Genomic DNA, 71310 nt, shown 5'->3' with positions numbered 1-71310 from the left:
GAGAAAGAGAGAGAGAGAGAGAGAGAGAGAGAGAGAGAGAGAGAGAGAGAGAGAGAGAGAGAGAGAATAAAACAAAAATAAGGAGAAATCGAAAAGAAAGAAGGGAAAGAAGGAAGAGATTATGAAAAGTAGAGAAAAAGAAACAAAATGATAGATGAAAGAAAGAAAAGAAAGAAAAATGCAAGAAATAGAAGGAAGGAAGGAAGGAAAGAAGGAAGGAAGGAAGGAAGGAAGGAAGGAAGGAAGGAAGGAAGGAAGGAAGGAAGGAAGGAAGGAAGGAAGGAAGGAAGGAATAGAGGGAGGGACCTAGGGTGAGTGTGCCCTGGTAGCAGGAGAGGCAGGGGAGGTATCCATGGTCTGGCTCTGGGGAGCAGCCAGGGAAGATGCAGTGCAGGGAGAAGAGGGCAGAAATCCAGGCTGGGCTGGGCCTGGGGTTTCCCTTCTTGCCTGGGGTCCATGTGCCCCTTCCTCGTGGGATCTTGGGGAAGCCACACCTTCTTTCTACCTCCCAAGGCCCTGCTGAGTACTAAGTGGGGACTAAGGGGGTCTCTTAGGTCACTCAAGGTTCTCACTTCTGGGTCCTCTCGATCTTTTTCAGTTTTCATACAAGGTAACCACTCAGTTCTTGTGGTGCAGGAGGAACAGTCCCTTCACCTGCTCTGTGCTGCCACCAGCAATCCCCCAGCTACACTGAGCTGGATTCTGGGGGACCAAACCCTGGTCTCTTCCCAGACCTCAGAGGTTGGAGTCCTGCACCTGTATCTGCCCCACCTGGGCCCAGCAGGTGGAGGCAATTATACCTGCCTGGCTCAGCATCCTCTGGGCTCCAAGGTGGCCTCCCTGAGGGTCTCTGTGCAGTGTGAGTGTGAGGGGGCTGGGCATAATGTGTGCTTAGGTCCTGATGGGGAAAGGAGAATGTCTCTCACTAAGGGGGGGTTCTCCTGTATTTTTCTACAGATGCCCCAAGGATATTCAGCCCTCTTGGTCCTGGGTAAAGGAGGGCCTTTTTTGTACCTGGTCTGTCCAAGCAGAACCAGCCCCGTCCTTGTTTTAATGGGTAGGGGGGAATCCTGTAGAGGACAAAAGTAGCAGCGACACCTTCCACATGACACCAACCAGGTCTGGGTCCTGGGTCAACAGCAGCCTGAGTGTGAAGGTGGACAGGGTCCCCAACATCACTGTCAGCTATGAGGGGAAGAACCCCCAGGAGACCCACACCCTGTTCTTCCAACTGGTACCAGGTAAGGGATAGGGGAGGGAGGCAGATGGGGCAGAGGATCATGAAGACAGTGGGCCCCATATGGCCACTCTCTGTGTTCACCCCAAAATTGACTTTTTTCCAGATGGGCCCACGCCATCTCATGTGTTCCTACAAGGTATCATCCTGGGTATCATCTGTGGGACCAGTACCACGAGTCTGCTAGCCCTCTGCCTCCTTCTGCTTATGTGACTGTTGGGGCTAGGATGGAGTGGGGTGGAGATGTTTCAGGAAATGATGGCCTGTTTTGGTATCTCAGAAATCCTCAGATATTGATGTCTCCCTGAGTTCATGCATTGATTTCATAGGATTACAAGATGGAGAATTGGAAGGGACATTCCATTATCCTTCTTTTTACAGATTAAAAAACCAAACAGAGATTCATAGAGGAGAAGTGAATTGCTCAAGGTCACACTTACAGCCTGATACGTACAAAAGTCATGATTTTCAAAAAGTCCAGAGCACTGATTCTAGATACAGTGGAGCTTCCAGGGTCAAAAGGAGAAGCTGATGGTTCAGTGGTGTATCCACAAGGACCTCAATATACACAATATGGCCTTCTATAACAGGTTCTTTGATCTGCTTTTCTAAAAGGAAAGGCAACTTTTGATGGGCCAACAATCACTTTAATTAAGCATACATATACATATATAATTGTGTATATATACATATATGTATATATGTATATGTATGTATATATATATACATATATATGTATATGTATATATATGAGCTTCCAGCAACCTGAAATAAGTAATACATCAAAGATCAACAAACAGATTCAACTGTCTGACCATTACATACGCACCTAACTACCAGTGACAGAAGCACCAACATCTGGTTTTTCAAATCTCCTGTGATCCTGCCTGTGGTTCCGCAGTATGTGAACTGTTTCTTTCTTGCTGCTTACAATATTTTTTCACTGATGTTGGAGCTCTGAAATTTGGCTATAATATTACTTGGAGGTTTTGGAATTTGGTTATCATATTCCTGGGAGTTTCGTTTTAGGATCTCTTTCAGGAGGTGATTAATGATTTTCATTTCTTAAGGATGGGGACAACATATATTTATTGATAGTAGGGCAGGAATCAGTAGATAGACAGATTTCAGACAAGAGAGATTGGGGGAGATAGTGAGAGCATCTACTACAGGAAAAGATGAGGTCAAGAGTCCAGGTAGAGGCCTAGACAAAAAGGAGGGCCCCTTCTTCATCCATGATCAGAGTAAAGGAGGAGGTATGGAAGACATCTCAGTGATGTGGGGTGAGGAAGACATTTAGTGATGTCTCAGGGATATGAGCAGAGGAAGAGGGTACAAGAAGGAGTTCTCAGCAAATGGCCTCAATTTTTGGGGTGGAGTCTGAGGCACAGTCCACAGCTGAGAGGGTAAGGGATGAGGGGCCATGAAAGGCCTGAGGGTAGATGACAAGGGTTGGAATTCCTGCTGTAGTGAGTGGGATAGAGAATTGATTAAGTAGAAGAATTGCCTTGCTCCAGTCAGGACCCATTTGGGAAGCATAGTGGGTAAAGCTTTCAGGTCCAGATGATTGGGAACAGTATGATCCCATGGGATTATAGGATGTAGAAGTGGAACAGATCTTAGAGATAATTTCATTAAAACCTTCAATTTTACAGATGAAGAAACAGAAGTCTAGCTTGAGGAGGGGATTTACCCAAAACCCCAGAAGAAAAAACTGGAAAGTGCAAGACTCTTGATCCTTGACCCCATGGACTTACCTAGATATATTTGTGGTTCATAGGTTTGTGAAATGTGGAGCTTGGAGATCACAGAACAGGAGAATGTCACAGGGGAAGGTATCTTAGAGATGCTGAAGTCTGATTGCCTCATTTGACAAATGAAGAAAGAGGAGACCATTGAAGGAAAATGGTATGGCCAGAGTCAGGCAGAGAGTGAATGACAGGGCCCTACTTCTCTGGATCCAAGTCTCAGGTTCTCTCCCCTGCATCAACTCTGCCCTTCTACCTCCTCAGGGTAAAGATGCTCAGGAAGAAGTCAGTGACAGCAGCTGCAGCATCCATGTAGGTAGAGTATGCCAGCCCCGAATTGGTCACTCAACTCTCTTAGTCCCTAGTTCCCTCTTTGCCCCAAGGTCATCTCCCCCCACCATTTACTCCTTCTGTCATGATGCTGAGACCTACTTTGACTGAAAGTCCCTTTACCCTTTCTCCAGGATGGAATGAGGTCATCCTCGGTGAACCTGTCCCTCAATCCCATTTCACTAGCTGCAGACATAGCCCCAATCCCAGCAGCTCCAGAGGATGGACTAGATGAGTTACATTATGTCTGCCTCAATGTCCAAGGAACCAAAGATATAGAAGAAAATAGATCCACTGAACCCTTCACCATGTACTCAGAGATTAGGTTCCAATGAGTAATGGTTGAGGCCTCATCCTTGGTTCTACAAGGGTTGGTTCACAAGTCACTTCCAGACCTATGTTATCATTCATTCCACAAACATGTATTAACCACCTTCTCCAGACAGATATTGGATAAGACACATTCCCCATGTTCATGGAACTTTCAGCCTAGTAAAGGGACCAAACACAAGCCCAGTGTAGTTGCCCCTCTCCAAACTTAGACTCCTGTTCACTGATTGGAATCCTCAGAGTGTCACCTGCCACCTTGGACTCTAGTGGTCATTTTCATGTTCCATCATGTCTCTAACCCCATAGCTCCTGAGCCCCCACCAGTGTGCTTCCCAATAACATTCAAAAGGCATAACAACAATTCCAAAGCATCTCTCCCTAAAACCTGAGACTGACTTACCCACCAATACACACAGTGTATTCTGTATGAGGGGAGGGAGTGAGCATCAAACTGTTAATGAAAGATATTGAGGCAGATATATAGGGAACACATGTGGCCAGGGCTACTTACCACTCTGGAACTGCAGAGCCTCAGTGATTTTTGTCTTTCTTGAAAAGTTTTGCAAAGTTCACTGCTGAACATGGTACGTACGATAGATTGCTGTCTTTGTTGCTCTGCTAATCCAATCCACTGCTAGGCTGGATTACTCTACAACTGAATAGTGTTAGCTCTTCACAAGGCACATCTGCTGGATGGGTCAATCCCTTGGGGTCACTTGACTGAGTGTCTTTACTGTTCCTTTACTAAGCTAGGTTGTCTCCATGAGTAGAGCTACAGTCTCCAGAATTTCCCATCTCAGACTATGCTCTGGGGGAGACACAGGCTTTGGATAAGCCAAATTCCCTGCCCCTAGGCAGCTTCCAGGCTATCAAGGAAATTAGAACTAAACACAAGGAATGCTGATATGTCATTATTTGTAAGAGCATTAGAGAGAAACAGAACAAGGTAGTGAGTAAGTCCCAGTAGCGAGGTCATGTATCAAATATTTCACCTTAATATTTACTAAGCACCTGCTATGAAGGCCCTTCTCTTGCTGCTTGCCTTATTTCATTCATGAGGAAAGTGAGGGTCAGAAAGAAACATGGCATCTTAGATTTAGCCATGGAAGGGAATGTTGAGGTAGAAGCCAAGAGAGATTAAGTGGCTTTCTCAAGGTATACACTCATGTAGTAAATATCTGGGGAGATCTCAAACCCAGGTTTTCCTGACCCTGAGTCCAGAATCTTAATCTCTATGCAGCACTGCACAAAACCAGGAAGGGATAAGGCTAGAACTCAAACTCCCATTTACTCATGTTTATATTCCTCCCTTCCTCCCTTCCTTCCTTCCTTCCCTTCTTCTCCTCTTTTCTTTTCTCTTTTTCCTATCTGCTTTTCTTTTTCCTTTCTCTTATTGTATCTGACTCTGTCTTCATTTTTAAAATCTCTTTGTGTCTCCTGAGATTTCACTGGCAAAGGGAACTCCATCTATTAGTTCATATACCTACTTTTAGCCTTAAAAACTTAGTTACCCGAATTGCCTAGAGTACTTAGAGTTAACTGACATGCCCAGAATCACAAAGCTAGTTTAGCTTGGAAAAAGGATAGCACTGGCACAGAATCTGGGTTCAAATCTCACCTTTATCACATCTTACCCTTGTAACCTTTCACAAATCTCTTATCTTGCCTGGATGGAAATTTCCTCACCTCTAAAGTAAGGGGTTGCCCTAGGTCATCTTGAAGGTAGCATGTGGCTCCACATCTATGATCCCATGACTTGAACCTAAGTTTTCCTGGGAGGGAGCCAACTTTACATCAGATTTGCCTTGCAATGACTTAACTTATATATTGTATCACCTCTTCCCCCACACCCTAGGGGAATGTAAGCTCCTTAAGGAGAAACCCCGCTTTTCTCCTTTTGTCTCCCCAGTGGCTTCACCATAGTTTATAAGTAATAAATCTTTACTTGATTAAATTCCATCTCCATGTCCAACATTCCTTCCACTCTTTCACACTGTCTCAGAGGTGCCTTGGGAGCAGCATGGAGGAGTGGTGACCTGGGCTGAGGAGACATACAAAAACTGGCTTGGGATACTCTGTGTTCTATAGGTTACTCCCAGGTGCTGCCATAGTACCAGAAACACTGCCTGTGGAGGTGAGGGAAGTAATTTCAAAACCACATGTGTTTACAGCATGGTGGCTATGTATAGACCTGAGTTTGAATCCCACCTCCTAATGTCTGTCTGCTTCATCTGTCTCTTCAGATGTAACATGAGGAGATTGGATCCCTATGGTCATTTTCATTTCTTAATCTATAATGTGATGATCCAGTGTGTGATATCTTGCAATAATAGTCACTACCATTACACGACACTTTAAGATTTCCCAAGTGCTTTACATATGTTCTCTCATTTGATCCTTACAACAGCCCTGGGAGTCAGGTCTTAATATTATCCTCATTTTAGAGATTAGTAAACTGAGTCAATAAGCAATTAAGTAACTTGCCTAGGGTCACGCAGCTAGGAAGTCTCTGAAGCAGGTTTTGAACACAGGTCTTCCAACAGCAGGTGCGCTGCTCTGTGCACAATGGCACCATTTGACTCCCTTCACAAACTAGAAATGTTAGCTATTATTATTACGGGCAATACCTTGTTCATGTCCCTTCTTCAGTTTCTCCCTGTGCATCTGTAAAAGTTTATGGAGTACTCACACAAGGCAAGTATTCACCTGGTGGTCAGAAGAAACAGTACAGGGACACTCTCAAAATCTCTCCTAAGAAGTTTGGAATTGATTGTGAAACATGGGAGACATGAGCACAGGACTGCCCAGCATGGCATTTCCTCATCAGAGATGGTGCTGTGTTCTATGAGGAAAGCAGAAGTGAAACAGCTTTTAAAAAAACACCACAAGATGCCCAAATTTAGAGAGTTTACCCCAAATGTTCACATGAAATATTTGTGCTTAACCTCGGATGGAACATTATGAGATCATATTGGCCTGATCAACCAAAGGCAGAAACACTGAAATTTCACTCAAGTATGGTGATATCATTTTGCACCGCTTTGCGTTGAAAAGGGTTGGCTTGCTGTGTGACTTTACAACTTCTCCTCTCTGGGACAATTACACCTTGAGCACTTGTCACAGGGCTGTGGTACAACGTTCTTGCTTAACAAGTAGGGAAATAGTAGAGCAGGGGGACCATGCAATTTCCCTGAAATTACATTGTTGGGAAGTGACAAAGCCTATTTTCAAACCCAGTTCCCTGACCGCAAAGTAGGGTCTTCTTCTACTGCCTGATCCTGTGTCTTTTTAAGCCTGTAGAAGACTGTCCCAATGTGAGAATGAGTTGAACTAAGGTACAGATGGTTAGCTAGAAAGATAAGCAGAAAGATGGATAAACAGACAGATAGCCCACAGAAAAAGTTAGATACAGAGAGGTAAATGTGGAGGACAGATTAGTAATAGACAGGCAGAGACAGATTGTGATGGGTGAAATATGAAATAACTGAGGAAACAAACATTTGAGCTTCTGAGAAAATTTATTTTTTTATTTTTACATTTAACTTTTATTTTTCTCAATTACATATAATAAAAAAGTTTTAACATTTATTTTTTTAAAAAATATATGGAGTCCTATATTCTTTTCCTTTCTCTTCCCCTCCCCCTTGCTTAAGAAAGCAAACAATTTGATATAAATTATACATGTGCAGTCTTACAAAACTGTTTCATATTAGCCATGTGGCCAAAGAAAATGCAGACCAAAACCAAGCAAACAAGAATAATACAAAAGTTTTGAAAGCATGCTGTGATCTTAATTCAGACTCCAATTCTTTCTCTGGAGGTGAATAGTGTTATCCATCACAATTCCTTGTTGTATTCCTGAGAATGAGCTAAGTCATTCACAGTTGATTGTTGTACAAAATTGCCATTACTATATACCATGTTCTCCTGGTTCTTCTTTATTTGTTTTGCATCAGCTCATGCAAGTCTCCCTGGGTTTTCCTGAAAGCATCCTGCTCACAATTTCTTGTAGCAAAGTAATATTCCATCATGACCACATACCACAAGTTGTTCAGCCATTCCCCAGGTGGTGGGCATCCCTGCAATTTCCAGTTCTTAGCCCCCACAAAAAGAGATTCTATAAATATTTTTGTAAGAACAGAGTTTTTTTCTTTGATCTCTTTGGGTTACAGACCCAGTAGAAGTATTTCTGAATCAAAGGTAACATATTAGTTTTTAATTGACAATTATGTCAATTGCATAATCAATTGGGACCAGGCATCCTCAGCTTAGCATTGCATCCCAAATATATTTTTATGCATTAAAGATAACAATAATCAGAATACAAAATAAGATGTATAATTAGGTAATCTTATTTCTAATTGGAGAAAAGTTTAGGGGCTTTTTGAGTTGGAAGGGGAAGTGAAAACAGATGTATTTTCTTAAAATCATAAAAAGAAGTATCTCATGCCCTCCAAGTGTTTGTACAGGAACACAGCTGATGGACTAGTATGGGGCCAGTTTTCAGGTAAGGACTATGAGTTGCTTGAAATATACAATTATGAGAAAACTCCTTGCATCAGTCTTTGGATCTTACCAAGTTTCTGGTTGGTTTAACCCAGGTCCTTAGTTAAGGGTCTCCAAGCAGCAGGTAGAGGGAGTTCAGTTTCCCAGTCACAGAGGAATAGATTCAAACAATGCTATGTAAATTCCTCACAATTCCTGTAACAGAATAAGTTTTCTCACAAGAAAGAAATTGCACTAGAGTCACTAGACCCATTACTGGAAAAAAAAAAAAAGGAAACTGAGCTGGATCCAGAATTGAGTCACAAGATGGAGTCGGTGTGGTTCATTCAAATCCCGTATGAGAGAGAGAGACACACACAGAGAGACAGAGAGAAGCAGAGAGAGACAGAAAGAGACACACAGAGAGAAATGATAGATAAACAAAAGAGATACATGGAAAGATAAACAATAAAAATGAATAGACAGATACAAATATGGACAGACAGATAGCTAGAGATCACTAGAGAGAGATAGAGAGGAAGCAGAAACAGAAATGGCCAAATAGATATAGACAGATAACTCTTCACATGCACATGCCAATATGATATACACACATATGTATGTAAACATGAGTATATTTTTTCTTAAAGGGCAGTTTGTGTCTAATCTTATGGGACTATTATGATATCACTTGAATATAAAATTGATTTTACTCATTAAAATATAAATTGGAAGGATTTCAGTTGAATAATCCATTTTTCTTCAAGTGGGAAGAGTAGGGTTTAACTCCGGATCCTGTCACCCACTTTGAGTGACTTCAGGCAAAGACTCTCCCCTCTATTCCCCAGTTTCCTCCTTTATTAGAATGGAGAGCAGGAAGTGGGAGCAGCAGAGAGGGAAGGTAAGAGGGGATACGAAAACAGGAATCCAATGGGGACATATGAGTCTCACCAGGAAAAGGGAGAAGTCATCCTTCAAGGCATCTGTCAGCTTTACACGGGCGATCTCCCTTTCAATATGACCCCCTTTTATTTCCAATTGGTAAACACACTTTAAGGCAGGGTTTTTAAACTGAGGCCCTGCATAGATTTCAGTAATTCGGGAACTTGGGTGCGAAAATGTTATATCTCTATTATCACTAACCTCTAGCCTAAATTTAGTATTTCCCACAATTATTTAAAAACATGAATCTGGGGAGCCCATAGTCTTACCCAAGGGAACTAAGACATAGAACAAAATCCTTGCTCCTTGACTAAAGTTATCCTCCAGCATCTATTCATGGTATAGAGACAGCACAGACTTCCAAAGGTTCTACCTACAGACCCCAATATCTAGGAGGTCCTACCAAACCAAAAAGCTTTTTTGTTCCCCATTCCTAGAATACTCCCCTGCTTCACCTCTACCTCCTTGGACTCACTGGCTTCCTTCAAGAGTCAATTCAAATTCTTCCTTGTTCAGGAGGTTTTTCAGTGGTATTCCTTCCATCCCCAACCTTCCCCAAGTACTTTCTCCTCTGAAATGTCCTTCCATTTTCTCCACACACACATGCACACACACATCCACACACACATATGTGAATTTGTGTATATATGTGTGTATGTGTACATATACACACACATATATGTGTTCTCCTTCCATTTCTCTATGCCGTGTTGTCTCAATGAATAGAATGTGACTCTGTAGTGGCCAAACCCACATAACATGGTTTTGCACTTCCCACTCCCCAGATGACTCTGGGTGTCCTGGTAGCTTCCTGAGCTTGGGGTTCAATTTTCACTCAACAAGTTCAAGCAGGTTTGCTCAGCATGGCTGAGAACCCCATCCAGTGAAGTCTTTCAAAAATCACACCAGTCTGATGATAATGATCAATACGAGACATTTAATGAAATTGGAGTAGGAAAGTAAGTCAAGAATGCTGCATGAAAGACATACACATACAGACAACTATCTTTGGGGAAAATGCTCCTCTCAGCTCCCTGACAAGCTGATCCTCTTCCCAGCACAGAAGGAGAAGCACTCATCAAGTCACTCAGAAGAGAGTGTTGGCAATATGGTAGGGAGTTTTATGGTCTCTCATTGACAGGTAAACCCAAGATCCTTGAGAGTAGCAGCACATCCTAGACCATCAGTCTGACTTTCACCATAGGTCCTGTAGCCACCAATGAGGGAGCAAGCACTGTGGGAAAGGGTGTTACCTTCAGCACCACCCCCAATGGCTGACCTGTTGCTAAGTTGGGTAGATAACCCCACAAATCACCATCCATGATTCCAGGCTGTCCTGTTGAGCCATAATCCCCAGCTTTATTCCACAGGGAGATAGGATCAATCAACTGTTTCTATAGGGACAAAAATCACAGTTACTGAAGACCCAGAAAAGAAAATTCTCAACATCAAAATCCTTGCCACTGTCAAAAGAGTCAACATTTGAAATAAATATGGCTTTATTAATGGAAGTGACCATAAAGAAGAAGCTTGCTATGAGCTTGGCTGTTCTACCCCCAAAACGATGGGACTTTTCCCTTTGGCTTATAGCCATCTGCGTTCCTTCCTCTAGTAGAGAGCAGGAACAATCTCATTTTTTGTTTATATTTCCAGAGCTCAGCACTGTGTTGAACAGTGTAAGCACTTAATAAAGGTTTTCATCCATCCATTCATTCATTCATTCATTCATTCATTCATTCATTTCTTATGATAGACATTGAGGGTGGGCCATGATGAAGGGAGCCTGGATTCAGGGAGGTATGATGAAAATTCTAACCCCTCCTCCACTTCACTTCTGATTCAGAGCTCAGGGCTGGGTCCTGGCCCTGGGTGTTTTTAAAAGAATTATTTAACAGGGTAACTACAAGATCTGCCTGCCACACTTACAAAGCATCCTATAAAGAAAATGGGTAAAAAGATGGAAACCACACCAGAGGAAAAAATACAACTACCATTTTTCTTTTTGGCTCTGACTAGCCTGTCACCTTCCCTGACAACATTTCTTGCCCTTTTTAAGATTGGACAGAGCTGTGAGAATCTAATGACATAATATATTGAAAGCTCTTTGTAAACTGGGTCATGGAGCATTCTCTCTGGGCCTAACCCCGATTAGGGTGGTGTCAGCGGTTTGAAGTTAACTCCCCAAATCCTCCCTCTGTCCCTCACTTCCTCTATTTGCCTTTCGGTAAATGACTCCAAATGATGATGCAAATCATTAGTTCCCTCATATGTAAAATGAGGCAGACCTGAACTAGGTGATGTGCTAAGTCCCTTCTATCTCTATGAGAAATTAGGTGTCTCGGCTCGGAGTGAGTGGGCTGTCTCCTGAAAAGATCCAAAGCTAAGTGTGAGAACTATGGACCTAGGGAACATATGATGGAAAGGGCTGTCCATTTGGAATCAGATCACCTGGCTTCCTATTTCAGTTCAGCCACTTGCTACCTATCCGACCTTGGACGAATCTGCCTTTCTGAGGCTTCAGTTTCCTCATTAGTCAAATGCAGGAGGTTGGGATCAGTGACCTCTAAGGTCCCTTCTATGTGACCCTTTCTTGTTCTACATGTAAAATCCAATGATGTCACAGTCCTGTCATCTTTGTGTATCAGGGACCCAGGGACATTTCTCACAGAGAATGTGAAGTGATATGGGATTCCAAGGGGCCAAGCCCAATGCAGGAAAGCACAGCCCGGTGTGGGAGAAGAGAGTGTACCCTGGGTGAATGAAGGGCCGAGTGGATCTTCTGTACCCAGGCTGGACAGGCATGGCCGGTGGTGAGCTCAGAAGGGATCCTCTGTGCCCAGGATAGATCGTTAGCACCAAGTTTGGCTGAGTGCCCTACCTGAAGCCACCACACACAGAAACGATTATGTCCATGGAAGGCTCTCTCTAACCTGAGTCCAGTCTTTTTGTCTGTGGTGCCCCTGGTTGGATCTATGGATGGAGCAATGGATGAATGGAAGGATGGAAGGGTGGAGGAATGGAAGGATGGATGAATGGAAGGATGGAAGGGTGGAGGAATGGATGAATGGAAGGATGGATGAATGGAAGGATGGAAGGGTGGAGGAATGGATGAAATCTCATCTACTAAGCAATTCCCATGTGCCTAGACTGATGCTTCTCTCAAAGTGATCACTCTAACTGAGGGAGACAGCACCCAGTGGTGCTTAGGGTGTGTCAGCTATGGAGCACATAGGAGCAGAAGAGCATTTATGGCAGGGAGGTTCCTTCTAGGTGCAAAAGGAGGGAAAAGATCACCTGAGGAAGAAAGTTATTGGGCAGCCAGCAGGGATTCCTCTGCCTGCCTAGTAGAGAATGTAGCCTACATAGTGTAGAAGCACTCCATCTCCTGGAGAAAATGTGAACTGCAGAAAGGCTGAAGCAAAGCTGATCAGTGGGAATTAGAGGGTGGCAGTAGCTAGTTTCTTTTTAACATATTTAATAGTCCCCTGAGTCTATCAAGTCTTGGGTGGGTTCAGTACCATTTAGAGAAAAACTAGTCTAGGCTAAAATAAAGATAGAAGTCCTCCAATCAAGAGAGAATAAAGGTGGGATGGAGATGGGAGGGTGTGTTACAACTATATTCCATTCTGGGGCCCTAATCAGGCATCCCCACTTTCTAGTTAGTATACTAAGTGTGCGAGTCACCACCAGAAAGGGGCAAAAGAAAAAAAAACAACAGCAAGACTTCAAAGGAGAACCTTTGTCATATGTATACTTTCCAAAAGATCAAAGGGACATAATTTGCAAACTATATATTAACCAAAACTCACATCCTAGAACTCTGTGCTCAATCAGAGAAGCCATCTGGGTGCTTCTGCCAGGACCTGTTGGTCCTAAGGTAGATAAACCTCAGACAAGTACCAGACATCTGCAGTAAGATCAAGAGAACATCCAGTATTACTGATAATTTTGAAATAATGGGGACAGGTTAACCTCAACGTTTTCCTGAACACTTAGAGATGACTTAAATACAATCTGGACCGATGCCACCCTGAGGTGGTACAATATGAGTTACATTCTTCCACCTAAAAATTATAACCTGTAAAGCAGATTTCAAACTCTGCCCGCCATTCCCAATCCTCTGCCATCTCCACTGGCTCCATACAGCTGAGTGTTCTCATATCTCCTCCAAGGTAATGTAAATGAGATTCTCTGTCCTTCCCCCTCCTGCCTTCTTTCCCTCACCCTCCTATACTGATCCTCATGCCCTTCATCTACCTCTGCATCATTATGTCCTGCTGGTCTCTGTTGCTCCCTGTACTTTCTGTGTCTTACGAAAGTGTGATTTCGGGGAGAACTGCACAAGCGTAATGGAGGATTTGTCTGTTTGTTCCCTTTACAGCAGTATCAACAAAGCTTAGCTAGGAGTAAACCCCTATTTCTCTGCAAGATGGTGGAGTACAGTCTTTCTACTTACATCGCACACTTTTTGGACAGCCATCTTGTCTTCTTGCTGCTTGAGTTTCTCTCAGGCGAAGAGATATATAATGAAAAGGAATTGCTTCAAGAAAAATTGGACCTTCTTAGTGACACAAACATGGTGGATTTTACAGTGGATGTATATAGAAATCTTTATTCTGATGACATTCCTCATGCTTTAAGTGAGAAAAGAACTACTGTTATTGCACAACTAAAAAAGCAACAGACAGAAACTGAATCAATGGTCAAAGTGTTTGAAGATCCAGAAACAACAAGGCAAAGGCAATCTTCCAGGGGATGGTCAGATGCTATTTGACCACCTAGCTGACAAACATGGTTTTAAACAAGTATATTTAGACACACTCCATAGATATGCAAAATTCCAATATGAATGTGGCAACTGTTCAGGAGCAGCACAGTATTTTGATTTTTTTTAGAGGGTTGGTCCCCTCAACTGATAGAAATACTTTGAGTTCACTGCGGGAGAAACAAGCATCTGAAATGTTAAGGCAGAATTGGGATGCAGCCATGGAACACCTTACAAGATTGAAAGAGACCCTAGATAATAATTTTGTCAGTTCTCCACTCCAGTGTCTTCAGCAGAGAACATGGTTGATTCATTGGTCTCGATTTGTATTCGTCAATAGCATAAAAGGTCAAGACAATATTATTGAGCTCTTTCTTTACCAGCATTAGTATCTTCATGCAATTCAAACGACATGTCCACATATTCTCTGCTATTTGACTTCTGCAGTTATAACAAGCAAATATGTTGGAAAATGAAGACAGATACTAAAAGACTTTTATTCAGCAGGAGTCTCACACACACAAAGATCCTATAACAGAGTTTGTTGAATGTTTGCACATTAACTTTGACTTTGATGGTGCCAGAAAAAGTTAAGAGAATGTGAAGAGGTTTTTGAAAGTGACTTTTTTCTTTGGCTTGCCTTGAGGATTTCACTGAAAATGCTTGACTCTTCATATCTGATACTTTCTGTTGCATTCTTCAATGTATCACCATTGTATTGTATTTTTTTGTATTGTATTGTATTGTATCATATCATATCACATCATATCATACTGTATTGTATCAACGACGTATCAGCATGTTGGCAGATAAGTTGAGCATGACTCCCGAAGAAGCTAAAAGATGAATTGTCAATTTGATTAGAAATGCTAGGCTTCATGATAACATTGATTTCAAATTTGGCCATGTGGTTATGGGTAACAATGCAGTCTCACCCTATCAGCAAGTAATTGAGAAGACTAAAAAACCTTATTTTTGAAGTCAGATGCTGGCCATGAATATTGAAAACAAAAATTTTTATCAGAATGGTAGGTCAGACACTCCTAATTGGGCTACTCAAGACTCTGGTTTCTATTAAAATCCTTTAGAAGAAGAATATATTGAAAAATTTGTTTAAATAAACATATTATACAAAATATTTAGTTGTAGAGAAAATCTGTAATATTGTGAACTGGAATAAAATTGGATATGTATGATTTCAGCTTCATTTTGGAATAATTTCTCATTCTCACTGCCATCATGGTCCTTCTGGGGCATCTAAGTGGCTCAGTGGATAGAGTGCCAGGTTTGGAGTCAAAAATACTTCAGTTCAACTGTGACTTCAGGCACTTACCAGCTGTGTGTCCCTGGTCAAGTCCCTTAACCCTATTTTCCTAAGTATATCATCTGTAAAATGAGCTGGAGAAGGAAATCGCAAATCACTCAAGTATCTGCCAAGAAGATCCTAAATTGGGTCAAAAGAGAAGGACGTGACTAAAGAACCTCACCCAAAGTAGTGGACATGTCTTCTCTATTTCATAATTCCAGAAATTAACTAACAATTCAGAGGCAAGGAGTGGGAGGTGGGTAGAGATCCAGATGGGGAGAAAGGTAAGGATGCAGTTGGGGACATTTATTATAGGGACCAAACTAAATTCAGGAATTGTCTCAGGGAAATTTTCTTTGGAATTGTAGGTGCATTTCTGACTTCACAGAAGGACAATGCCCAGCCCAGTCATGCTTTTCATCCTCTTCAGAATTTGGCTACTGCTTCTCCATGCACTACAAGTACCCAGTACCTTCATCTTCCCTCACTCTCTTTTCTGATTTTTTTATGATTATCTTCTTTCATTAGAGTACTGGAAAGTGAGCTTTTTGAAGATGAGGATTCTCTTTCTATTTTCATTCTTCTTTTATTTTCTTCTTCCTTCATTTCTTTCATTTTTTTCTTTTTTCTTCCTTCTTTCTTTTTTAATTGTACCTTTCCTTCCCTCTTTTCCCCTTCATTCCTTTTTCTTTCCTCTCTTTTTCCTTCCTACCATCCTTTCTTCTTTCTTTCATTCCTTCCTTCTTTCTTACTTTCCTTTCTTTCTTGTCTTTCTTCCTTCTTTCTTATTTCCTTTCCTTACTCTCCATCCTTCTTTCTTTTATCCCTTCCTTATTTCCTTTCTCCTTTCATTCCTTCCTTACTTTTTTCATTCTCTCTTTCTTTTCCTCTTTCTTTCTTGCCTTCCTTTCTTCTTTCCTTCCTTCATTCCTCCCTCCCTACCTCTTTCCTCCCTTTCTCCCTCCCTTTCTTCCTTTTTTCCTTCTTTCTTTCTTTCTTTCTTTCTTTCTTTCTTTCTTTCTTTCTTCCTTTCTTTCTTTCTTTCTTTCTTTCTTTCTCTCCCTCTCTTTCTTCTACTCTCTCTTTCTTTCTCTATCTCTTTCTTTCTCTCTCTTTCTTTCTTTCTTCTTTTTATACTGCCATCACTTAACACAGTGCCTGGCATACAATACATACTTGATCAGTGCTTCTTAACTTGACTTGACTTGGAGGGGGTAAGACTACATACCCATTCCTGCAAAGTTCATGTCACAAAGTAGCCCTGTAACTAGGGTTCAGCATCCCTGAGGTTTCTCTACCCAAGCCACACCTTCTTGAATTGTCAGCCCTGTAAATGTTAGATTTGTCTATTAGACCATAATCCCCTAGAGGGAAAAGATTTTCTCTCTTCTCTTCCTCCCTCTTGTTCCTAATTTTCTCTTCCTCTTTCCCAGGGTTCTTTGCATCCACATGGTTCAGTGAGCAGCTCTGAGTCTGCCTCCCAGGACATAGCTCTGGTCTCCTGGGATCCCTCCATCCTACCATGGACTTGCTGTTGCTGCTGCTGTTTCTGTCCCAGCTCTAGGAGGGTGAGCGAAGCTTGGGATCACTGGTTGACTCTGTCTGTCTGTCTGTCTCCCATTCCTGTTCTAGGGAACAGGGGAGCAGTCAGTAAATGGTGAGTGACTGAAAATAAGTGACAAAGTGGGGCTGATAACAAGGAAAATCCTTTGGAGAAGTTGGGATGGGGTGGAACGTGGAAGTGAAGACTTTGGCCTTGACATGGGAAGGTCACTTCTTCATCCAAGACCAGAGTGAAGAAGGATAGAGTAGAGGAGACTTCTGGGTGATGGGAGAAGAGGAGGAATAAACAAGAGAAGTTCTTGGGGAAAGGGCTCAATTGTTCAGTGAAGTGTGAGGCCGGATCATCAGCTAAACGGGGAGTGGGATGAGTACCATGGGAGCCTTCAGAAAGATGAAAGCTTTTGGAACAGTCAGTGTGGAGAGAGAAAGAATGAATTGATTCCAGTTACTGCCCACAATGAGGCCTAGTGGAGACTGTATTTGAATATAAGTTTGCTGCTGAGCAAGTCAGAAGTTTTCTTTCCTTCTGTTCAGAGCTTGCATTGGAGCAATGGTGGCAGGTGGTGGGTGTAATGCAGTACTGTGACTTCCCAAGCAATGATCAGAAATAGATCACAAAGGTGCCAATGGCTCAAGTTCTAAGATGAATATACACCTGAAATAATCAATTCATCATTGTGAAGAAAGGAAGAGAGTTCTGTCAGTGTGTGGGGTAATTCAGACCAGGCAAAACTAAGAAGCAGAATGATTAGAAATCAGGGTAAGAAAGAGGAACAAGGTGAGAGACCACAGGAGGAGAAAGGATAAAAGACTATCTTCTGATAAAAGAATTTTGCGATTGATGAACATAGAAGTGGAGCAGTTATGATCATGGCCAGATCAAAATAATGCCCATCTTTGGGTGCAGTTTATCTACCGTGAAAGAAGAGATCACAGACATTGACTAGACTGACTAACCTGGAACATCTGGGGTTTAAGGGAGCATCAGTATGTACGTAGACATCCCCAAATCGGTGGGCAGAAACTCCAGGGGAGAGACTGTGAGCCAGGCCCTAAAGCCACTGAGGAAGCAGGGAGAAGATCTTGGGTTGGTACATAAGGGCTACATAGATAAATGTGAATGGCCACCACTTCAGAGGAGGAGAGGTTGGCCACTGATTATGGTACAATCAGAGTCCAGCAACAGCAAAGAGGAGCATGAATTCCAGCTAACCCCATCCCCCACAACCAGTGAGCACAAGTGCACCTGAAACCAGCATTGAACAGAATGGCCAGGGACACAGTGACCCGGAGGGAGTTGGGTCTCATTGAGGATGAAAAGTGGAAGGAAGAGAAAGAGCCACCTTTAAGATGAAAGCAGATTTGTTACTTATAGGGAAGGCATTCCAGAAAGCCCAGTAGAACCAGCAGGTGGAGACAGAGCAGGATGCTGTGGGAAGATAAAAGCAGAACTGTGGGTAAGGGGAGGGAGAGAGTGGGCAGCTGGGGATGGACAACACAGTTGGTATCTCAGGAGTGGAGATTTAGCATCATTGACCTGGGCAGATAATGAGGGGGTGGAAATTAGGGAATCCTTGAAGAATGAGTCGAGGTAGAGCATCAGCATTTAGAGAGAGGTATGGAAAAGGAGGCAGATGATTAGCCTGGTAAAGGTCTTCCTAGGAGGTCTGACCTCATGGCATCTGATAGCAGAGTGTCCTGTGAGGTCCAGGATGGCTATTTCACAACATACAGAATCAGGAGGAGGTATGTATTGCCCAGGAGATCCCAGTGAAGAGGCAGAAGGAAGAAGGGGAAGGTGGACCTGACCCCAATGTCTGACTCTGACTTCACTGTCCCCAGGATCTGAGCTCCTCTCACATTAGGGGTCAAGAGGGAGCGGGTAACAGGGTAATGTTATGGGGACAGGAAAGGTACAGTGAGATATGGTGTGGGGGTGTGGAGGGGGAATGAAAAGATCATGGAGTCAGATGGGGGACTCCAGCCAGTTGCTGTTTCCTCAGGCTTCAGCTCCTCTGGGGAAGTTAGATCACAGAGAAGGACTAAGGAAGGAGGAAGTGTTGTGGACTCCCCTCATCCCCCACCCCCATCACCTGGATCATGTTCCTTTTCCTGTAAACCTGACTTCCCATCATCAGGACAGAAATTCACAGCAGGGTTCAGTACAAAGGAAGTGTTGAGGGGAGCAGGTTCAATCACTGAGAATTCTCCAGGCCTTTCTTCCCCACCTTTTCTATTGCCCTTTTTCATACTTCACAAGTTCCTTCCTGCCAGGGACTTATGTTATCAAGACTGAGCTGAACTTGGAAAGTGTTGTGGTTTCACATCAGCCCTGGATCTCATCATGGACATGCTGTTTCTGCTCCTGCCCTGGTTCTGGGGAGGTAAGTGGGGTCACAGCCAGAGGTGAGGGTGCCTGGAGGAGAGGAGAAGGGTTTGTGCAGGGGATGGCAATTAGCCATAGAAGAGCTGGAAGGGAGGATGAAAGACATGGTAGGATCCTGCCTTGAGTCTCTGCCATGGGCAGCTTGCATCCACGGAGTGCTTCAGTGCATGGTAAAAAAAAAATAGTCATGGGGCAGGCGGCATGCAAGAGAGAAGTCCATTTATTAATCTGAGGGTGAGAGTTTATATGGATTTTCTACAGGCAAGCAAAGTTATTCCCATGAAAACATTCAAGCAAGCAAGGTTATTCTCATGAGAACATTTTTAATTTACTTCTAATACTTTCTAAGCTAGTTCCTCTGGCGAGACAGTCTCGGGGTACACAGGCAGGGTCAGGATGTTCTCATCCTTGCATATCAGGAGTATAAGTCTTAAGTAAAACATGGACAGTACATCACATTCCAGACTCCATCAGTACTGGCCCCCTATAAGTCTCTCCTTTTCTCTCTCTGTCTCTGTTTCTGTATCTCTGTTTTTCTGTCTCTCTCCTCCCTCCATCCCTCCTCCCTCCAGCTATCTCTCTGTTTCTCTCTCTCTCTTTCTCTCTCTCTCTCTCCCCATAGGGGCAGCCCAGGACTGGAAGACTCCAAACTGGAAAGGGCCTGGAGGAGGCTGACCTTGGACCTTGTAGCACAGGGTAGCAGGGACACCAGAGGGAGAGCCCAGGGGGAGTGTCCCAGTTCTCCCCACCCAACCTCAACTGTGAGTCTGATCAGTGGGAGCTGCAAGAACTTTTCACCAGGCTGTGCAGGAGCTTATCCTGAGTTGACACTAAGCTCCTTGAGGGCAGGGACCTCTCACTTGTCTCTGTATCAGCAGTGCCCTCACTGAGCTGCCACAGAGAAGGCTGCTCAGGAGTCATTGCATGGTCTGTAGTTGAAACCTTGGAGAACAAGCCCTGCATATATAAGCTGATGACTGTTTCTACTGAGATTGAATCCCAATGAGATAAAAGACAAGACCCAAAGGTCCTAGAGTTACTAGAACATCCATAACAAAATACATGGCCATCCACATGCATAAGTAAAAGGTCAGGGGGGACCCAAAGGTGTAGGGAAGCTGAATGAATTATGTGGGACAAAAACACTGGAAAATGGCACTCCTGACATGACTTGCACTTGACTTTGTTTTTGAGTGAGGGAGGGCTGTGCAGGTCACCAGCCTCACTTCTCCTCCAGAGCCATCTGAATCCAGTGACCAGATATTCATCAGGATGACTGGAGATGGCCCAGGATGAGGCAATCAGGGAAAAGTGACTTGAGTAAGGACACAGTCAGTGAGTGGCAACTACCTGATGTGAGATGTGAACTCAGGTCCTCCTGACTCCTGCACTGGTGTGCTATCTACTGCACTGCCTAGTTTCCCTGCTGTGGTTATAGGAATATGGAGAAGCACCTGAAGATCAGTGTGAACTGATGCATCATGGGAAAGGTGAATCCAGGAAGACACTGAGGGTCAAGACCACGGGAATCCACATAAAAAGAATTGTAAGGCAAACAAGAGTCACCAAGCATTTATTAAGTGTTTATTGTGTGCCAAGCATTGTGAAAAGCACTGAGGATAACAAGATAGACAAAACCAGGCCAAATTCATCAGGAAGTGCATAGCCAGGTACTTAGAAGAGACAGCAAGAGCAGAAAAAATAAATGGAAAGGGGAAGTGGGAAGTTACATTATTGCTGAGACTTGATTCAAGCCAGGAAAAAGGAAAGGAGGAGTGTAAGGCTTCCAGGCACAGGACACAGCCAGAGCAAAGGCATGGAGATGAGAGATGGAATGCCATGCCTAAGAAACAGGCAGTTGGCTACTACACCTGGGTGGGAGAGACCTTAGAGGAGAGTGAAGGTATAATCATCATCACCAGCCTTTGTGCCGTGGTTCAAGGTCTTCACAACACTTGGTGAATATCACATTTGATCCTCACAACAAGGCTGAGAGAGAGCTGTTGTAACTGTACTCATTTTACACATGGGAAAGCTGAGGCTCAGACAGAAAAAGACTGACAAGAAATGCCTGAGGCAGGATTTCAGCTCAGGTCTTCCTGATCCCAGGTGCCCTTTCACAGGACAGGGTCAGCAATGTTTAATGGTCAGCACCAGCTTTGGGCCAGGAACTGGTCACTGCCCCCCATCAACCACATAGGCAAGGTGGTCCATACAAGATCCACAGCCCCAGCCTGGGCAGCAGATCTGTCTTCCCCCAGCATCTGAGTCCTGACTGCCCCTGCAACTGGTCCAGGACAAGAGGCCCCTCCCCACTGAGCTCAGCTAAGGAGGCCAGAAACCCATCGTGGGGAGAGGAAAGGAGTTTCTCTTCTGAGTATGGTACTCCCCTTCTTTTCACACCAGGGTTTCCTGTTTTCTCTTCCTCTTTTCTATGAGCCTGATACAGATGGCCACAGGGAGCCATCGTGTTCAGGGAGTGATACAGAGCCGCAGCAGAGCCTGCCTGTTTTCAGTCTCATCCATGCTGCTGCTGCTGCTTCTACCCCTGCTCTGGGAGGGTGAGTAGGGCTGGGGCAGAGGGAGGCTGGTTTGAGGGGTGTGAAGAGTTGGCGATGCTGACCAGGCCTCTGTCTGCCCTCAGGGTCCCTGTCCCAAAGACTAAATATACAAGCGTTGGTGACTGTGCAGGAGGGGATGTGTGCCCACATCCTCTGCACCATTGAAGACTACAGCAAGTCATCCTATGGCCACAGCAGAGTTTATGGCTACTGGTACAAAAAAGAAGATTTTTATGAGAGTCTTATGGCCACTAATGACCCGAATTGGACAGTGGAGGAGAAAGACCTGGGGAGATTCTGTCTCCTTGGGGATCCCAGGATGAACAATTGCTCTCTGAGCATCACAGATGCCCAGTCTTCAGACAAGGGGGAGTACTACTTCTATCTGACAAAAGGAAATTATACACAAAGTTATGAAAAGCATCCACTTTATGTGAATGTGACAGGTAGGATGCTCCTATCCTGGGAGGCTCTTAGTGGATGAAGCAGGGAGGTCTAGGGAATGGGTTGGCCTTGGAAACCATGATCCTGCCTGTGGAAAGGGTAAGACAATGTGGAGGACACATAGAGAAGCCACTCAGGAAGCAGAGCAGATTCAGGGAAGGGTTTAAAGACCCCACCTAAAGCTCCAGAGCTGTAGAGGGAAGGCAACTTGGTAGAGTCTACTTTGTGAGGAATCAGGACAGCAGACAAGGCTTAGAGGGGCCATGGTTGTGTTGGAAAGAACTCTGGAGCTTCTGCCAAAGGAATGAGATTCAACTCCGAGGCCTCTGACTGACTCTCTTAGGAGCCCTTTGCACTCCTATTTCACCTCCCTCTCCGGATTTCAGTTTCCCCTTATGTATAATAGTGTTATTCTCTATTGCCTTTAATATACCTTCATCTTGACCTATAATCTATGAGTGACTAAGGGGCTGAGGATGACAGGAGATGCCCCTAGGAGACTGTTAAGGATAAGGGGCCTGAATGAGAACCTGCTATGAGGTGAACACAGTGGGAACCTGAGGGGTGGGGTAGGTAGCAGCCTTTGTAAGGACATTAAAGGCCTAATTCCCATCCCTAGACCATATCTTACTGTCTCTCTCCAGGCTCTCCAAATGTGATCCAGAAACCAGACATCTCTATTCCAGAGGTGTTAGAGACGGGAAACCCAGTGACTCTGAACTGTACATTTTCTTGGGCCTGTGGGGGAAACAGACCCTTCAAATTCTCTTGGATTGGAGCTGCCCTCTCCTCCAAGTCACAAAGCTCTGGGCCATCCCACTCCTCACAGGTCTCCCTCATCCCTGGACCCCAGCATCATGGCACCAACCTCACCTGTCAGGTGACACTTCCTGGAGGCCGTTTGAGTACAAAGAGAACTGTCCAACTCAATGTGTCCTGTGAGTGCTGGGGCAGGAGGCCTGCATCTTGCAAGAGAGGGGCTGAGGGAAGAGTGCATTGAGGTACCAGACTCCAGGCCAAGCCCTGGGAAATCAGATGCCTTTTTCCCTTAGCCAGGGCAGAGAATTGCCTCCCAACACAAGTAAAGATTGGGATTTCCAATTTTTATTCATTTATTCATTCATTTCCTCATGGAGGGAGGAAGGCAAGGCAATTGGGATTAAGTGATTTGTCCAAGGTCACACAGCTATTAAATGGGTCAAGTGTCAGAGGTCACATTTGAACTCAGGTCCTCCTGACACCAGGTCCAGTGTTCTACTCACTACACCTCCTAGCTGGGCCAGGGATTTCCTATTTTCTCTGTCTCCAGCCTCCATGGTTTCATGTGCCAATGTTAGTCTGTGATTCTGGAATTTAATCTTTTCCCTGCCTGATGCTGGGCTGGGCAGAGAGCCCCACCCCCAGCCAGCCTGGTGCTTCTGTTGCAGATGCTGTGCAGAATATGACCATCACCATGGCCCAGGACAACAGAACAACAGGTATGAGCAGAGTGCCTGGGGGAGGGCAGGGAGGGGACCTGGGGGCTTCAGCTTCTACTCTGAGGGTGGGTGTGCATATCAGGGAGAGGAGGGAGACAGGAGAAACAGATTCTCTCACTCTGCAGGCCTAGGTTCCCTTTTCCTGGGCTGCCTCTCCTCCTCCTGGAATTTCATCAGTTCCCACTTACTTATGACTTTAAGGATTAGAAACCATTTTACTCCCAACATTCCCAGGAGAAAAAGAGTGGAAAAGTTCTTGTCCTCACTTTGCAGAGGAGAACTGAGGCTCAGAGCTGTGAGGAGGGCCTGAACTAGTACACACAGGTCCCAGCACCATAGAGATGTGAACTCTAAATGTAGAGACTGAATGTAGTGACTTCTCCACTGAACCAGGCTTGGACTGACAAGGATAAAGTCCACATTGTGGTCCAGTTCCCAGGGCAGTACTCTGTCTATCTGGATCCATCCTTGTTTCCCTGTTGGGGAAGTTGACCTGGATCTCTACAGTCCAGACCAAGGGAGGAGGTTTTGTTACCTAGGGCATTGATGTAGGTTTCAGCCCTGATCTGAGGATTTGAGGGGCTTGTGCAGGAGGAGGCCATAGGGGATGGACCAAGGAGGTGTTGTCATTGGAGGTCAGGAGTCTGGTCAACCAGGTAGAGCTTGAGCATTCAGTCAGGGCAGGTGCATTGTGGGCCTGGAGGCCCCAGGGCAGCTGGGTTTGGGAAAGTGGATCCTAGTGGGGATTACAGTAGCCTCCTGGGATATTAAATTCCCAGGCTTAATGTGCAGACATTTCAGTCTCCTGAGACCTTGTTTGTTGTGTCTGTGATTCACAGTAACTTTTCCTTTATCAGTACAGTGATAGAGACAGAGAGAGAGACAGAGAGAGAGAGAGACAGAGAGACAGAGAGACAGAGAGAGACAGAGAGATAGAGAGAGGAAGTAAGAAAAGAAAGACAGGACACAAGTAAGAGATGAAGAAAGTGAAAGTTAAAGAAAGTAATATAGAAAAGAAGGAGGGAAGAGGGATGGAAGAAGTAAAAACAGAAATACAGTAGGAAGGAAAAAAGAAAAAAGTCAGACAGAAATAAGGAAGAAAATGGAGAGAAGGGAAAAGGGAAGAAGGGGACAAAGGAAGAAAGGAGAAAAAAGGGCAAGAAGAAAGAAAAAAGGCACAAAGGCAAGATTTAAGAGAGATAAAGGAAGAATAAAAGAAGGAAGAAAAAGGGAGATGAAAGGAAAGTAGAAAAGAATGAAGGAAAGAAGGAAGGAAGGAAAGCAAGACAAACAAAACCCAACCTGAGGCAAAGGCAGGAACACGACCCAGGCTGAGTGTGCCTTGGCAGCAGCAGAGGCAAGGGAGGCCTCCATGGTCTGGGAGCAGCCAGGGAAGATGCAGTGTAGGGAGAAGGGGCAGGAAGCCAGGCTGGGCTGGGGCTGGGGTTCCCCTTCCTGCCTGGGGTCCTGTCCTCTTCCACTTGCACCTTCCTCGTGGGATCTTGGGGGAGTCACACCAGCTTTCTAGCTGCCATATGCCTTCTGGGTACCTTGAAAGTGGGAAACAGGGGGTGTCTGAGGTCCCTCCAGGTTATCAGTCCTGAGACCTCCTGATCTTTTTCAGTTGTTGTCTCAGGAAACAGCCCAGCTCTTGTGGTGCAGGAGGGAAGGTCCCTTCACCTGCTCTGTGCTGCCAACAGCAATCCCCCTGCTACGCTGAACTGGATCCTGGGGAACCAAATGCTGGCCTCTTCCCAACCCTCAGAGGATGGAGTCCTGCACCTGGATCTGCCCCACCTGGGCCCAGCAGATGGAGGCAATTACACCTGCCTGGCTCAGCATCCTCTGGGCTCCAAGCAGGCCTCCCTGAGGGTCTCTGTGCAGTGTGAGTGTGAGGGGGCTGGGCACCATGGGGTGCTTGGATCCTGGTGGGGAAAGGAGAATGTCATCCAGTAAGAGAGGGCATCTCCTGTGTCTTCCCACAGATTCTCCAAGGATTATCAACCCATCCTGCTTCTGGCTCAAGGAGGGCTTGATCTGTACCTGTTCTGTCCAAGCAGAGCCAGCCCCCTTCTTGCTTTGGTGGGTAGGGGGGAAGCCTGTGGAGGACAACAGTAGCAGTGACACCTTCCAGGTAACATCAATCAGGTCTGAGTCCTGGGCCAACAGCAGCCTGAGAGTGAAGGTGGACAGGGTCCCCAACATCACTGTCAGCTGTGAGGGGAAGAACCCCCAGGGGACCCACACCCTGCTCTTCCAGCTGGTGCCAGGTGAGGGAGAGGGGAGGGAAGGCAACTGGGGCAGAGTTTCATGAGGACAGTGGGCCCAATAAGGCCATCACTCTTGTTCACCCCAAATTCCCCTTTTGTCCAGATGGGCCCATGCCATCTCATGAGTTCCCAAAAGGTATGATCCTGGGTGTCCTCTGTGGAGCTGGTGCCACAAGTCTGCTAGCCCTCTGCCTTCTTCTGTGAGTATAGGGGCTGGGAGGAGGAGTGGTTGGGGTAGGGGTTTGTGGGGGGAGGATTCAAGAAATGATGTCCTGCTTGGGTGTCTCAGAAATCCTCAGATGCTGATGTGTCCCTAAGTTCAGGCACAGATTTCATAGGATAATAAGACTGAGAATCAGAAGAGAAATTCCAGCACCCTTCTTTCTTCAGATTGAAAAAACAAGAGATTCACAGAGGAAAAGTGAGTTGTTCAAGGTCACACGTATGACCTTATGTAGTGAAGTCATGATTTCCAATACTCCAGGCCCCTGAGTTGAGCTTCCAGAAGTAAATGGGGAAGCTGGGGGTGCAGTGACTAGAGCACTGCTGCAAGTCCTGCCTCAGACATTTAGAAGCTGTGTGAACCTGGGCAAATCACTTAAACTGTTTGCCTCAGTTTATTCATTTGCAAATTGGGGATAGCAATAGAACCTAACTTGTAGGGCACCATATAAATGTTAGATGTAACTATATGGGATCTCTTTGTAATTGCGTGGCACACTGCCTAGCACACAGGGAGTGATACAGGAACACTATCTACTGTTATTATATTTTTAAATAGAATCACATCTGTATAGTCCTTGGCACAGTGCATGGCACATAGTAGGTACTTATTACATTCTTGATTCCTGCCTTGGTCCCTCCCCTCTTTCAGTTCCACAAGCTGAATCATGGGTTCAGTGTCACAGTTAGGGAGGGGCACACCTGAATTTGACCCCACATCATTCAATGTCCTTTCCCCAAAGTGAGATGAAGGGGAAGTACCCCGGCTTGATCATTCCTCCAAAGAGGAATTTATATTCTCGTTGGCAGGAGGAGGAAAGATTCCAGGGTAAGAGGCTAAAAATTCTACTCTTTAAAAAAAAATAAATAAATTAGGACACTTATTCTTCTCCATTTGGTGGAGCCTCTGATCTGTTTGAAAAGTTTTTTTTTTTAATTTTAGTATTTTCTCTCCCTCTGAGTGGAAGAAAAATACTAAATTCTTGTAAGAAATGTACCTAGTCCAGCAAAAGTCCAATTAAATACTGTAATGGCAATCAAATTAGGATCTTCTGCTATTTTGGTTTTGCTAAAGGTGGCTCTGATTGAAAAGATGTGATTAAAGAATTGATGGGCCTGCCTACTGAGGGAAACTTGATTAGAGAAATTGTTTTGTAGGAAGGTGCCAAATACCTTTTTGTTTCTATTGAGGCACTGGGTCAGAGGGTTATGCTGTAAAAACTGTATAAATACTCTGAGGGTGAGGTTTTACTTTGGGGCTTAGTTTCTGGAAGCAAGTCTGTGTGCCAGATGAGAATCTGGAAAGCTGCGAAGCATCCCCTCCCCCACTAGGCTTTTTGAAAACCCAGATGTTGGTGCTTCCCTCTCTGGCAAAGATATGTGGATGTTAGTGGTCAGGCAGTCTGGAAGCTCTGTCTGTTGATTTTGGATTTCTCTGAAATTTTGATTTTGATTTTCTCTGATACATGTACTTGATTCAAGTGATTGTTAACCCCTCCAAAGTTGCCTTTCCTTTTATGAATGCAGATCTAAGAGCCTGTGAGAGCATACATTGGGGTGCTTACTGTTACAAACACCCAAAGTGAAATTCTGCCATGCTTTCTCAGTTCCTTCGTCACTTTCATTACATTCTTTTCTGTCCATTGGTCTTTCTCCTTGATGGAGAAAACAGATATAAGATGAGAATCTGCCTTCCCTCTGCAGGGCAATGTCCTTTGTCTCTACCACAAACAGTGGCCCTGTGCCTTTTTCTGCCTCTCCCCTCAAGCCTTTACATCATCCTTACCTTCTCTCCCAGCTTTGTCTCCTTCTCAGCTTGAACATCGCTGATCACACCTTCCCATGGCATTGTTACACTTATAATCATTCTTTCTTATGTTACTTGGCTTGATTAAAAAGCCAAGTGGGTTGGTGAGCTCCTTCTGTATCCGTACCAGTCTTTTACTTTATTTTTTTTTATTTTTTTCTTTTTTAATTAAAATTTTTGACTTTAGTTTTGAATTCTCAACCCCCAATTAATTGAGAATGAAGAAATATAATACCCATTATAGATATGAAGTCATGCAAAACAAATTTCCAAAACAGGAAAAGCAAAAAGAAAGAAGGAAAACATGCTTCAACCTACATACAGAGTGGAGGTTGAGAACTTTTTCATCATGAAATATTTGGAATTTTTTTGGATCACTGTCTTCATCAGAATAGATAAATCTCTCATGGTAGAGCATCTTTACAATAAATGTGTGCTGTTACCATGTACAAGGGTCTGGTTCTGTTCCCTTCTCTTTGCATTAGTTCATATAAAACTTCCGATGCTTTTCCGAACTCATCTATTTTCCCATTTCTTATAGCACAAGAGTATTCCATCATAATCATGTACTACAATTTCTTCAGCTATTCCCCAATTGATGGGTATACCCTCAATTTCCAATTTTTTGCCCCCATCAAAAGATTCTTTCCTTATCAATAGATTTGGCAAGTAATCTTCTTCGTGTTCCTCTAATGTGCTTATGTTATTATCCTGTGCATCTAAATCATGTATCCATTTTGAGCTGATCTTGCTAATCGGGATGAGATTTGGTATATACCTTATTTTTGCTGGACTGCTTTCTCATTTATCCAGTGGTGTTTGTTGAGCAATGAATTCTTAGCTTGGTTTTTGAGTTTGTCTTGAGCAACTCTAGGTACTGTGGTCATTTCCTTTGGAATGCTGTGTGCCTAATCCATTAATAAACCACTCTATTTCTTATCCAGTATAAAACTGTTTTGATGATTACTGCTTTGTAGTATAGTTCTGCTTGGCCACCTTTCCTGTTGGGTTAGATGAATTTCTAAATGTGACTCGTGTGTGTGTGTGTGTGTGTGTGTGTGTGTGTGTGTGTGTGTGAAACAGAGAGAAAGAGAGAGAGAGAGAGAGAGAGAGAGAGAGAGAGAGAGAGAGAGAGAGAGAGTTAATCCTCTTTGAGTCAATTCATATGAGAGTGAGGTGCAAAGGATACCACTCCCCCTTCCACTTCCCCCTTCATTGTAAAAGCTTTTCCTTTTGTGCTTCTTTTATATGTGACAATTTTCCCCATTCTTTTCTCCCTTTCCCCTTCTCCCAGTATGTCCTTCTTTCTCCCTCTTCGATTCTTTTCTTTGACATCATCCCAACATAATAGTCTTGTTCTTCTGCCTCCTGTCTATGTGCTTGGCTCCTAATTGCCTCAACAGTGATAAAGTTCTCAGCAGTTACTGTTCTCAGTGGATCATCTTCCCACATAGGAATTTAAACAGTTTAACCATATGGGGTCCCTCATGATTTCTCTTTCATTTTTACCTTGTTACACATCTCTTGATTCCTATTTTCGAATGTCATATTTCCTATTCAGCTCTCATCTTTTCACCAGGAATGCTTGAAACTCTTCTGTCTCATTCAGTATACATTTTTATTCTATAACATTTTAATCAGTTTTGGCAGCTGGGTCATTTTTGGTAATAATCCTAGCCACTTTGCCTTCTGGAACATGATATTCCAAGCTCTCTGTTCCCTTAAACCTGTGGTCCAGTTGTGTCAGTTGGCCCTAACTGTTTGTGACCCCATTTGAGGTTTCCTTGGTGGAAATACTAGAGCAGTTCACCATTTTCTTCTCCAACTCATCTGGCAGATGAAAAAACTGAGGCAAACAGAGTTAAGTGACTTGCCTAATGTCACACAGCTAGTGAGTGTCCCAGGCTGGATTTGATCTCAGCAAGAAGAGTTTGCTGAACTTAAATCCTGGCACTCTATCCACTGTCTTACATAGCTTCTCTGTATGGCAAGGGAAGCTAAATCTCATGTGATGCTGACAGTGGTTCCACAGTATTTAGACTATTCCTTCCTGGCTGTTTACAATACTTTCTCACTGATCTCAGAGTTCTGGAATGTGGCTATAATATTCCAAGGAGTTTTCATTTGGGGATCTCTTTCAGGAGGAGGTTTACAATTTTCATTTCTTAAAGATGAGGGCAACATAGAAAACTTTTTGGCAGTGGAATCAGTAGATAGGGAGAGATTTCAGACAACAGAGAGTGCTACTGTGGTGAGTGGGATAGAGAATTGATTAAGGAGGAGTAGAAGGATTGCCTTGCTCCAGTGAAGACCCATTGGGAATCATAGTGGATAAAGCATTCAATCTGTGATGATTGGGAACTGTATTACCCCATAGGATCACAGGATGTAGAACTATAACAGAACTTAAAAACAATTTTACCTAAGCCTTTCATTTTACAGATTAGGAAACTAAGGCCTAGATGGAGGAAGGGATCTCCCCAAGACCTCAGAGGGAAATAGTGGCAAGTACAAGTCTCTTCATCCTCTGCTTCATGGTTTTTTCCTAGACCCTCCTGTGGTCCATAGGCTTGTGTAATGTGGAGTCTGGACATCACAGAACAGGAGAATGTCAAAGGGGAAGGGACCATAGAGACCCTGGAGTTTCAGTGCCTCATTTAACAAATGAAAAAGCAGGAGACCACTGAGGGAAAATGGTATGTCCAGAGTCAGGTAGAGAGTGAATGACAGGGCCCTCCTTCTCTGCATCCACATCTCAGATTCTCTCCTCTATACCAAGTCTATCTTTCTACCTCCTCAGGGTAAAGATGATCAGGAAGAAGTCAGCGGAAGCAGCAGCAGCAGAAATATCAAGGAGGGGAGCAGAGGTAGAGTATGCCAGCACCAACCTCCCAAATGTTCACCCAACTCTCTCACTCCCCAGCTCCCTCTCTGCCCCAAGGCCATCTCCTCCCACTTTCTACTCCTTCTCTCATGATGCTGGGATCTGCTTTGACTGAACTCCCCTTGGCCCTTTCTCCAGGATCACAAGAGACCATCCTGGGTGGACCTGTCCCTCCATCCCATTTCACCAGATGCAGACACAACCCCAACCCCAGCAGCTCCAAAGGATGGACTAGATGACTTACATTATGCCTGCCTCAACTTCCAAGCAGCGAAAGCTGGACAAAACCATGGATCCACTGATCCCCTCAATGAGTACTCAGAGATTAAATTCCAATGAGTTCAGTCTTCAGCCTTGGTTCTACACTGGGTGATTCACAAGTCAATTGGTTCCCTCCCTCATCATATTCCACAAACATGTATTAAACCCCTACTACAGACAGATTTGGATAAGACACATCACCTATACTTGGGGAACTTTCAGTCTAGTAAATGGACCAAACACAAATCCAGGGTAGGGTCTCCTCTCCAAACTTGACCTCCTCTTCACAAATTGGGATCCTGAGGGAGTCATCTGCCACCTTGTGCTCTAGGGGTCATTTTCATGGACCACTACATTTCAAACTCCATAGCTCCTGAGCCCCCACCAGTGCACTTCCCAATAACATTCATGTGGAATAAGAAGAACAAGAATTCCAAAACATCCATTACCAAAACCTGGGATTGACTTTTCCACAAATACTCACAGGGTATGTCTGTATGGAGGGAGAGAGTGAGCACCAACTCTTAGTGAACAATAATTGAAGTGGACATTATTTCCCCTCCCCCCCAGAGCCCTTGGGTTGAGAAATGTCTGTTGAGTTTCTAGGCAGGGTTGGGCCTAGTAGCCACTTACTGTTAGTGGCTACACTTTCTGTTATACCCCTTTGTCTAGCAGCTGCCTGGGCCCCCCTCTCTGTTGTACCTCTTTGCCTAGCAACTGCCTGGGCCCCCCTCTCTGTTGTACCCCTTTGCCTAGCAGCTGCTTGGGCCCCCCCTCTCTGTTGTGCTCCCTTGCCTAGCAGTACCTAGGAACCCCTGTCAAAACTGTTCTGGGAAAATTTGTGTTATTGGAACCGCAAGGCTGTACCAGGAGGTGCTGAGATACTTAAAAGGCACACACACCTTCGTTCAGGGCTGTCACCTCTGTGGACAGCCACCAGCTAATAAAGACACTCCCAAATTCTCAATTAACTCTTGCCTGTGCTTGTCTCGGTCTGTCCATTTCACTTGGAGGTTCCACCGAGATAGCCTTTGGCTCTGTGAGCACAGGCACCTGCCTATGATTTTTCTTCAACCGAGACAGCCTTTGGCTCTGTGGGCATGGACAACGTGCCCGTGCTTTTTCTCGATCCATTCAACTGAGACAGCCTCTGGCTCTGTGTGCACAGGCAAACTGTCTGCCCTGGACGGCCGGACTATGCTTTGACTTCGGGGGGTGGCCACCGGGATTGATGTTTCCCGGCCCCTATCTCAAAGCACAGCCATGCAAACCAGGCTCCCAGTAGCAAAATTCCTCTGATCTGGCCATTTTGAGCGCCCTGTGTAGGTGAGTACTCTTGTGGAGTAAGTGGCGAGGCTGGACGCAGCAGGAAACGCCCTTACTGGCCTCCGTGGGATGCCGCGTGAGGTCCTGTGTAGACTCTCCTGTATTTTGGGTTTCTGAGAGTCCTGGACCACTTGACTGACTCTGAGCTCTGTATCTTGTCTGGCTCTCCTTTATTTTTGGGTTTCCGAGAGTCCGGACCACTTGACTGACTCTGCATTCTGCATTTTGACTGTCTCTTGTTTTGTGTTTTTGTTTGACCCCCAGTTTAATCGGACTTTGTATCTTACTCTCCTTTCCCAGTCTCATGGGCCAAAGACATTCAGGTCCCGAGACCCCGTAGCAGTTCATGATAAAAGTGTTTTAAACAATTCCACCAAGCTGCAGCTGGTTATGGGTACACAGTCTCCAAGGAGAAATTAACTTTACTCTGTCAACAAGAGTGGCCCACCTTTGGGGTGGATTGGCCACCCGAGGGGACTTTTGATAAATCCATTGCAGGATGGGTGCAGAGAATAGTGAATGGGGATCTGGGCCATCCAGATGAGATCCCATATATCAGCATCTGGACAGATTTGATTCCCTGCCCTAACCCTAAGGTCTCTCTAAAGCCTCCCCACACACGGGCAAGAAGGCAAAAAAAAAGAAAGAAAGAAAGAAAGAAAAGACACCTCAGAGATAAGGCTGTGAAACTCCCAAGTGAAAAGGAGGAGACTAGGTGCCACTGGACTTTGTTCCAGAGTCTCCCTCACTTCCACTTGCAGTTTCACAACTTTTTCTTTCAAAAACATTCTTAAGGAGTGGACACAGATGTGAAATTTTCTTGAGTAAAAGTTAGAACCATCAAGATCTTTATTTTACTCTATAATCCAGAAATGGTGTTAGAGAAAGCAATTTGTAATCTAAATTTTGTTGAAACTAAAAGATGTTGGAAAAGTTATATTATTTAGAAAACCAGGTATTTTCACCTTTGCCTGTTAAAAAAGCTACAGCTAAAAAGCTGCTGTTTTAATGCTAAACCTAAAATTGTTAATTGATTACTATGTGTGGAAAGAAATGAATGGAGTAATAATTTATTTAGACTGGTTCTGCCCCTTCAGAACAGTGCTCCTATATGTTTGGGGTTGGCAGACATGGGATCCATGCCAATTCCTTTTGTTTTGTAAAACTGCCAAGGCCTCTTTCATGTGGACACGGTCATCAGTCCTAAGAAAATTGTTTGGCTTGTATAATTCATAAATAATGAATGTGACTTGCTCAAAAGTTGTAACAATTGGCTTTTATATCAGGACAAGTTTTAAATTTGAGAAGGAAGGATCTGAAATGAAATCTCTTATGTATGTGAGTCCTGTTAATCTTCATTGCTTATTTCAACTCCATGGGAATACAAATAACTGTATTTGGCTTTAAATTGGGATTAGTGAAATTTGCTGTTTAAGGTAAAAGCATTTGGGACCATAAATATTTTTGTTTAAGTTTGAATTTGGGTATAGTTGTCTGCATTAGATCAGTATCTGAAAGAATATGCCACAAGTTACTCAGGGGGACTGTGATCCTGCATCCTGTACTGCTATCAGGTGAAATTTGTATCTGGAGAGGAAACACCAAGGGGACAATTCTAGACTCTATGTAGGATGAGATCCTCCTGGTCATTTTCTCCACTGTGTCCTTTTATAAAGGAATCGTTCCCCCCTGACTGTTCCTGAGTCTGGCTATAATACAGATACTGCATGATTGGAAAATTTCACCCCTACCTGAATTCAAACAGAGTCAAGGATGTTCCTTAGCCAATGTGAAATTATAGTCATATCTGAAACCTGATTATTGGAACTTGCTGTTCTAAGATGTCATGGGACTATGAACTGACTGTTCTTCTGAGTCTAACTCGAGGTGTGGATAGCAAGAAAGGTGGTCTGAGCCTCTGATCCATGATGTCAGTAAGCCTGTGATGGTAAAGTTGGGAGAGCGGCTGTTCAGCCTGGGCTGAGGTAGGATTCTCCTTACTCGATTTCCCCACTGACACCTGGCAGACTTTAAGCCTGGCTGAATGCCAGCTGACAATCTGCTCCTGCCTGGAATTGATATGAAGTTAGGGAGATGTTGTTTCCCTGCAATGTCCCTACTCTTAGTGGCAATTTCCTATAGTCAAAGGTTTTGTAAGTTTAATATCAGATTTATGAAATAACAGATTGTTGGTAGAGGAACATCTGAGGTTAAGTCTAAAATTAAGCTATCAGGTTTAGGACTTTAGATCTGAGTGTAAGATGTAAATACTGGGTTCTAACATGGATTTCTTAAATATGACAATTAGCCAAAGTCCCAATTTTGATTTTGTAGAGTGATAAAGGTATAAAGCTTAAGAATGGTCATCTAAAATGGTATTAAGGTCAGCTTTGTAGGAGAGTGGACATCCGGATTTCTACCAGAAGATAAAGAATGTGCAGAGATGCTGTGTTGAAGATGACTGAAGGACCATGTAGATCAGAAAACTGCATCAGATGATGTCCCTTCCCAGATGAGATGGAACCTCTGAATGGATAATTCATTGATCTACCTTTGTATCTTAAATCTCTGTATCTGTACTTATAACATGGGATAGTCCCCTTGTAAATAAAGGGGATAGATGAAGGGAAGAATGTATAGGGGAAAGAATGTGAGGATTGTATTTAATTTTCCATAAGGCCTTTCTCCTTGGATACCTGAGTTTCAGGTATCCAGGGCTTGTGGACGGTCGGTTTCTTTCCCTCCCATTAGCAGCTACCAGATTTCTTTGTGAAAGCTCTGTGGGCTGTAGCTGAAACCTGGAAGTTACTCAAATCTCCTCATTGTTTGTTGTACTGTTGTCTTGCTTCTCCCCCTCCCCTCTTTTCTAAAGCCACATGAGCAATTAAGTGGGATTCTCTGCGTTAGGGTCTGTAAGTTGCCTCCCTCCACCAGGTTCCCTGACCTGATGGAGGGATGTCCCTTTCTCAAGAATTGTAATATCACCTATCACCCTCTGAATTGTCAAGTCCCTCATACTGGTTAAAGACCCAGCCCCTCCAATGTTGGGACCCTGTGAGGCAGGTTCAGCTCTACGTCCAGTCTCAGCAGGAAGCAATTTCAGAAGCCGAGACCTTCATCCCTTATCCCAAAATATGTTGGGGCCCGTCTGCTTTAAGGGGGACAAGGTGGGGTGCTTGAGTACGTGTACTTGGGCCCCAGAGTTCAGGCCAGGTAGAAAGGATGAATAGGACCCTGAAGGAGCATATTGCCAAGCTAAAGGTTGAAACTGGCAAGACCTGGGTGAGTCTCCTTCCTTTTGCCCTGCTTCGTGATAGGTGTACCCCCCCCCAATCCCACGGCTCTCTCTCTGGCCCCCCTTCGAAATCATATTCGGAGTAGCCCTCCGGTTGTTCCTTGAGTTGTTAATTTTGGGTGTTGGCTTCCCAACTTTTCTAATGTTGCCCTCCTTAAGTCCTTACAAGTTCTGCGCGAGGTCCAGAGTGCTCTCAAATCTTTACAACTACCCCGGGGATCCTCGCTTGAACCTCGGTGGACCGGGCTTTTTCAAGTGATCCTGTCAAATTTATCAGTGGTTAAGGTCACAGGACGAAAGGCATGGATATACCCCTTTGGACTCTGATGAGTCCCTCTTTTAAATTAGTTACATGAAAAGGGGGGAGTGAAGTGGACATTATTTCCCCTCCCCGCCAGAGCCCCTGGGTTGAGAAATGTCTGTTGAGTTTCTAGGCAGGATTGGGCCTAGTAGCCACTTACTGTTAGTGGCTACACTTTCTGTTATACCCCTTTGCCTAGCAGCTGCCTGGGCCCCCTTCTCTGTTGTACCCCTTTGCCTAGCAGCTGCTTGGGCCCCCCCTCTCTGTTGTGCTCCCTTGCCTAGCAGTACCTAGGAACCCCTGTCAAAACTGTTCTGTGAAAAATGTGTGCTATTGGAACCGCAAGGCTGTACCGGGAGGTGCTAAGATGCTTAAAAGGCACACACACCTTTGTTCAAGGCTGCCACTTTTGTGGACAGCCACCAGCTTATAAAGACGCTCCCAAATTCTCAATTAACTCTTGCCTGTGCTTGTCTCGGTCTGTTCATTTCAATAATGAGGCACATGTACAGGGAATACATGTATCCAAGCTAACTACTCTGGAACTGCAAGTTCTCAATGACTTTTTTCCTTCCTGAAATGTCCTTGCAAAGTTCGCTGCTGAGCAATGGTATGTATGCTACCCTGCTGGCTTGGTTGCTGCATTAGCCCAGTTCACTGCTAGGCTGGGTCACTCTGTTACTGGGCAGTATTAGCTCTTCACAGGGCATAGCATCTCATCTGGAAGGGTCAATCCCTTGGACTCACTTGACTAAGTGTCTTTACTGTTCCTTTACTAAGCTTGGTTGGCTCCAAGATTAGAGCTACAGTCCCCAGAATTTTCCATTCCAAACTATGCATGAAAAGATACAGGATTTAGATATTCCGAATTCACTGCCCCTGTACATCTTCCAGTCTAGCAAAGAAATAAAACGCAAGCACAAGAAATGCTAAAATATCAGAGTTCTGAGTAAGTACCAAGTAGTAAGGGCATTTATCAAGCATTTCATCTTAAGTACCAACTAAGCAGGTACTTAAGTACCTACTATGAAGACCCTTTAGTGGTGCTTGAGTATTTCCAACCTCATTTCACTCATGAGGAAACTGAGGCTCAGAAAGAAACAGGCCATTTTAGATTTAGCCAAAAAAGGGATCTTTGAGGTTACTGAGCCCAACCCGCTCATTATACGCATCAAGAAATTCAAAGAGAGATTAAAAGACTTCTTCAAGGTATTCACACAGGTAAATATCTGATGAACTAGCATACCCATGTCTTCCCGACTCTGAGTCCAGAACCTTATCATCTACACAGCTCTGCATGAAAAACACAGCCAGAACTCAAAGTCCAATTTACTAAGGTCTTTCTTCCTTTCTTTCTTTCTTTCTTCCTTTCTTTTTCCTTCCTTCCTTCCTTTTTCCTTTCTTTGTTTCTTTCTTTCCTTTCTTCTTTTTTCACATTTCTTCTTTTTTCTGCCTTCCTTTTTTTCTTTTTCTTCCTTCCTTTCTTTCTTCTCCTCTTTTTTTCTCCTCTTTCTTCCTTCCTTTTACTTTCCTTCATTTCTCTTATTGTCTCTGACTCTGTCTTTATTTTTATCCCTGCTTGCTGTCCGTATCTCCTGTGAATTCACTGGCACAGGAAATTCCATCTTTCAATATGTATTGGTACTTTTGGACTTAAAGAGTTATCTGAATTGCCTAGGGTGTTAAGAAGTTAATGACATGCTCATAATCGCAACACTAGTTGAGGCAGGAGAGAGAATAGGACTGGCTAATGATTTATAGGATCTGTGTTCAAATTCCACCTTTGTTACTTCTTACCCTTGTGACCTTGCACATATCTCTTATCCTGCCTGGCTTGAAATTTCCTCACCACTAAACTAAGGAGATTCCCCCAGATCATCTTGAAGGTAGCATGTGACCCCACATCTAGGATCCCATGACTTCAACCTAATTTTTCCTGGTGGAAAGGCCAACTCTACACCAGATTTAACTCACAATGACTTAACTGAGTATATATTGTATCTCCTTTTTCTCATACTCTAGGGGTATGTAAGATCCTTGAGGACAGGCCATGCTTTTCTGCTTTTGTCTCCCCAGTCCCTTCACCAGAGTTCATATTTAATAAATTTTTGCTTATGCATTTCCAATAAGATCAGGGGTGAAATGAGGATGTCTGTTATCACCACTGTTATTCAGTATAGTGCAAGAAATATTAGCTTTAGCAATAAGAGAAGAAAAAGAATTTGAAGGAATTAGAATAGGCAAAGAAGAAACTAAAGTATCACTTTTTGCAGATGATATGATGATATACTTAGAAAATCCTAGAGAATCAAGAAAAAAATACTTGAAATACTAAACAAGTTTAGCAAAGTTGCAGGATATAAAATAAACCCACATAAATCACCTACATTTCTATATATTATTAACAAAAGTCAACAGCAAGAGATGGAAAGAGAAATGCCACTTAAAGTTACTGTAGACATTATAAAATATTTGGGAGTCTACCTGCCAAAACAAACACAGGTACTATATGAACACAATTGCAAAATACTTTTCACACAAATAAAGTCAGATCTAAGTAACTGGAAAAACATCAGTTGCTTGTGGGTAGCACAAGCTAATATAATATAAATGGCAATTCAACTCAAATTAATTTACTTATTCAGTGCCATCCTTACCAAACTACCGAACAATTATTTTATAGAGTTTGAAAAAAATATATCAAAATTCATCTAGAAGAAGAAAAGGTCCAAATATAAAAAGAATTAATGAAAAGAAATGCTAGGAAATGTAGGCTCAACGTAGCATTTCTTAAATTGTGTTACAAAGCAGCTATCATCAAAACCACTTTGTACTGGCTAAGCAATAAGGAGTAGATCAGTGGAATAGGTTAGGCACACAAGACAGAGTAGTCATTAATTATAACAATCTATTGTTGTATAAACCCAAGGACCCTAGCTTCTAGGATAAGAACTCATTGTTTGACGAAAACTGGAAAATAGTATGGCAGAAACTAGGTATAGACCAATATCTGACGCTGTATACCAGAATAAAATCCAAATGGGTACATGATCTAGATGTAAAGATTGATACTATAAACAAATTATATAAATTTTAAGGAATAGTTTAACTGTCAGATTTATGGAGAATCAAGAATTTGTGACCAAATAAGAGATAGGGAACATTATGAAACACAAACTGGATAATTGGGATTACATTAAATTGAAAGTTTTTGCACAAACAAAGGTAACGCAACCAAGATTAGGAGAGAGGCACAAAACTGGAAAGGAAATGTTACAACTAGTGTCTCTGAGAAAGGCCTCATTTCTAAAATATATAGAGAACTGGATCAAATTTACAAGAATACAAGTCATTCCCCTATTGATAAATGCTCAGAGAATGTGAAGGCAGATTCAGAGGAAGAAATTGAAGATATCTAGAGTCATATAAAAAAATGCTCTAAATCACCACTGATTAGAGAGATACAAATCAAAGCAACTCTGAGGTACCACATCACACCTATCAGGCTAACATGACAAAACAGAAAATGATAAATATTGGAAAAGATGTGGGAGATTTGGAACAGTAATTCATTGTTGGTGGAGCTGTCAACTGATCCAACCATTCTGGAGAACAATTTGGAACTATACCCAAAGGGTGATAAAATTGTACATACCCTTTGACCCAGCAATATCACTTCTAGGGCTGTATCCCAAAGAGATCAAAAAGATGGGAAAAGAACGCACATGTACAAAAATATTTATAGCAGCTCTTTTTGTGGTGACCAAGAACTAGAAATGGAGGGAATATCTATCAATTGAAGAATGGTTGAACAAATTGTATTATATGAGTGCAATGGAAGACTATTATAACATAAGAAATGATGAGCAGTTGGATTTCAGAAAAACTTGGGAAGACCTATATGAACTGATGCTGAAGGAAGTGAGAAGAACCAGGAAAATATTGTACACAATAATGGCTGCCCTATACAATGACCAATTCTGATAGACTTAACTGTTCTTAGCAATGGAAGGATCTAAGACAATTCCAAAAGACTCATGATGGAAAATGTCATCCACATCTAGAGAAAGAACTATGGTGTCAGAATGAAGAAAGAAACAGACTATTATCTTTTTTGTTATGTTTGATTGTGTTTTGCATTGTTTTTCTTATGGTTTCTCCCATTTGTTATAACTGTTCTATGCTACATGACTGGTGTATAAATGTGCTTAACAGGAATGCATTTGTACAGTCCATATGGGTTTGCATGCCATTTGGGGAGGGAGAAAGAATAGGGAAGGAGAAAATTTAAAACTTATGTAAGTGAATGTTGAAACTGGAAACAAATATATTAATTAATTTGGGGAAAAAATAAGTCTTTGCTTAATTGCATTTTGTCTCCATGTCCAGCCTTCCTTCCACTCTTCAACACTGCCTCAGAGGTGCCTTGGGGACAACATGGAGGAGTGGTGCCCTGGGCTGAGGAGACATGCAGACTAGAAAGGGTTTCTCTGTGTTCAATAGGGCACACCCAGGGGCTGCCACAGCACCAGAAACACTGGTTGTGAAGGTGGGGAATGTGGTTTCCAAACCACATGTGTCTACCTCTTGGTGGCTAAGTGTGTAGACCTAAGTTTGAATCCCACCACCTAATCCCAGTCTGCCTCATATGTCTCTTCAGATGTAACAGGAGGAGATTGGATGCTTATGGTCATTTTCACTTCCAAATCTATAATGCAATGATCCAGTGTGGGATATCTCATGATAGTAGTTGCTAGTATTTAGATGGCATTTTAAGGTTCACAAATGCTTTACAAATATTCTCTTATTTCATCCTTACAACAACTTTATATTATCCTCATTTTAAAGATGAGTAAACTGAGTCAATCAGCAGTTAAATGCCTTGCCCAGGGTCACGAAGCTAGGAAGTCTCTGAGGCAAATTTGGAACTAAGGTTTTCCCAACTTCAAGTCCTGTGCTCTGTGCACTATGCCCCCATCTGGCTGCCTTCACAAACCTAGAAATGTTAGCTATTGTTATTACTTGCAAAACCTTTTTCATGTCCTTTTCCCAGTTTGTCCACATGCATATGCATTCTAGTGTTTTAAAAAACTTGACTTTCTGTGTGACCTTACAAGAGGTCCTTCCCCTCTCTGGGACTTTGACCACTTGTCACAGGTGACAAGCCAATTATCTGTTACAACTTTCTTGCTTAACAAATGGGAAAACAGAAGAGCAGAGGAGACATGCAATTTCCATGAAGTTACATGTCTGGAAAGTGACAGAGCCTGTTTTCAAACCAGGATCCCCCAACTACAAAGCAGGGTTTCTTTTTACTCCCTGATGCTGTGGCCCTTTAAACCTGCAGAAGACTGTCCCAATGTGAGAATGAGTTGAACTGGGATGCAGATGGTTAGCTAGAAAGATAAGCAGAAAGATAGATAGTCAGATAGCAGATAAAGATAGATTCAGAGAGGTAGACAGAGATAGACAGAGAAAGACTATGGTGGGTGAAATCTGCAATAAATGAGGAATCAAAGGATCTAGCTTCTGAGAATATCAATTTATTTATTTATTTTACATTGTTATTTTTTTCTCAATTACATCTAAACAAAAAAAGTTTAACATTTATTTTAACACATATTTTGAGTTTCATATTCCTTTCCTTTCTCCTCCCTTTCCCCCTGCTTGAGAAGGCAAGCAATATGACAAAATTGCACATGTAGAGTTCTGCAACCTTTCCTTATTAGCCATATTGCAAAAGAAAACATAGACCAAAAAAGAAACAAACAAGAAAAATAAGAAAAAGTTTTTAAAAGTATGCTGTGATCTGCATTCAAACTCCAGTTCTTTCTCTGGAGGTGGATAGCATTTTTCATTATAAATTCTTGTCTTAGATCATTATATTGCTAAAAATAGCTGTCATTCACAATTGATCAATGTACAAAATTGCTGTTGCTGTGTACAGTGTTCTCCTGTTTCAACTTTCTTCATTTTACCTCAGTTCATGTAAGTCTTCCTGAGTTTTTCCTGAAAACACCCTGCTAATCATTTCTTATAGCAAAGCAATATTCTATTATGACCATATCATAATTTGTTCAGTCATTCCTCAGTTGATAGGCATCCTCTCAATTTCTAGTTCTTTGCCCCCACAAAAAGAGATGCTATAAATATTTTTTGTCAATATAGAGCCTCTTCCTTTTTCTTTGTTCTCATTGTGGTATACACCCACTAGTCTTATTTCTAAGTCAAAGGGTGGTTTATCAATTTTTAAGCAATGCACGTCAATTGCATAGCAAATTAGGAGCCAGCCACTTCAGCTTGGCACTGAACCCCAAACAAAGGGGGACACATATTTTTATACATTAAAAGATAACAATAAGCAGGATACAAAATAAGATATAGTCTGATTTCATATTGGAGGAAAGAAATCTTAGGGAATTTTGGACTTGGGAGGGGGAGTGAAAACAGATGCAATTCCCTCAAATCAGAAGAACCAGTATCATACTCCCCCCAAGTATCTGCATTCAATCACAGAAACAAGGACACACTAACACATTGACCAGTATCAGGCTAATTTTCAGATAAGACAATATGAGTGATTGAGATGTACAATTGTGAGAAAACTCCTTGCATCCATCTTTGGATCTGCCTAAGTTTCTGGTTGGTATAACCAAGGTCCTTAGTTAAGTGTCTCTAAGTAGTAGGTAGAGGGAATCCAGCTACCCAGTCACACAGGGATAGGTTGAAATAACGAAATGTAAATTCCTCACAATTCCCATAACTGAATGAAGTTTTCTCACAAGAAAGAAATTGAACAAGAGTCACTAGATCCCTAACTGGAAAAAAATAAAAGAAAATAGAGCTAGATCCAGAATTGAGTCACAATGCAGGGTTCATTCAAGTCAGCCAATTTCCAGAGAGAGAGTGAGAGAGATGATAAAAACAGATAGAGTGACAGACAGAAAGCAGAGATAGACAGATACAGATGGATATAGACAGCTAGAGACAGACAGACAGATAGATAGATAGATAGATAGATAGATAGATAGATAGATAGATAGACAGATAGATAGATAGATAGATAGATAAATAGATAGATAGACGGATAGATAGTTGAGACAGCTAGAGATAGACAGACAAAGAGGTAACCAGATACATATCGATAGATAGCTCCTCACATGCATATATATATATATATATATATATATATATATATATATATATATATATATATATATATATATATATATATATATATGATGTATACAGATATGTCTATAAAAATACACATTGTTTTCCTCAGATGACAACTTAGGCCTACTCTCATGAGCTTGCTATGATCACAATTAAATATAACATTGATTTCACACAAACTTAATTAAAATATAAATTGGGAGGATGTGTCACTGGAATAACCCATTGGTCTCAGAGTGGGCAGAAGGTTTTTTTACTCCTGATACTCCCATCAAATCTGAATGATTTTATGCAAGGATTCTCCTCTCTGTCCCCCTGTCTCCTCATCTGTTAGAACAGAGAGCTGGGAGTGGGAGTGTCAGAGAGATAAGGTAAGGGGGGATAATAAAACAGGAATCCAGTGGGGACACATAAGTCTCACCAGGAAAAGGTGAACTCATCCTTCAAGACATCTATTAGCTCTACATGAGGGATTCCTCTTTCAACATAACCCTCTTTCAATTCCATTTAATAAACACACTTCAAGGGGATGGAGCCAAGATGGCAGAGAAAAAATAGGGACTTTCTTGAGCTGTCCATCAAAAAAACCCAAATACTTGTAAAAAAAAATTATTCTAAACAAATTCTGGAGCTACAGAACACATACAAGGAAAGAAATCCCCAAAGAAAAACTCCTAGCAATATTGCAGACAAATTCTAGAGTTCCCCAGTCAAGAAGAAAACATTGCAATCAGTCAGAAAGAAACAATTCTAGTAATGTGGAAACACAATCAGGATGACACGAGATCTAGCCCAGCTTCTACATTGAGGGATCACAGGGCTTGGAATATGATATTCCAGAGATCAAAGGAGCTAGGATTAAAATGAAGAATCACCTACCCAACAAAACTGACTATAATCCTTCAGGGGAAAAAAATGATTATTTAATGAAATAGAGGACTTTCAAACATTCTTGATGAAAAGACCAGAGCTGTATATAAAATTTGACTTTCACATACAACAATCAAGAGAAGCATGGAAAGATAAACAGGAAAGACAAATCATAAGAGACTTACTAAAGCTGAACTGTTTAATTTCCTAATTAGAAAGATATAATTTGTAACCCTGAGTTTTCTCAGTATTGGGGTAGTTGGAGGGATTTTATATATACATATACATAAATATATGTACACATGTATGTGTATGTGTGTATGCATATGTGTATAGACAGAGGGCACAGGGTGACTTGAATATGACGGGATGACATCTAAAGAAATAAAATTAAGGGGTGAGAGAGGAATATATTGGGAGAAAGATAAAGGGAGAAAAAAATGGGATAAATTATCTCTCACATAAAGAGCAAAGAAAAGGCTTTTACATTGGAGGGGAAGAGGAGAGAGGAGAGAGGGAAACAGTGAACCTTACTCTCATCAGATTTGGCTTAAGGAAGGAATAACATGTACATTCAGTTGGGTACAAAAATATATCTTACCATACAGGAAAGTACAGGGGAGAGGGATGACCAAGGTGTGGGGGGAAGGTGGTAATAGAAGGGAAGACAAAAGAGGAAAGGGGATAATTAGAAGCAAACACTTTTGAGGAGAGACAGGAAGAAAAGAAAGAACAGAATAAATGGAGAGCAGGATAGGATGGAGGGAGCTATAGTTAAGGAAGTGTTTTGTATGACCACATAGGTAATAACCTATTTTGAATTGCTTGTCTTCTCAATGGGGATAGGGGGAGAGGAAGGGATAGAAGCTGGAACTCAAAGCTATAAAAACAAAGGATAAAATTTGTTTTTACATCCAAAAGGGAAATAAGACACACAGACAATGGAGTATAGAAATCTATCATGCCCTACAGGAAAAGAGAGGGGATGGGGATAAGAGAAGGGAGCAATGATACAATGGAGGGCAGGCTGGGAGAAGGTGTAATCAGAATGTATGCTGTCTTGTGAGGGGTGGAGGGAAGGAATGGAGAGAAAATTTGGAACTCAAAATCTTGTAGAAGTGAATGTTTAAAACTAAAAATAAATAGATTAAAAAAATAAATAGAACTGATCCTCAAATGGGATTTCGAGAGGCAGGGACAGCTCTACATCCCAATCTTGGTGGGAAGTAGTGATAGAAGAAGAGATCTTTGCCCCTGTAATGGTAATTTAAATGGGAAGACCTTTCCTATTCATTAATAGGGCCATGTGATCTGCCTCGGTCACATAGAAGCCTGAGTCACATGAGTCTATGATGGGAGGTATTTGCTGAAAGGGTGGAAGAAGAAGAGACAGAGCTAGAGAAGAGTTGAGAGGAAGTTGGTCAGAGCAGTCAGAATTGAAAGAGACAACTTGCCAAAGGGGTGGGGCAAGAAGGGCAGAGCTGAGGGAGAGTGAAACAGAGGTGAGGCAGAGCAGGTAGAGTGAGTGAGAGAGTGAAATTTCGCCTAGGGGAGCTTTTTTGTGGTGAGGCTTAGTGGAGGAAAGGCTTCAGCGTGGTCTCATGCCCTGTATTTATAATGTGTGTAGATTTCTTTGTTACTAAGATGGATTTGGCTTTCTAGTGTTTGAATAAATATTGTGGTTTTGTGTTTGAGGGACAGAGTTTATATTTTGTGAATTTACCCTGGAAACATGCATGTATATCCATAGCAACTGCTGTGGGTATCACATTGGCATTACAATGGTTTTCTCCTGTCACACTTAGGAAATTAATTTTTGTCCCTCTTGGGGAGAAGAGAACGAGCATTTCTACAGCGCCCAGGAAGTGCCAGGCATTGTGCTAAGCATCTTTATAGCTATTAGGGCATTTGATCCTCACAACAATCCTGGGAGATGGGAGCTATCCTTATTTCCATTTTGCAGTGGAGAAAACTGAGGCAAACAGAGGCAAAGTGACTTATCCAGGATCAGACAGCTCTAAGTGACTGAGGCTGAATTAGCATTCAGTTCTCCCTGACTTCAGGTCCAAGGCTCTATCCACTGGATCACACAGCAGCCCCTGTAAAATGCTAGATTATTAGATAAAGTCAGGTTTTGCAAGCTTTTGACATCCTTTCTCATCCTGCCTCATACACTGTGTTCACAGCTTCTGAGAGTTCTGTGTCATCTCAAAATCTGATGAGCAAATCACATATGCCTTCATGCAAGTCTCTGATAAAAATGCTGCACACCACAGAGCCCAGGACAGGTCTCTGGGTTAGTCTTCTAGTCTTCTAGAGTCTTGCCTTGATGACATTGAACCATCAACAACTGCTCTCTGAGTGCAGCCATCCAACCAGTTCTAACGCACCTGACTGTATTGTTGCCCATCTTCTCCATAGGATGTTACACTCTTCCAACACTGTGCTCAAATCCAGGCCAACTATGTCCACGGCATCATTCTCTTCATCTACTAAGTTAGTAATTGTGTCCAGAAAAGGAAGTGAGGAGAGTGTGGCATGATCGTTGGTTGGGGAAGTCAAGCTTGTTTGTCACCATCACTCCTTCCATATCTAAGCATTACTCTTCTTTTAAATCATTTATTCTACCACATGCCTGGGAACTGAATTCAAGTTCAGAGTTCTTCAATGAGCAGAATGAGACCACATTTGCCCTTCTACAATCTCCTTTCTCATAACTTTTTAAAAATTATTTTGAATTTATTTTATTAACTATTTCCCTATTATGTAAAAATTCTGAATATTTATTAACTTTTGAGTTCCCAATTCCCCATCTCCCTCCTATTTCTCCCCTCTCTTTAAGAAAACAAGCACTTTGTGCAGGTTTAAGAGAGAGAGATGGGTAAGAAGAGAAACTAAGAGAGAGAAAATGAAAGACGAAAGAGAAGAGAGAAAATGAGAAAAAGAGAAAAGAGAACATGAGAAAGAGAGAGAGAGAGAGAGAGAGAGAGAGGTGGACATTTGAAATATCTCATCACTATTATATAAAATCATGCCTGTCATCCAAATGTCATAACCATCACCCAGTTGACGAACTCAACTTTCCTCTTGTCATTTATATTGAGGTAATCTGTAGAATGGGGGAGAAATGCTTTTCTTTCTTCCTTCTTTGGCCTTCTTCCAAACACTCCATTTCATATTTTCTCCAGTGGATCCCCAGATTCCCTCTTAGGAGAACAGATAATCAATACACAATGTTCCTCCTGTCTTGATTTTGCTTACTCAATTACTTGGAAAAATTTTTAAATGGGTGAGGAAAATGTAAAGTTAAAAATTATAATCCTAAATGTAAATCTGACCAATTTCTTTTAACAAAGGAGGAGAGTGGAGTAATAGTGATAAATTGGGATCTATCTATCTATCTACACATACACAAATACATACACACATACATACATATGTGCATAAATTCAAAATAAAGGGATAGGAAAATGGGATATGCTATAAATAATCCTCAAAAGTGCAATCAGGAATAATATTTTCAAATAAGTAACAAAAGGAGAGAATTAAATGACCAGTTAAACTGTTCTTTTCATCGCAAGTGGATGTTTGTCTCAAGGTATAATTTAGCTGGTTGAAATTGATGAAATTTAATCATGTGAAGAGAAAAAACTAAGATAACCATATCATACTTGCAGACATAGTACAAAATTATATAGCTAGACAGATATATAGATATACATATATACAGACATGCATATATATTTTTGTTCCAAAAAGTGTTATGGTAAGTAATTACAGGTGGTGTAATAGGACTTTGCAGCATATCTAGATGGCCTGAGATGTTTTCTCCCACATCAATGCTTCCATCTTCAGTTTTCTGAGTTGCCCACAAATTTCCATATTAATGTGTTTTCACTTTTCCAGATTTCCATATTAATGTTGTGAACTGGTGGGGTTCCAGCTTCACACCAATTAGTCAGAGGATCTCCAGATCCTAGGAATGAATCAGTTAGTCAATACCAGAGTAAGGCAGGTATTAAGAGACTTTCCTCTAAGCTCCCCACAATGTACGGACAAGCCTTCAGTCACTTTCAGGCATTCCAGAACATTCAGTCATTGGATGAAGGCAGATGTTGTCCACCAGGGAATCATCATGGGACTGAATGAAAGAATCAGAGGCAGGACTGAGCTGGTGCACCAAAGGGGCAGCCCAGGACTGGAAGACTCCAAGCTGGGGAGGGCCTGGAGGAGGCTGACCTTGGTCCCTATAGCACAGGGTAGCAGGGACACCAGAGGGAGAGTTCAGGGGGAGTGTTCTAGTCCTCCCCACCCAACCTCAACTGTCAGTCTGCTCAGTAGAAATTGAGTGAGCCCAGAAGAGCTTTTTACCTGGTTTTGCAGGAGCTTATCCTCTTCCTGCCCTGAGGAGACACTAAGCTCCCTGAGGGCAGGCACATCTCCCTGGTCTCTGTATCAGCAGAGACCTCACCAAACCCGGCACGGAGGAGGCTGTTCATGAGTCATTGCAGGGTTTGTGGCTGAAACCTTGGAGAACAGACATTGGTCTGCATGGATAAGCTGATGATTGTTTTTACTGAGATTGAATCCCAAGTACATAAAAGCAAGACCCAAAGGTCCTAAATCCACTAGAACATCCACAACAAAATTCATGGTGGTTCACTTGCTGTCACCAGCATAAGTAAAAGGACAGGGGGAACCAAAAGGTATACAGAAGCTTACTGAATTATGTGGAATCAAAATACTGGAAAATGGCACTTGTGTGGTTACAGGAATACTAAGGAACATGTGAAGATCAGTGTGAACTGAAGCATCATGGGAAAGGTAAATCCAGGAAAACACTGAGGGCCAAGACCACGGGAATCCACATAAAAAGAACTAGAAGCCAGACAAGAGTCAGCCAGCATTGATTAAGTGCTTACTGTGTGTCAGGCACTGGATTAGCACTGAGGATAACAAGATAGACAAAACCAAGCCAAATTCACCAGGAAGTCCACAGCCAGGTACTTACAGGGATAGCAAAAAAAAATAAATGGAAAGGGGAAGTGGGAAGTTGCATCATAGCCAAGGTTTGATTCAAGCCAGGAAAAAGGAAATGAGGAGTGTAAGACTTCCAGGCATAGGACACAGCCAGGGCAAAGGCATGGAGATGAGAGATGGAATGCCATGCCTAAGAAACAGGCAGTTGGCTACTAGACCTGGGTGGGAGAGACCTTAGAGGAGAGTGAAATTATAATTATCATAACCAACCTTTGTGCCATGATTCAAGGTCTTCACAACACTTGGAAAATATCACATTTGATACTCACAACAAGGCTGAGAGAGAGCTGTTGTAACTGTACTCATTTTACACATGGGAAAGCTGAGGCTCAGACAGAGGAAAAACTGACAGGAAATGCCTGAGGCAGGATTTCAGCTCAGGTCTTCCTGGTCCCAGGTGCCCTTACAGAGGACAGGGGCAGCAGTGTTTAATGGTCAGCACCAGCTCTGGGAGAGCCACTGGTCACTGTACCCCATCAGTCACATAGACAAGCTGGTCCATACAAGACCCACAGCCCCAGACTGGGCAGCAGATCTGTCCTCGCCCAGCACCTGAGTCCTGACTGTCCCTGCAGCAGGCTCAGGAAAAGAGGCCCTTCCCCTCTGAACTCAGCTAAGGAGGCCAGAGACCCATTGAGGGGAGAGGAAAAGAGTTGCTCTTCTGAGGATGGTACTCCCCTTCTTTTCACACCAGGGTTTCATATTTCCTCTTCCTCTTTTCTCTGAGCCTGACACAGATGGTCAGAGGGAGCCATGGGGTTCAGGGAGTGATAAAGAACCACAGCAGAGCCTGCCTATCTCCTGTGTCATCCATGCTGCTGCTGCTGCTACTGCCTCTGCTCTGTGAGGGTGAGTGGAGTTGGGGCAGAGGGAGGGTGGACTGAGGGGTGAGAAGAGTTGGTGATGCTGACCAGGCCTCTGTCTACCCTCAGGCTCCCTGTCCCAAAGACTAAATATACAAGCGTTGGTGACTGTGCAGGAGGGGAGGTGTGCCCACGTCCTCTGCACCATTGAAGACTACAGAATATCACCCTACGGTCGCAGCAGGGTTTATGGCTACTGGTACAAGAAACAAGGTTTTTATGACAGTCTCATAGCCACCAATGACCCGGATTGGACAGTGGAGGAGAAACTCCAGGGGAGATTTCATCTCCTTGGGGATCCCAGGAGGAACAATTGCTCTCTGAGCATCACACATGCCCAGTCTTCGGACAAGGGGGAGTACTACTTCTCTATAAAGAAAGGACATTATACATACAGTTACAAAAAGGATCTACTTTATGTGAATGTGACAGGTAGGATGCTCCTATCCGGGAAGGCTCTTAGTGGATGAGGCAGGAAGGTCTGGGGAATGGGTTGGCCTTGGAGACCATGATCCTGCCTATGGGAGGGGTAAGAGAATGTGGAGGACACATGGGGAAGCCACTCAGGAAGCAGAGCAGACGCAGGGAAGGGTGTGAAGACACAGCCGAAAGCTCGAGAGCTGCTGAGGGGAGGGAACATGATGGGGTCCCCTTGTTGAGGAACCAGGACCTCAGAGAAGCCTGACAGGGGCCATGGCTGTGCTGGAAAGAACTCTGGAGCTGCTGCCAAAGGAAGGAGATTCAAATCTCAGGTCTCTGCCTGACTCTCTTTGGACCATTTTGCCCTATTATTTCCCCTCCCCCTCTGGAATTCAGTTTGCCCTTATGTATAATGATGGTGTTATTCTCTATTGCCTTTAATATACCTTGATCTTGGCCTATAATCTATGAGTGACTTAGGGCCTGAGGATGAAGGGGATGCCCCTAGGAGACTGTTAAGGATAAGGGGCCTGAATGAGAACCTGCTATGAGGCGAACACAGTGGGAACCTGAGGGGTGGGGTAGGTACCAGCCTTTGTAAGGACATTAAAGGCCTAATTCCCATCCCTGGACCATGTCTTACTGTCTCTCTCCAGGCTCTCCAAATGTGATCCAGAAACCAGACATCTCTATTCCAGAGGTGTTAGAGTCGGGAATCAAAGTCACCCTGAATTGTACATTTTCTTGGGCCTGTGGGGGAAACAGACCCTTCCAGTTCTCCTGGATGGGGGCTGCCCTCTCCTCTAAGCCACAAAGGTCCGGGCCATCCCACTCCTCACAGGTCTCCTTCATCCCTGGGCACCAGCATCATGGCACCAACCTCACCTGTCAGGTGACACTTCCTGGAGGACGTTTGAGCTCAGAGAGAACCTTCCAACTCAATGTGTCCTGTGAGTGCTGGGGCAGGAGGCCTGCATCCTGCAAGAGAGGGGCCAAGGGAAGAGTGTATTTAGGGACCAGACTCCAGGCCCAGCCCTGGGAAATCAGATGCCTTTTTCCCGAGCCAGGGCAGAGAAAGCTGCCTCCTACCACGAGCAAAGGCTGGGATTAAAATTTTTATTCATTGATTCATTCATTTTTTCATGTAGTGGAGAAGACAAGGCAATTAGGGTTAAGTGACTTCCCCAAGGTCACACAGCTAGTAAATGTGACAGATGTCTGAGGTCAAATTTTAACTCAGGTCCTCCTGACCCCAGGTCCAGTGCCCTACTCACTACACATCCTAACTGGGCCAGGGATTTCCTATTTTCTCTCTCTCACAGACTCCCTGGTTTCATGTGCCAATGTTAGTCTGTGATTCTGGAATTTAATCTTTTCCCTGCCTGATGCTGGGCTGGGCAGAGAGCCCCACCCCCAGCCAGTCTGGTGCTTCTGTTGCAGATGCTGTGCAGAATGTGACCATCACTATAGCCCAGGACAACAGGACAACAGGTATGAGCAGAGTCCCAGAGGGAGGGCAGAGAGGGGACCTGGGGGCTTCAGCTTCTAGTCTAAGGGTGAGTGTGGATATCAAGGAGAGGAAGGACACAGGAGAAACAGTTTCCCTCATTCTGCAGGCCCAGATTCTCTTTGGCCTGGGCTGCCTCTCCTCCTGGAATTTCATCAGCTTCCATTTACTCATGACTTTAAGGATTAGAAATCATTTTCCTCCTAATATCCCCAGGAGAAAAGGAGTGGAAAAGTTCTTGTCCTCACTTTCCAGATGAGAAAACTGAGGCTCAGAGCTCTGAGGAGGGCCTGACCTAGTATACACAGGTCCCAGCACCAGAGAGATGTGAAATCTAAATGTAGAGACTGAATGGAGTCACGTCTCCAGTGCATCAGGCTTGGGCTGACAGGAACAAGGTTCACCTTGCAGTTCAGTTCCCAGGGCAGAACTCTGTCTATCTGGACCCATCATGATTTCCCTTTGAGGGAAGCTGACTTGGATTTCTACAGTCCAGGCCAAAGGAGGAGGTTTTGTTAGCTGGGGCATTGATGCTGATTTCAGAGCTGATCTGTGGGTTTGAGGGGCTTGTGTAGGAAGAGGCTACAGGGGATGGGTCAAGGAACTGCTGTCAGTGGGGGAAAGGAGTCTGGTCATCCAGGCTGAGCTTGAGTATTCCTTCAGGACAGTTGCATTGTTTGCCTGGAGCCCCCTGGGCTGCTGAGTGTGGGAAAGTGTAACCTGGTGGTGATTACAATGGGCTCCTGGGATATTAGATTCCCAGGTTCAATGTGCAGACATATCAGTCTCCTGAGACCTTGTTTGTTTTATCTGTGATTCAGGTTAACTTTCCCTTAATTAGTACAGTGAGAGAGAGAGAGAGACACACACACAGAGAGAGAGAGAGAGAGAGAGAGAGAGAGAGAGAGAGAGAGAGAGAGAGAGAGAGAGAGAGAGAGAGACAGAGACAGAGACAGAGAGAAAGACAACGAGAGGAAGTAAGAAAAGAAAGACAAGATACAAGTAAGAGATGAACGAAGTGGAAGGTAAAGAAAGTAATATAGAAAAGACGGAGGGAAGAGGGATGGAAGAAGCAAAAACAGAAATACAGTAAGAAGGAAAAAAGGAAAAGTCAGAAATGAGGAAGAAAATAGAGAGAAGGGAAAAGGGAAGAAGGAGACAAAGGAAGAAAAGAGAAGAAAAGGCAGGAAGAAAGAAAAAAGGCACAAAGGCAAGATGTAAGAGAGATAAAGGAAGAATAAAAGAAGGAAGAAAAAGGGAGATGAAAGGAATGTAGAAAAGAATGAAGGAAAGAAAGAAGGAAGGAAAAGAAGACAAACAACACCCAACCTGAGGCAAAGGCAGGAACACGGCCCAGGATGAGTGTGCCCTGGCAGCAGCAGAGGCAGGGGAGGCCTCCATGGTCTGGGAGCAGCCAGGGAAGATGCAGTGTAGGGAGAAGGGTCAGGAAGCCAGGCTGGGCTTGGTCTGGGGTTTCCCTTCCTGCCTTGGGTCCTGTCCTCTTCCACTTGTCCCTTCCTCATGGGATCTTGGGGAAGTCACCCCAGCTCTCTAGCTCCCAGGTAGGCGGGTCTCTGAAGTACCTCCAGGTTATCACTCCTGAGACCTCCTGATCTTTTTGTGTTTTTGTCTCAGGAAACAGCTCGGCTCTTGTGGTACAGGAAGGAAGGTCCCTTCACCTGCTCTGTGCTGCCAACAGCAATCCCCCTGCTACGCTGAACTGGATCCTGGGGAACCAAATGCTGGCCTCTTCCCAACCCTCAGAGGATGGAGTCCTGCACCTGGATCTGCCCCACCTGGGCCCAGCAGATGGAGGCAATTACACCTGCCTGGCTCAGCATCCTCTGGGCTCCAAGCAGGCCTCCCTGAGGGTCTCTGTGCAGTGTGAGTGTGAGGGGGCTGGGCACCATGGGGTGCTTGGGTCCTGGTGGGGAGAGGAGAGTGTCATCCACTAAGAGAGGGCATCTCCTGTGTCTTCCCACAGATTCTCCAAGGATTATCAGCCCATCCTGCTTCTGGCACAAGGAGGGCTTGATCTGTACCTGTTCTGTCCAAGCAGAGCCAGCCCCCTTCTTGCTTTGGTGGGTAGAGGGGAAGCCTGTGGAGGACAACAGTAGCAGTGACACCTTCCAGGTAACATCAACCAGGTCTGAGTCCTGGACCAACAGCAGCCTGAGAGTGAAGGTGGACAGGGTCCCCAACTTCACTGTCAGCTGTGAGGGGAAGAACACCCAGGGGACCCACACTCTGCTCTTCCAGCTGGTGCCAGGTGAGGGATGAGGGAGGGAAGGCAACTGGGGCAGAGTTTCATGAGGACAATGGGCCCAATAAGGCCATCACTCTTGTTCACCCCAAATTCCCCTTTTGTCCAGATGGGCCCATGCCATCTCATGAGTTCCCAAAAGGTATGATCCTGGGTGTCTTCTGTGGAGCTGGTGCCACAAGTCTGCTAGCCCTCTGCCTTCTTCTGTGAGTGGAGGGGCTGGGAGGAGGAGGGAATGGGGTAGGGGTTTGTGGGGGGAGGATTCAAGAAATGATGTCCTGCTTGGGTGTCTCAGAAATCCTCAGATGCTGATGTGTCCCTAAGTTCAGGCACAGATTTCATAGGATATGAAGACTGAGAATCAGAAGAGAAATTCCAGCACCCTTCTTTTTTCAGACTGAAAAAACAAGAGATTCATAGAGGAAAAGTGAGCTGCTCAAGGTCACACATATGACCTTATGTAGTCAAGTCATGATTTCTAATAATCCAGGCCCCTGAGTTGAGGTGAGCTTCCAGGAGTAAATGGGGAAGCTGGGGGTGCAGTGACTAGAGCACTGCTGCAAGTCCTACCTCAGACATTTAGAAACTGTGTGAACCTGGGCACTTGAGCTATTTGCCTCAGTTTATTCATTTACCAACTGTGGGTAATAAGAGTACCTACCTACCTTGTAGGGTTCTATATAAATGTTAGCTAAAATTAAATGGAATCTCTTTGAAATCACGTGATACACTGCCTAGCACGTAGTGAGTGATACAGGAATGCTATCTACTATGATTATATTTTTAAGTAGAATCATATCTGTATAGTCCTTGGCACAGTGCATGGCATATAGTAGGTACTTAGTACCTTCTTGTTTCCTGCCTCGGTCCCTCCCCTCTTTCAGTTCCCCAAGCTGAATCATGGGTTCAGTGTCACAGTCGATGAGGGGCACACCCGAATTTAGCCCCACATCATCCAGGGTCTTTGCCCCAAAGTGAGATGAAGGAGAGGTGGTCTGCTGCCTGGCTTGATCATTCCTCCAAACAGGAATTTATATTCTCCTGGACATGAGGAGGAAAGATTCCAGGATAAGAGGCTAAAAATTCCACCCTTTAAAAAAAAATAAATTAGGACACTTATTCTTCTCCATTTGGTGGAGCCTCTGATCTGTTTGAAAAGTTTTTTTTTTTTAATTTTAGTATTTTCTCTCCCTCTGAGTGGAAGAAAAATACTAAATTCTTGTAAGAAATGTACCTAGTCCAGCAAAAGTCCAATTAAATACTGTAATGGCAATCAAATTAGGATCTTCTGCTATTTTGGTTTTACTAAAGGTGGCTCTGATTGAAAAGATGTGATTAAAGAATTGATGGGCCTACCTACTGAGGGAAATTTAATTAGAGAAATTGTTTTGTAGGAAGGTGCCAAATACCTTTTTGTTTCTATTGAGGCACTGGGTCAGAGGGTTATGCTGTAAAAACTGTATAAATACTCTGACGGTGGGGTTTTACTTTGGGCTTAGTTTTTGGAAGAAAGTCTGTGTGCCAGATGAGAATCTGGAAAGCTGCGAAGCATCCCCTCCCCCACGAGGCTTTTTGAAAACCCAGATGTTGGTGCTTCCTTCTCTGGCAAAGATATGTGGATGTTGGTGGTCAGGCAGTCTGGAAGCTCTGTCTGTTGATTTTGGATTTCTCTGAAATTTTGATTTTGATTTTCTCTGATACACGTACTTGATTCAAGTGATTGTTAACCCCTCCACAGTTGCCTTTCCTTTTCTGAATGCAGATCTAAGAGCCTGTGAGTGCATACGTTGGGGTGCTTACTGTTACAAACACCCAAAGTGAAATTCTGCCACGCTTTCTCACTTCCTTTCTCACTTTCATTACATTCTTTTCTGAAGTCCATTGGTCATTCCCCTTGATGGAAAAAACAGATAGAAGATGAGAATCTGCCTGCTTACTGCAGGGCAATGTCCTTTCCCTCTACCACAAACAGTGGCCCTGTGCCTTTTTCTGACTCTCCCCTCCATTCTTTTCATCATCCTTAGCTTCTCTCTCAGCTTTGTCTCCTTCCCAGCTTGAAATCCCTGATCACACCTTCCCACAGCTTTACTACACTTGTATTCATTCTTCCTTATGTTGCCTGTCTTGGTTGAAAAGCCAAGTGGGTTGGTGAGCTTCTTCTGCATCTGTATCGGTCTTTTTATTTTTTTTTCATTTTTAATTAAAATTTTTACTTTCAGTTTTAAATTCTTACCCCTCCCCCAATTCATTGAGAAGGAAAGAAATATAATACCCATTATAGATATGAAGTCATACAAAACAAATTTCCAAAACAGGAAAAGCAAAAACAAAGAAGGAAAACATGCTTCAAGCTACATACAGAGTAGAGGTTGAGAAGTTTTCATCGTGAGACATTTGGAATTCTTTTGGATCACTGTCTTAATCAGAATAGATAAATCTCTCGTGGTTGAGCATCCTTCCAATAAATGTGTGCTGTTACCATGTACAAGGTTCTGGTTCTGCTCCCTTCCCTTTGCATTAGTCCATATAAAACTTCCGATGCTTTTCTGAACTCATCTACTTTTCCATTTCTTATAGCACAAGAGTATTCCATCATAATCATATATTATAATTTCTTCAGCTATTCCCCAATTGATGGGTATACCCTCAATGTCCAATTTTTTGCCCCCTTCAAAAGATTCCTCCTTTATCACTAGATTTGGCAAGTAATTTTCTCCACTTTCATCTAATGTGCTTATGTTATCATCCTGTGCATCTAAATCATGTGTCCATTTTGAGCTGATCTTGCTAAATGGTATGCGATTTGGTCTATACCTTATTCTTGCTGGACTGCTTTCCAGTTTATCCAGTGGTGTTTGCTGCATAAAGAATTCTTACCTTGGTTTTTGAGTTTGTGTTGAGCAACTCTAGGTACTGTGGCCATTTCCTTTGGAGTGTTGTGTGCCCAATCCATTAATAAACCACTGTATTTCTTATCCAGCAAAAATTGTTTTGATGATTGCTGCTTTGTATTCTGCTTGGGTTGCTTCCATATGAGGTTAGATGAATATCTAAATGTGACTGTGTGTGTGCATGCGTGCGCTCATGCATGTGCATGTGTGTGTAAAACAGAGAGGGAGAGACAGAGAGACAGAGGGAGAGAGACAGAGAGAGAGAGACAGAGACAGAGAGACAGAGAGACAGAGAGAGAGAGAGAAAGAAAGAGAGAGAGAGAGAGAGAGAGAGAGAGAATTAGTCCTCTTTGAGTAAACTCACATGAGAGTGAGGTCCAAAGGATACCACTCCCCCAACCATGTTCCCCTTCATTATAAAGGCTCCTCCTTTTATGCCTCTGTTATGTGTGATAATTTTCCCCATTCTTTTCTCCCTTTCCCCTTCTCCCAGTACGACCCTCTTTCTCCCTCTTCCGTTCTTTTCTTTGACATCATCCCAACATAATAGTTTTTACCTCTGCCTCCTGTCTATGTACTTGGCTCCTAATTGCCTCAACAGTGATGAAGTTCTCAGGAGTTACATGGATCATCTTGCCACATAGGAATTTAAACAGTTTAACCATATGGAGTCCTTCATGATTTCTCTTTCATTTTTACCTGGTTACGCATCTCTTGATTTCTAAATTTGAATGTCAGTTTTCCTATTCAGCTCTCATCTTTCACTAGGAGCACTTGGAACTCTTCTTTCTCATTCAGTGTACATTTTTATCCTATAAGATTACCATCAGTTTTTCCAGCTAGGTTATTTTTGGTAATAATCCTAGCTACTTTGCCTTCTGGAACATGATATTCCAAGCTCTCTGTTCCCTTAAACCTGTGATCCAGTTGTGCCAGTTGGGCCTAACTCTTTGTGAGCTAATATGAGGTTTTCTTGGGGAAAATACTGGAGCAACTCCCCATTTCCTTTTCCAACTTATTTGACAGATGAATAAACTGAGGCAAAGAGAGTAAAATGACTTGCCCAGGGTCACACAGCTAGTAAGTGTCTGAGGCTGGATTTGATCTTAGCAAGAACAGTTTGCTGAACTTCAATCCTGGCACAATATCCACTCTCTTACATAGATGCTCTGTATGGCAACCAAGGCTAAATCTCATGTAATGACGACTGTGGTTCCACAGTATTTGGACTGTTCCTTTCTGGCTGCTTACAATATTTTCCCACTGATCTCAGAATTCTGGAATTTGACTGTGATATTCCTGGGAGTTTTCATTTGGGGATCTCTTTCAGGAGGGGATTGATGATCTTCATTTCTTAAAGATGGGGGCAACAGAGAAAACATTTTTGGCAGTCAAATCAGTAGATGGGCAGAGATTTCAAACAACAAAGGGTGCTGCTGTGGTGAGTGGGATCGAGAATTGATTAAGGAGCAGTAGAAGGATTGCCTTGCTCCAGTGAGGACTCATTGGGAATCATAGTGGAAAAAGAATTCAGACTGTGATAATTGGGAACAGTGTTATCCCATAGGATCATAGGACATAGAACTAGAACAGACCTTAAAGACAATTTTACCCAAGCCATTCATTTCACAGGTTAGGAAACGGAGAACTAGATGGAGGAAGGGATTTCCCCAAGATCTCAGAGGGAGATAGTGGCAAGTACAGGTCTCTTCATTCTCTGCCTCATGGTTTTTTCCTAGACCCTCCTGTGGTTCATAGGCTTGTGTAAGTTGGAACTTGGAGATCACAGAACAGGAGAATATCACAGGGAAAGGTACCTCAGAGAACCTGGAGTCTGAATGCCTCATTTGACAAATAAAACAGGAGGAGACCACTGAGGGAAAATGGTATGTCCAGAGTCAGGTAGAGAGTGAGTGACAGGGCCCTCCTTCTCTGCATCCACATCTCAGGTTCTCTCCTCTGCACCAAGTCTATCTTTCTACCTCCTCAGGTTAAAGATGCTCAAGAAGAAGTCAGTGGAAGCAGCAGCAGCAGAAACATCCAGGAGGGAAGTAGAGGTAGAGCATGCCAGCCCTGACCTCCCAACTATTCACCCCCAACTGTTCTCTCACTCATCAGCTCCCTCTCTGCCCCAAGGCTATCTCCCCCCACTTTCTATTCCTTGTCTCATGATGCTGGGATCTGCTTTGACTGAACTCCCCTTTGCCCTTTCTCCAGGATCACAAGAGACCATCCTGGGTGGACCTGTCCCTCAATCCCATTTCACCAGATGCAGACACAGCCCCAGCCCCAGCAGCTCCAGAGGATGGACTAGATGACTTACATTATGCCTGCCTCAACTTCCAAGCAGGGAAAGCTAGAGAAGACCATGGATCCACTGATCCCCTCAATGAGTACTCAGAGATTAAATTCCAATGAGTTCAGTCTTCAGCCTTTATTCTACCCTGGGTGGTTCACAGGTCAATTGCTTCCCTCCCTCATCATATTCCACAAACATATATTAAAAACCTGCTACAGACAGATTTGGATAAGACACATCACCTATACTTGGGGAACTTTCAGTCTAATAAATGGACCAAACACAAGCCCAGGGTAGTGTCCCCTCCCCAAATGTGGACTCCTCTTCATGAATTGGGATCCTGAGAGAGTCATCTGCCACCTTGTGCTCTAGGGGTCATTCTCATGGACCACTACATTTCAAACTCCATAGCTCCGGAGCCCCCACCAGTGTGCTTCCCAATTACATTCAAGTGGAATAAGAAGAACAAGAATTTCAAAGCATCCATTCCCAAAACTTGGGACTGACTTTCCCACAAATACACACAGGGTGTGTCTGTATGGAAGGAGAGGGTGAGCAACATCTCTTAGCGAATGATAATGAGGTACATGGACAGGGAACACATGTGTCCAAGCTAAGTAACATCACTAGAACTGCAAGTCCTCAATGACTTTGTCCTTCCTCAATTGTCCTTGCAAAGTTCACTGCTGAGCATGGTATGTATATTAACTTGCTGGCTTGCTGCTGTGCTAGTCCAATCCACTGCTAGGCTGGGTCACTCTACTCCTGAGCAAAGCATCTCTGCTGGATGGTCAATCCCTTGGACTTACTTGGCTGAGCGTCTGTATTGTTCCTTTACTAAGCTTGGTTGGCTCCATGATTAGAGCTATAGTCTGCAGAATTTCCCATTTCAGACTACTCACTAGGGAAGATACAGGATATAGATATTGCAAATTCACTGCCCCTTTGCATCTTCCAGTCTAGCAAGGAAATAAGATGCAAGCATGAGGAATACTAATATGTCAGAGTACTGAGTAAGTCCCAAGTAGTAAGGGCATTTATCAAACATTTCACCTTAATATTTACTAAGTACATACTATGAAAGCCCTTTGCTTGGTGCCTGAGTATTTCCAACCTCATGTCACTCATGAGAAAACTGAGGCTCAGAAAGGAAGAGGACACCTTACATTTAGCCAGAAAAGGGACCTTTGAGGTTACTGAGGAGCAGTGACCTGGGCTTAGGAGACATGCAGACTAGAATGGGCTACTCTGTGTTCAATAGGGCACACTGAGGGGCTGCCATAGCACCAGAAACACTGATTGTGAAGGTGGGGAATGTGGTTTCCAAACCACATGTGTCTACACCTTGGTGGCTAAGTGTGTAGACCTGAGTTTGAATCCCACCACCTAATCCCTGTCTGCCTCATATGTCTCTTCAGATGTAACAGGAGGAGACTGGATGCTTACGGTCATTTTCACTTCTAAATGTATAATACAATGATCCAGGGTTGTATATCTCATGATAGTAGTTGCTAGCATTTAGATGGCATTTTAAGGTTCACAATTGCTTTACAAATATTCTCTTATTTCATACTTACAACAATCTTATGTTATCCTCATTTTACAGATGAGTAAACTGAGACAATCAGCAGTTAAATGCCATGCCCAGAGTCCCAAAGCTAGGAAATTTCTGAGGCAAGTTTGGAACTAAGGTCTTCCTGACTGCAGGTCCTGTGCTCTGTGCCCTATGCCACCATCTGACTGCCTTAACAAACCTAGAAATGTAAGCTATTATTGTTACCTACAAAACCTTCTTCATGTCCCTTCCTCAGTTTCTACATATGCATATGAATTGTAGTTTTTAAAGACAGAGATAGATTCAGGGAGGTAGATATAGATAGACAGGGAAAGACTATGGTGGGGAAAATCTGCAATAACTGAGAAATGAAAGGATCTAGCTTCTGAGAATATCAATTTATTTATTTACTTTGCATTGTTATTTTTTTCTCATTTACATCTAAACAAAAAAAACGTTTAATATTTATTTTTACACATATTTTGAGTTTCATATTCCTTTCCTTTCTCCTCCCTTTCCCCCTGCTTGAGAAGGCAAGCAATATGACAAAATTGCACATGTAGAGTTCTGCAACCTTTCCTTATTAGCCATATTGCAAAAGAAAACATAGACCAAAAAAGAAACAAACAAGAAAAATAAGAAAAAGTTTTTAAAAGTATGCTGTGATCTGCATTCAAACTCCAGTTCTTTCTCTGGAGGTGGATAGCATTTTTCATTATAAATCCTTGTCTTAGATCATTATATTGCTAAAAGTAGCTGTCATTCAAAATTGATCAATGTACAAAATTGCTGTTGTTGTGTACGGTGTTCTCCTGGTTCGACTTTCTTTATTTTACATCAGTTCATGTAAGTCTCCCTGAGTTTTTTCTGAAAACACCCTGCTAATCATTTCTTATAGAAAAGCAGTATTCTATCATGACCATACCATAATTTGTCCAGCCATTCCTCAGCTGATAGGCATCCCCTCAATTTGCAGTTCTTGGCCCCCATGAAAAGAGATACTATGAATATTTTTATCAATAAAGAGCCTCTTCCTTTTTCTTTCGTCTCTTTGGGGTATAGACCCAGTAGGCCTATTTCTGGATGAAGGGTTGGTTTATCAATTTTTTGAGCAATGCATGTCAATTGCATAGCAACTTAGGAGCAGGCCACCTCAGCTTCACACTGGACCCCAAACACAGGGGGACACAGATTTTTATACAATAAAAGATAACAATAAACAGGATACAAGATAAGATAAAGTCTGATTTCATATTGGAGGAAAAAATGCTTGGGGACTTTTGGAGTTGGGAGGGGGAGTGAAAACAGATGTAATTCCCTAAAATCAGAAAAAGCAGTATCACACTCCCCCCAAGTATCCCTATTCAAACACAGGAACAAGTCCACAGTAACTCATTGACAAGTATCAGGCCAATTTTAAGATAAGACATATGCGTGCTTGAGATGCACAATTGTGAGAAAACTCCTTGCATCCCTCTTTGAATCTACCTAGGTTTCTGGTTGGTATAACCAAGGTCCTCAGTTAAGTGTCTCTAAGTAGCAGGTAGAGGGAGTTCAGCTTCCCAGCCACACAGAGATAGGTTGAAATAATGAAATATAAATTCCTCACAATTCCCATAACTGAATGAAGTTTTCTCACAAGAAAGAAATTGGACAAGAGTAACTAGGTCCCTAATTGGAAAAAAAATAAAAGAAAATGTATCTAGATCCAGAATTGAGTCACAATGTGGAGTCACTACGGTTCATTCAAATCCCACAATTCTGAGAGAGAGAGAGAGAGAGAGAGAGAGAGAGAGAGAGAGAGAGAGAGAGAGAGAGAGAGAGAGGATAAAAACAGACAGACAGACAGTAAAAGTAGAGAGATACAGATGGATATAGATAGCTACAGAGAGATATATAGGTAGATAGATAAATGGATAGATAGATGAGATAGCTAGAGATAGACAGACACAGAACTAACCTGATACATATAGATAGATAACTCCTCACATGCATTTATATATATATATAATATATACACACATCTATATGATTTATATAAATATGTATGTAAACATACATATTGTTTTCCTCAAAAGACAACTTGAGTCTATTCCCATGGGCTTGCTGTGATCACAATTATATATAACATTGATTTCACACAAAATTAATTAAAATATAAATTGGAGGATGTGTCAGTGGAATAACCCATTGGTCTCAGAGTGGGGAGAGGGTTTTTTTACTCCTAATTCTTCTACCAAATCTGAGTGATTTTATACAAGGACTCTCCTCTCTGTCTCTTCCTTTGTTGGAACAGAGAGCTGGGAGTGGGAGCATCAGAGAGGTGAGGTAAGGGGGAGGATAATAAAACAGGAATCCTGTGGGGACATATAGGTGTCACCAGGGAAAAGGAGTACTGATCCTTCAAGGCATCTGTTAGCTTTACATGAGGGATTCCTCTTTCAATATAATCCTCTTTCGATTCCATTTGGTAAACACACTTCAAGGAGAGGGAGCCAAGATGGCAGAGAAAAAATAGGGACTTGCTTGAGCTCTCCTCAAAAAAACCCCAAATACTTGTAAAAAAAATTTACTCTAAGGAAATTCTGGAGCTACAGAACCCACAGAAGGAAAGAGATCTCAAAAGGAAAACTCCTAGCAACACTACAGACAACTAGAGTTACCAAGTGAAGAAGAAAACATTTCAAGCAGCCAGAAAGAAACAATTCTAGTACTGTGGAAACACAATCAGGATGACACATGATCTAGCAGCTTCTACATTAAGAGAATGAAGGGTTGGGAATATGATATTCCAGAGGTCAAAGGAGCTAGGATTAAAATGAAGAATCACATACCCACCCAAAACTGAGTATAATACTTCAGGAGAAAAAAAAATGATCATTTAATGAAATAGAGGAAAACAATGATCATTTAATGAAATAGAGGACTTTTAAGCATTCTTAAGAAAAGATCAGAGCTGAATAGAAAATTTGACTTTTATATACAACAATCAAGAGAAGCATAGAAAGATAAACAGCAAAGAAAAATCATAAGAGACTTACTAAAGTTGAACTGTTTACTTTTCTGCATGGAAAAATATAATTTGTACCCTTCAGAGTTTTCTCAGTTTTGGGGTAGTTGGAGGGATTATAAATATACATGTGTGTGTGTGTGTGTGTGTGTGTGTGTGTGTGTGTGTGTGTAGATAGAGGGCACAGGGTGAGTTGAATACGAAGAGATGATAACTAAAAATATAAAATTAATGGATGAGAGAGGAATATATGAGGAGAAAGAGAAAGGGAGAAATAGAATGGGATAAATTATTTCTCACACAAAAGAGCCAAGAAAAACCTTTCACATTGGAGGGGAAGAGGATGGAGGAGAGAGGGAAACAGTGAACCTTAATCTCATCAGATTTGGCTTAAAGAAGGAAGAACATGCACACTCAGTTGAGTATGAAAATGTATCTTACCCTACAAGAAAGTACAGGGGAGGGGGAATGAGCAAGTTGGGAGGGGTATTAGAAGGGAGGGCAAAAGTGGGGAGGGGATAATTAGAAGTAAACACTTTTGAGGAGGAACAGGGTTAAAAAAAAAAAGAAAAGAATAAATGGAGAGCAGGATAGGATGGAGGGAGCTATGGTGAAGGAAGTGTTTTGTATGACCACATAGGTAATAACCTATTTTGAATTACTTGCCTTCTCAATGGGGATAAGGGGAGAGGAAGGGATAGAAGTTGGAACTCAAAGTTATAAAAACAAAGGATAAAATTTGTTTTTACATCCAAAAGGGAAATAAGACACACAGGCAATGGAATATAGAAATTTACCTTGCCCTACAGAAAAAGAGAGGGGATGGGGATAAGAGAAGGGAGCAGTGATAGAATGGAGGCCAGGTTGGGGGAAAGGGTAATCAGAAGGCAACCTGTCTTGGGAGGGGTGGAGGAAGGAATGGAGAGAAAATTTGGAACTCAAAATCTTGTAGAAGTGAATGTTGAAAGCTAAAAATAAAAAAAATTAAAAATAAATAAGACTGATCCCTCAAATGGGCTTGCTTAAGGCAGGGACAGGTCTACATCCAATCTCAGTGGGAAGTAGTGGTAGAAGAAGAGATCCTTGCCCCTGTTATGGTAATTTAAATGGGAAGATCTTTCCTGTTCATTAATAGAGCCATGAGATCTGCCTGGGTCACCTGGAAGCTTGAGTCACATGTCTCTACAATGGGAGGAATTTGCTGAAAGGATGAAAAAAGAAGAGGCAGAGCTAGAGAAGAGTTGAGAAGAAGTTGGTCAGAGCAGTCAGAACTGAAGGAGAGAACTTGCCAAAGGGGTGGGGCAAGCAGGGTACAACTGAGGGACAGTGAAGCAGAGGTGAGGCAGAGCAGGTAGAGTGAGTGAGAAAGGGAGAAATGTAGCCTAGGGGCGCTTTTTTATGGTGAGGCCTAATGGAAGAAAGGCTTGAGGGTGGCCTTGCTCCCTGCACTGATAATGTGTATAAATTTCTTTGTTACTAAGATGGATTTGGCTTTCTAGTGTCTGAATAAATATTTTGGTTTTGTGTTTGAGGAAGAGAGTTTATATTTTGTGAATTTACCCTGAAGATATGCATATATGCATGTATGTGTATACTGTGGGTGTCATATTGGCATTGCAATGGCTTCCTTTTATCACACTTAGGAAATTAATTTTTGTCCCCAAGGGTGAGACTTTATATTTCTCTCTCTTGGGGAAGAGACAGGAGAATGAGCATTTCTATAGTGCCCAGGAAGACCCAGGCAATGTGCTAAGCACCACAATCCTGGGAGGTGGGAGCCATCCCTGTTCCATTTTACAGTATAGGAAACTGAGGCAAACAGAGATGAAGTGACTTGTCCAGGATTAGACAGCTGTAAGTGGTTGAGACCGAATTAGCATTCAGTTTTCCCTGACTTCAGGTCCAAGGATCTATCCACTGGATCACACAGCAGCCCCTGTAAAAATGCTAGATTATTCGATAAAGCCCAGTTTTGTAGACTTTTGACATCTTCTTTCATCCTGCCTCATACTCTATGTTCACACTTTATGAGAGTTCTGTGTCATCTCAAAGTCTGATGATCAAGTCACATGTACTTTCATCCAAGTCTCTGATAAAAATGCTGCACACCACAGCGCCCAGGACAGACATTTGGGTTAGTCTCCTAGAGTTCTCTTACCTTGATGACATTGAACCATCAACAACTGCTTTCTGAGTGCAGCCATCCATCCATTTCTAAGGCACTTGACTGTAATGTTGCCCATCTTCTCCATAGGACGTGATCACTCTTCCAACGTTGTGCTCAAATCTAGGCCAACTATGTCCATGGCATCATTCTCTTCATCTATTCAGTTAGTAATTCTGTCCAGAAAAGCAAGTGAGGAGAGTGTGGCATGATCTTTAGTTGGGGAAGTCAAGCTTGTTTGCCACCACCACTCCTTTCATATCTAAGCATTACCCAAGTTTCTCTTTAGTCATTCATTCTACCACACCCCTGGGAACTGAAGTCAAGTTCATAGTTCTTCAATGAGCAGAATGTCCTCTTCCCTCTTGTAAACTGAGACCACATTTCCCTTTCTCCAATCTCCTTTCTCATGGCTTATTAGAAATTACTTATTTTATGAAATGTTTCCCAATTATTTAAAAATTCTCAATATTACTTTATTAACTTCTGAGTTCCCAATTTCCCATCTCCCTCCTTTTTCTCCCCTCTCTTTAAGAAAGCAAGCACTTTGTGCAGATTTAAGAGAGAGAGATGTGTGAGAAGAGAAAGCAAGAGAGAGAAAGAACGAAAGACAAAACAGAAAGAGAAGAGAGAAAATGAAAGAGACAGAGAGAGAAAGAGATGAATATTTGAAGTACCTTATCACTGTTATATAAAATCATACCTGTCATCCAAATGTCATGACCATCATCCAATTGACGAACTCAACTTTTCTCTTGTCTTTTATACCGAGGTAATCTGTAGAATGGGAGAGAAATGCTTTTGTTTCTTCCTTCTTCAGCCTTCTTCCAAACCCTCCATTTCATATTTTCTCCAGTGGATCCCCAGATTTCCTCTTAAGAGAACAGATGATCAAAATACAATGTTTGGAGAGCCAAGATGGCGGAGTAGAAAGACACATATATACATAGCTCTGAACCCACAACCCATAGAACATCGGTAAAAAGGAACTCATGGCGAATTCTGGAGTAGCAGAGTCCACAGTGCAGTGGAGCAAAGGAGATTTCTGTTTCAGAGGGACCTGCAAACCTCTTGCAAAAGGTCCATTGTGCTGCAGACGCGGAGCCCAGCCCAGCCCTGCCCTGGCCCGGCACCAAGAGGAGAAGATCCGAGCAGACTTCAGGGCCAGGATCTCCAGTGGCCACGTGGGTCACTCCATCCACAGGTGATGGGGGTCGGTGAGAAGGTCTCTTTGGTGGGTCGAGAGGGGAGTGGGGGGCTCCCATACTCAGGCCCCCTCGGGAGGCAACAGTGGAGGCGGGAGCAGACCAGGGCTCCCCAAGCAGGCAGGAGCCTGGATCCATTGTTGAAGGTCTCTGCATAAACCCCCTGAGGGAACTGACCCCATGGTGAGGCGGCCCTGCCCCCACCTGAGCACCTGAATATAATCTCACACTGAATAGCAGCCCTGCCCCCGCCCAAAGCCCTGAGGCTGGGGAGCAGCATTTGAATCTCAGACCCAAAGGGCTGGCTGGGATGATCCAGAGGTGAGGTGGGTGTGAGGAGAATATTCAGAGGTCAAGTCACTGGCTGGGAAAATGCCCAGAAAAGGGAAAAGAAATAAGACTACAAAAGATTACTTTCTTGGTGAACAGGCATCTCCTCCCTTCCCTTCTGATGAGGAAGAACAATGCTTACCATCAGGCAAAGACATAGAAGTCAAGGCCTCTGTATCCCAAACATCCAGACTAAATATTCTGTGGGCTCAGGCAATGGAAGAGCTCAAAAAGGATTTTGAAAATCAACTTAGAGAGGTGGAGGAAAAGCTGGGAAGAGAAATGAGAGATATGCAGTCAAAGCATGAACAGCAGGTCAACACATTGCTAAAGGAGACCCAAAAAAATGCTGAAGAAAATAACACCTTGAAAAATAGGCTAACTCAATTGGCAAAAGAGGTTCAAAAAGCCAATGAGGAGAAGAATGCTTTCAAAAGCAGAATTAGCCAAATGGAAAAGGAGATTCAAAAGCTCACTGAAGAAAATGTTCTTTCAAAATTAGAATGGAACAGATGGAGGCTAATGACTTTATGAGAAACCAAGAAATCAGAAAACGAAACCAAAAGCATTAAAAAATGGAAGATAATGTGAAATATCTCATTGGAAAAACAACTGACCTGGAAAATAGATCCAGGAGAGACAATTAAAAATTATGGGACTACCTGAAAGTCATGATCAAAAAGAGAGCCTAGACATCATCTTTCATGAAATTATCAAGGAAAACTGCCCTGAGATTCTAGAACTAGAGGGCAAAATAAATATTCAAGGAATCCACAGAACACCACCTGAAAGACATCCAAAAAGAGAAACTCCCAGGAACATTGTGGCCAAATTCCAGAGTTCCCAGGTCAAGGAGAAAATATTGCAAGCAGCTAGAAAGAAACAATTCAAGTATTATGGAAATACAGTCAGGATAACACAAGATCTAGCAGCTTCTACATTAAGGGATCGAAGGGTATGGAATAGGATATTCCAGAAGTCAAAGGAACTACGACTAAAACCAAGAATCACCTACCCAGCAAAACTGAGTATAATACTTCAGGGGAAAAAATGGTCTTTCAATGAAATTGAGGACTTTCAAGCATTCTTGATGAAAAGACCAGAGTTGAAAAGAAAATTTGACTTTCAAACACAAGAATGAAGAGAAGCATGAAAAGGTGAACAGCAAAGAGAAGTCATAAAGGACTTACTAAAGTTGAACTGTTTACATTCCTACATGGAAAGACAATATTTGTAACTCTTGAAACTTTTCAGTATCTGGGTACTGGGTGGGATTACACACGCACACATGCACACACACACACACACACACACACACACACACATAGAGACAGAGTGCACAGAGTGAATTGAAGAGGATGGGATCATATCTTAAAAAAATGAAATCAAGCAGTGAGAGAGAAATATATTGGGAGGAGAAAGGGAGAAATGGAATGGGGCAAATTATCTCTCATAAAAGAGGCAAGCAAAAGACTTCTTAGTGGAGGGATAAAGAGGGGAGGTGAGAGAAAAACATGAAGTTTACTGTCATCACATTCCACTAAAGGAAGGAATAAAATGCACACTCATTTTGGTATGAAAACCTATCTTACAATACAGGAAAGTGGGGGATAAGGGGATAAGCAGGGTTGGGGGGATGATGGAAGGGAGGGCATGGGGAGGAAGGAGCAATCTGAGGTCGACACTCATGGGGAGGGACAGGATCAAAAGAGAATAGAAGTAATGGGGGACAGGATAGGATGGAGGGAAATATAGTTAGTCTTATACAACACAACTATTATGGAAGTCATTTGCAAAACTACACAGATTTGGCCTATGTTGAATTGCTTGCCTTCCAAAGGGAAGGGGTGGGGAGGGAGCGAGGTAAAGAAGTTGGAACTCCAAGTGTTAGGAACAATTGTCGAGTAATGTTCTTGCCACTAGGAAATAAGAAATACAGGTAAAGGGGTATAGAAAGCTATCTGGCCCTACAGGGCAAAAGAGAAGACGGAGACAAGGGCAGAGAGGGATGATAGAAGAGAGAGCAGATTGGTGATAGGGGCAATTAGAATGCTCGGTGTTTGGGGAGGAGGGGATAAAAGGGGAGAAAATTTGGAACCCAAAATTTTGTTAAAATGAATGTCAAATAAATAAATTAAAAAAAAAATAAAAAAAAATACAATGTTTGTCCTGTCTTGATTTTGCTTATTCAAGAACTTGGAAATTTTTTTTAAATGAGTGAGGAGAAATTAAAATTAAAAATTATAATCCTAAATGTAAATCTGCCCAACTCTTTTTTAAAAAGGGAGAGAATGGAATAAGAGACAAACACAGCAATAAATTGTTTCCCCTGGGATCTATGTATCTATCTACCTATTTATCTGCACATACACACATACATATATATGTGCATAAATTCAAAATAAAGCGATAGGAAAATGGGATTTGCTGCAAATAATCCCCAAATATATAATCAGGAATAATGTTTTCAAATAAGATACAAGAGGAGAGAATTAAATAACCGGTTAAACTGTTCCTTTCATCACACATGGTTGTTTGTCTTAAGCTGTTGTTAGCTGGTTGAAACCAAAGAAATTTAATCATGGGAGGAGAGAAAACCAAGATAACCACATCAGGCTTGCAGACATGGTACAAAATGATATAGCAGACAGACAGAAAGATATACACATACGTACATATGTACAAACGTATATATTTTGTTCCAGAAAGTGTTATGGTGAGTAATTACAGGTAGTTTAACAGGAGGTTGCAGCGTATCTAGATGGCCTGAGATGTCGTTTCTCACCTCAATGCTTCCATCCTCAGTTTTCTGAGCTGGCCTCAAACTTCCACAGTAATGAGTACACATGTTGTGGACCAGTGGGGTTCCAGCTTCACAAAAATTGATTAGAGGACCTCCAGACCCTAGGAGTGAATCAGTCAATACCAAAGTAAGGCAGGTATTAAGAGACTTTCCTCTAAACTCCCCACAATATATGGACAAGCCTTCAGTCACTTTCAGGCATTCCAGAACATTCAGTCATTGGATGAAGGCAGATGTTGCCCACCAGGGAATCATCATAGTGCTGAGTGAAAGAATCAGAGGAAGTGCTGAGCTGGCGCACCAAGGGGGCAGGCCAGGACTGGATGACTCCAAGCTGTGAAGGGCCTGGAGGAGGCCAACCTTGGTCCTTATACCACAGGGTAGCAGAGACACCAGAGGGAGAGCCCAGGGGCAGTGTTATAGTCCTCCCACCAACCTCAACTGTCAGTCTGATCAGTAGAAGCTGAGTGGGCCCAGAAGAGCTTTACACCAGGCTCTGCAAGAGCTTATCCTAACCCCTGCCCTGAGTTGACACTAAGCTCCCCAAAGGGCAGACATATCTCTCTTGTCTCTGCATCAACAGTGCCTTGCACAGTGCCTAGCACAGAGGAGGCTGTTCATGAGTCATTGCAGGGTTTGTAGGTGAAACCCTGGAGAACAGACTCTGACCTGCTTTGACAGTTTTTACTGAGATTGAATCCCAAGGAGATCAAAGACAGGACAGAAAGGTCCCATACCTACCAGAACATCCATAACAAAAATCATGGAGGCTTGAATACTGTCACCAGCACAAAAGAGACATGGGGGACCCAAAGGTGTAGGGAACCTGATTGAATTATGAGAGAAAAAAACTCTGGAAAATGGGACTTGTGTTGTTATAGGAATGCAGAGAAGCACATGAAGGTGAGTGTGAACTAAAGCATCATGGGAAGGGTGGATCTAGGAAGACACCGAAGGCCAAGAACACAGAAAT

At 43.0% G+C, this 71310-nt stretch overlaps 2 protein-coding genes and 2 pseudogenes across 2 annotated transcripts; all 4 read left to right on the top strand.

Moving 5' to 3' along the window:
* LOC140503619 (sialic acid-binding Ig-like lectin 14) overlaps positions 1 to 3650 on the top strand; it is a 5578-nt pseudogene extending 1928 nt beyond the window's left edge.
* A 9851-nt stretch (positions 3651 to 13501) lies between these two features.
* LOC140508537 (eukaryotic translation initiation factor 3 subunit E-like) lies at positions 13502 to 14915 on the top strand (annotated as a pseudogene).
* A 3774-nt stretch (positions 14916 to 18689) lies between these two features.
* LOC140503618 (sialic acid-binding Ig-like lectin 13) lies at positions 18690 to 36398 on the top strand. Its single transcript, XM_072607755.1, has 11 exons — positions 18690 to 19090; positions 19665 to 20638; positions 21499 to 21653; positions 21737 to 22099; positions 22742 to 23035; positions 23525 to 23575; positions 25200 to 25460; positions 25561 to 25845; positions 25949 to 26045; positions 30675 to 30741; positions 30897 to 36398. The coding sequence occupies exons 3-11, from the start codon at positions 21527 to 21529 to the stop codon at positions 31095 to 31097; spliced, it is 1746 nt and encodes a 581-aa protein (XP_072463856.1). The 5' UTR covers positions 18690 to 19090; positions 19665 to 20638; positions 21499 to 21526; the 3' UTR covers positions 31098 to 36398.
* A 13200-nt stretch (positions 36399 to 49598) lies between these two features.
* LOC140503617 (sialic acid-binding Ig-like lectin 14) lies at positions 49599 to 61865 on the top strand. Its single transcript, XM_072607754.1, has 9 exons — positions 49599 to 49876; positions 49960 to 50322; positions 50967 to 51260; positions 51751 to 51801; positions 53453 to 53701; positions 53802 to 54086; positions 54190 to 54286; positions 58962 to 59028; positions 59189 to 61865. The coding sequence occupies exons 1-9, from the start codon at positions 49765 to 49767 to the stop codon at positions 59387 to 59389; spliced, it is 1719 nt and encodes a 572-aa protein (XP_072463855.1). The 5' UTR covers positions 49599 to 49764; the 3' UTR covers positions 59390 to 61865.
* Positions 61866 to 71310: the final 9445 nt, after the last annotated feature.

Source organism: Notamacropus eugenii, chromosome 5 (genome assembly GCF_028372415.1).
Source record: "Notamacropus eugenii isolate mMacEug1 chromosome 5, mMacEug1.pri_v2, whole genome shotgun sequence".
Taxonomy (NCBI): domain Eukaryota; kingdom Metazoa; phylum Chordata; class Mammalia; order Diprotodontia; family Macropodidae; genus Notamacropus; species Notamacropus eugenii.
This window is presented reverse-complemented; position numbering and strand designations above follow the sequence as displayed.

What these genes read in the sequence shown, in the direction of transcription:
- LOC140503618 (XM_072607755.1), top strand. Translation starts at nt 21,527, where the DNA reads ATGAGCCTGATACAGATGGCCACAGGGAGCCATCGTGTTCAGGGAGTG. An exon ending in TGTCCAACTCAATGTGTCCT is followed by an intron (nt 23,036 to 23,524) that starts GTGAGTGCTGGG and finishes CTTCTGTTGCAG; the next exon opens with ATGCTGTGCAGAATATGACC. An exon ending in GCTCTTCCAGCTGGTGCCAG is followed by an intron (nt 25,846 to 25,948) that starts GTGAGGGAGAGG and finishes CCTTTTGTCCAG; the next exon opens with ATGGGCCCATGCCATCTCAT.
- LOC140503617 (XM_072607754.1), top strand. Translation starts at nt 49,765, where the DNA reads ATGGTCAGAGGGAGCCATGGGGTTCAGGGAGTGATAAAGAACCACAGC. An exon ending in GCTCTTCCAGCTGGTGCCAG is followed by an intron (nt 54,087 to 54,189) that starts GTGAGGGATGAG and finishes CCTTTTGTCCAG; the next exon opens with ATGGGCCCATGCCATCTCAT. An exon ending in CATCCAGGAGGGAAGTAGAG is followed by an intron (nt 59,029 to 59,188) that starts GTAGAGCATGCC and finishes CCCTTTCTCCAG; the next exon opens with GATCACAAGAGACCATCCTG.